Here is a 72089-nt window from a genome sequence, read left to right as displayed (position 1 = left end):
ACTCAAGTCCTTCCTAATATGTAGGGTGTGTTGGAGAAAATATAGGAAATGGTTATGAAATATGTGTACGTACACAATTTTCATTAAGTTTGGTGGTTGAAGATAAATGATGAATTAATATTTAAGAAATATTAATTTCTTTAGCCACATGTTTGATGAGTTGGCAAAGGGAAGATGAAGTGGAGATGGAAGGTGAGTTGGAAAAGGGATTAAATAATCTAGAAATTATTTAATATTTGAGACTATAGGATAGGATAATAACTATTAAATATTAGATATTTAATTGTTTGGAGGAGATAATTAAATATTAGATATTTAATTAACTTGGAGGAGATAATTAAATATTAGATATTTAATTAATTTGAAGAATATGATAAATGAATTAATTAATAAAATATTTCAGTTAAATTAATTAATAGAAAGACATGAAATGAATTAATCTTTTCAAATTAACTATTTAATAGAAGAATAATAATTAAATAAATATAAAATATTTATTTAATTGCTCATAGCCAATTTTTTATGTGTATACATTTTGCCCCTCTTTGAAATGATGTCGAGACAACATTGTTTCAAAGATTAAATAAGTCTCGATAATGCCTGATAGAGATTGAAATCCTGATTGTGTGCCCCAGATACTGATTTTTGGATATTGATTTGATGATGATGCCCCCTTGAGAGATCATTTGTGCATTAAAGGAATGAATGATCTCTTGAAAGAAGAAGAATGTTATATGAAAGACAGATGAGTGAATAGATTGTAGATTGATTAGATAAATTAGATTGATAAGATTGATTGGATGAGATCAAGTCTGGTTTTAGGAAGGACACATCCCGTATAAGACAAAAGATGATCAAAATGTCTAGTTTCAGGAAAGATACATCCTGGATAAGACATTATAGATGATCAAAACGTCTAGTTTTAGGAAAGATACATACTATATAAGATATGATAGATGATCAAAACATCTGGTTTCAGGAAAGATACATCCTGTATAAGACTTGATAGATGATAGTTGAATGAATGATGAAGATATTAAATTGAAGAATGATTCCATTGGATGATGATGTTGGTGCAGGTGATCTAGGTGTTAGACCCACAAGCTCGAGACGTAGTCATGATTCTTGACTTGATTTGTATTGATGAGGCACTTGTATTTTTTATCTGATATCATTGTATACTTGGACTTTTATTGTGTTTATGATGATTCTATATGCAGACATGGACTCTATATGATGATGATCTTTATTATGCATGTTACTCTATTTGATGATGATGGTTTATATGATGATTATATGGATGCATGATTAGATGGATGATGATATTTATGCATGTTACTCTTTTTGATGATGATGCTTCATATGATGATGCAATGATAAATGCTTTTGTTGATTTTTTGATTTTGATGATCTTTGATGCAAATGAAAATTATTACTAACTTAAATGATATGCAAATGATGCAAATGCAATAATCTATATGGAAATGCAAATGAATGATTGCTTTAATGCTTATGATGATGAAAATGCAAATGATCTACATGAAATGTTTTTGAGTTTTTATGTAATGCTTATAATGATTTTGAATCTAAGTACAAAGATGCAACTAAATGATCTTTAATGAAATGATAATGCAAATAATAATGATGATAAACTACATGATGAATGAAATGCACTTAATTGAATGCAAATTAATGCAATGATAAATGCCACTAAATGAAAATGGATGATGATTAAATTGTTTCTAAAATGAATGCACCTACAATGATTAAATGCAAATTATTTTTGTTTGTCCAAGTTTACTCAATCTTTATTTATGACCGTTGATCTGTTAATGAAATGATATGCTTATAATGCAACTGAGAAATGAATGCTTATAATATAGACAAATAATGAGCTAATTCATAATCATCTAACTAAAAATTGTACTACCATTCTTCATATGCTATCTTGTAACAGTGCTTGATTTCATCATTGAGCTTCAAATGTTGTAAGAAAATACAAGCAACTTGACATAATGATTCAAGATGACCTGAGTATTTCTTACATGGATTTTGATATAGCAAGTGAATACAAGCAACTTGATATAATGGATCGAGTTGACCTGAGTATTGTTTGCAGAATAGACAAGGATTATCTCCTTTCATGCATGACTTGGAACATCCTCCTTGATCTTTTGCCGATCATATCATGAGACAAGTTCATACCGTAGTAAGAGATAAACACAAACAAAAATCAAAGAAAATAATCATGCCCCATCATAGCTTCTCTAGTCATAGACATCCTTGAGTTGCATACAGTACATGATTACCAATAAAATCAAGATATAAACACTGAATCTTGTATGTCATTCACATGTTCTAATGGTCATTAACTGATATAATCATCTTGATAAATGATCTTTGATAATCCTTTATTACTTGTTGGTTGATTTTGATGAATACTAAGAGGGGGTCAGGGGGGGTGAATTAGTATACCAAAAAATACTAAACTCAAGCACTTAAATAGTTTAGCAGTAAATCGGTATAATAATTTTACTAACAAACCGGTTAACACAAATGCAAACCAAATGGCAAATAAGGAATTCACCCACAGAAGCACAATCACCATAACACAAGAGATTTTGATGTGGAAACCCAAATGGGAAAAACCATGGTGAGATTAAACTCACAAGTAACTATCTACAGAATAGTAGCCAGATTGGTTAAGGTCAGACTGGTTAAGGTCATACAATGTTCTTCACCAACATAGATCATGTTAGGAATCTCAATCTCTGTTAGGAGATAAGTCTGATTAAAGACTACCTTGTGAGAGGATTTTAGATCCACAGTTGTGAACCACCTTGTTAGAGGATTTACAAAGGCTTTACCAAGCCTACCCGGTTAAGGGTTTCAGACTTGTCGAAGATGTGAGTAATCAACAAGTGAATGATCTAGCAAATAGCATAGTCTATTTGGTTAGATCCATGATAGCTCATTGTTAATGCATTTCAACATTACTTCAATCTTTAGTAAATCCACACTCTATTTCTTCACACAAACCTATTCTTCTTCTGTGATCGCACATGTAAAAATCTCATCAACCACCTAAGAACCCTAACAACTTCTAAAACCCTAGACATGATGTCCTTATAAAGGAATCTGATTTCATATCGGTCCAATAGGATTATATTTCAAGTTCCTAGGTTCATTGCATCTAGACAAATTTGTTAACATGACACAAAATCACCCTCAAAGTGTTGGTGGATGGTAACTCATCACAAAAATATCAGCTGGTAACTCATCACAGAGTATATCTGGTTCATACAACTTTACCGATTACCGGTTGTCAAAAGTGAAGACTGGGAAAATGATAATTGCCGCTTTAGTTTCTTCACTCCCCTTGAGATCCTCGAACCACTTGAGGTCTTCATACCTCTTGAGATTGGTAAACACTTTCTACAAAACACCAATAGCCTAAAGACTATAATACATAATATCGGTTTGGAACAAATACTTGTTGAGCATAACTCATACATAGAAAAAGTGATCTCCAAGTAAGTGTGTGTCCATCAATGACAATCACAACATAATTATAAAAAATGCCAACATATTTGTCATTTTCCTAAGTTTCACAATTCAGTTGTTGATGAAATGCCTTGATCTTCATTGCTTTGTTGCTCATTATTTGTTTCAAAATCCTGGGTGTTTTTGGTTTTTTTAAGTTTTTCGAATGTTTTGGGATTTTTAAAGATTCAAAAGATCACCTTAGCAAAAGGAATTAGGATTTTTCCCCTAGTGGAAACAAAAATTTATTATGGATGTATGAATTGATCAAGATCCAAACCATGGTGGGATACAAATCTAGATTGATAGATTTTGATAAAATCTAAGACAGTGACTATGACAAGTGTGTCAAAGATTGATAATTGTTGGTAAGCTACATATTTATTGCTAAATGGTTTAGAGCAATGGATGCGAAAGATGGAATAGATAAGCTAGCAATAGATAGCGATGATAGATATGGTAGGATGGAGTGGATAGGTGTGCAAAGCGATCTCATAGATAGAGGAACTTACTTTTTAGATAGTGCATGTTTACCAGGTTTTAACCACTTGTTTTTATTGCATATTTTGATTTATTTTTTTGATTTTTTTGTCTTTCTTGATTTTGGAGAGATGAAACATGTCCTACCATCAATTGATAAAGATAAGACTACCCAAAATAAAATCCAACAGTCATACTAATCTATGTCATTGTTTTGATTTGTTTGATGATTGATAAGAATGTTTGGTTTCAAAGAGTACCCCGTGTAAGACTGATCTGTCTGGTTTTTAGTGTATCTATCACTATATAAGACATAATGATGTTGATAGATTTTGAGTGATGAATTAATTAACAAGACATGTGATCAGTTTGATTGTAGTATTTGATAAGTGCAAAATGCTAAAAACCACTTTAATGATTAGATTTAATGTGTTTGATGTACATGTATGATGTGTTGGCAAATGCACACTCCAATGAGATATTGTAGGTGATTGAAGGTTTTGTCATTGATGGCAACCTTGCAATCCTATGACACCAGCAAAGACAGACTCTACATCGACACAGAGACCACTGGTAGTGAAAAGAAGCATACCGACATAGAAGCCGACAAAAATTTTGTTTGTAATATATTTTGTTAATTATTGTAAAATCATTGTAAGCCGACTCGGAAAGCTGTAAAATGACTCATATATATAAGAGATCATTGTAGAACATTTGGTAGATAGATGGAAGGAAATATATAGGTGAAATAAGGTAGACCTATTATGCGAATTATAGGTTAAGGGTTTATATATGAAGCAGAGCTATAAACCGGTACTGGATTTGGCATAGTAGATGCTATTTTGAAGTAGTACAAGACATTGGATTTATATAATCCATTTTGTAAGTTAGTGAGACTTCCCATTTTGTATTTGAGCAGTGAGCTCTAGGCACTTGGCCTTCCTGCATGTGTAGGCCCCTCTTGTAGCAGTAATATTCTCTTATTGGCTAGTAAGTGAATATTGTGGGTCACAAATCCCACCGAGGTTTTTCCCACATCGGGTTTCCTTGTTAAAATACTGTGTTATGGTGTGTTTTTTATGTGGTTGATGTTATCTCTATTTATTGCATTACTTTCTGTTTACCAATATACTGTATTGATATGCTTTACATGTTTTAAGTTAAGAAAATCTTATAACCGGTTAGATACTGATTCACCCCCCCGTCTCAGTATCTGTGGGAATCTTAACAATTGGTATCAGAGCCTAGTCCTCTATTTTAAGAAGCCTAATAGCTTGAGGAAGATCTTGACACTTGTAGAGATGGAAAAATTGATGAAGCAATTAGAAGGAGCTCTCTCAAACTATGATGCAGAAAAATTGAAAAATATCAAACTTGACGATGATCTAAAGGTTGCACAGGATATCATTCAAGCACTTCAAGAAAATTACACTATAGCAAGGAATAAAATAAGAGAACTTTGTGAGAAGATGCAGAAAGAAGGAGATGAAAAAGAAACTCTTAATGATCTGGTAAACAAACTAAGACAAGAGTTAAGTACAACAAAGAATGAGATGCAGGATATGACTATGAGATTTTGTAAGGAAATTGAAGATAGGAAGAAGAATGAAGAAGACTTGACTAGAAGACTAAATGATGCTGCAAGTGAAAACACAAGACTTAGCTATGAAAATGATTTGTTGAAGACAGATCTAATGCATACATAGAATGACTCAAATGAACTTATGAGACAGAAGTAAATCTTGGTAAGAGAACTGGACACTGCAAATCAACACAAAGAAAAATTCAAGAAAAGCTCAGAAGAACTTGGTGACTTGTTGAAGAATCAAAAACCTAATGGTGACACTTGTGGACTTGAATTTGAAGCTGGTGAAAGCTCTAGTACTGCAACCACACAGGATCATAGCAAACTGGTAAGACAACCTATTGCTTATAAATTTAATGGCAAATGCTTTAATTGTAACAAGTATGGTCATAGAGAAAATCAATGTAGATCTAGAAATTATCAGAATACCAATACACCCACCGGTCAATGTTCCAAATGTTACAAAGATTGAGGAACAAGGAACCGTTAACACATTGGAAATTGCACTTATAGATTTTATATGTTTTTGAGGATATCTGTCCAATGAAATAATTTTGTATGGTTATTCATTTAATGAATCATGTTTGTAAGATCGAAGCATGAACAAGATCACCGTACAAGAGATCTACTTATACAGCATGAATTGAGGATCAAATGTGTGTGTGAAGCAAGACATATGTGGAAAGAAAAATCATGGGAAAGCACTGAGTGTTATGACTATTACAATTGATAGAGATACATAGAGGTCACCGAGAAGGATTTCAGAGAACAATCAAGGAATAGAGTAAATAGTAAGGTTTACCGAGTAAATTTATGGGTTACCGACGTATGCTATAATCAAGGTAATCTCATTTTGAGCACATAGAATCTACTATAACATTTCAGATGTGAAGTTGCAGATATATTGCAAGATTTTGATTGTAATATTTTGAGTTGTAAGAGAAACCTTTAACAGGGTAAAAGACTTTAACAAAGTCTATAAATTGTAAAGCCTTTAACCAGGTGCAACATTTTAGAATAAGTGTTGTAAAATCCTTTAGCAAGGTAGATCTAAAGATCTTGATACTCCTAATAGGGTAAGCTATTAGAAATAGCTAAACATGTAGCTCTAACCGAGCAACCTTTATTATTGCAGTAGTGAAGTTGCGGGTGCCATCCCCACTGCGGTTTTTCTCTGTAACCAAGAGTTTCTGCGTAACCAAAATATATGTGTTATGGAGTGAATCATGTATGAATGTTACTTATATTTTTTAGCATTATATTATGTTTCAACAATATTCAGTTTATGCTTAACAGTAAAGTTATTGTTAAAGAAAGGATTTGAAGTACTGATTCACCCCTCCCCTCTCAGTACATTATCTTTCCATATTGGGCCTAACATAATAGAGTAACACTCTACTGATAGAAGAGAGTAACACTCCACCGACAGGAGTCTCTTCATCTAACTGACAAAAATTCCTTTGAGGGTTTGGCAATCAAATGTGAAAATGCTATTATTCCCTCGGTTGATGGTGAGAAGTTGAAATTACCTCTATATCGACAGATAAGTTAAGTCATTACTTAACTGACAAACATTAAATGTTGTGGTTGGAAAAATTAACATTATAAGTCAAGTTTTTTGGCTCTATTTTTATTTCACCAAGCATTAAAACCTTTGAAGAGTGCAAAAATTCCTGAGCAAAGGCATTCTGAGCAAAGAAGTGAAGCAATTTAGCAAGCAATCATTCCTAAGGCAGATAAAGGTATTTATAATCATGACTTCTTCATCTGTTCCTGAATTCATAGCAAACCCTACTATAGTCGAAGTGATTAAATTCCCTAGACCTATATTTCAATTAGTTCCCAAAATTGCCAAGAAAGATGATAATGTTTGTGCTTTTTCTCAAATCCCTAAAGGAGTAGTTTTTGCTGAAGACCCTAGAATGTACATACATTGTCACATAGAAGAATTAGGTGATGAGGAAATCAAGAACATGTATAAATCAATAATCTATGATGATTCTAGTAATGTTAAAGCTAAACACGAGATAGTAGAAACCCTAGGCTTCACTGAAATTCTCAGTATTTCGGATTTCCCTAAGGATGGTATAAGGATAGTTTTAAGTAGGGTACATAGTGCATTCTTCTGGTTGGACTCAGTACACAAAATCACTAAAGAGGTAGTAAAAGATGTGACAAGGTTACCTTCCATCGATAATAGGCCTGATAAAACAAAGAAGGTCTCAAATGACCTAGTGATTAACCTAACAGGTGCAACATCTGATAAGAGATCCTTAAGAGTAAATGATGTAATCGACATCAATGTCAGATTCATTAGTATGATTTTAGGCTACAAAACCACACATGCAAATAGGTTAAACTTAGTCCCTAGCTTATGCATAAAGAGTACCTATGATATGATTAAAGATAATGCAAAAATAGATGTGTGTGAATGGCTGAAAGATGAACTAATTGACAACCTGGGAAAGATTAAGAAAGACAAAAAGGGGACATTTAGATTTGGAAACCTACTTGTCTGTTTAATGCTGCACATAACGAATCAAGTGCCCAGTATTGGTAACAAAAATATTGGTTTTGATATACCGGTAGGCAAACAATTGTCAAATTAACATGGGAGAGAACAAAGAAAAGAACATAGATGAGTACTTTCAGGCATTGAAGGCCCGGATGAAGACAAGAGTCAAACTATCACAAGAAATTGTAAATAAGTATAAGGATGAAATTTGTTTTGTTATTAAGAAGGATGAAATTTGGATGGAGGCAGTTATCCCAAGAACCATTTGGGTTACTGAAATGGGGTATGAAACTGATGATCACATAATTGAAACATATGCAAAATCCCTTCTGGAAGCACCCAAGGAACCTACAGAAGAGGTATTTGGTAGTGTGGAGACTATTGAAAAAAAAATCCAATCAAAGAAAAGTGTTAAAAAGGTTTAAGTAATAGCTAGAAGAGGATCTAGGAAAGCTAAAGCTATTAAGGAAGATGCACTTAAAAGAACTGGTATTAAAGAAGATGAGTTAGAAGCACTTCAACCGGAAACTCACCTTTCACCAGTTGCAACTTCTTCAGAAAGTGATATACCAGTTGAATTCAAAAGAATTGTGAGAAAAATGAAACCTTCACTGGTATCTACACCTTCTCCTAGAAAAACTAGATAGAAACAATAGGTAGTAAGGCCCCCAGCTAGGAAGTTAACTCCTAAGAAGAAGTTAACACCCAAGAAGAAGACTCAACAAACCATTGCTCCAATTGACAAACTTCTAAATGAGATAATAGAGGATGGAAAGCTGAAATACATCAATAAGTTATATGATTCATTATCAACTGATGACAAGGAAAAAGTTGAAAATAGTGTAATCCTACACTTGGACATTTACAAGAAATTTCTAATGCAAGTTGTAGATGAATTACCAATAGAACTATTCAAAAGACTTGAAGCTAGAAGGCAAGCTGTTGTAGAGCTTGATAAAAAAATAAAAATTGAAAAACCTTTTGCTGTATATCCAGTCAACTCACCAAAAGAGATAGATGATCCGATCTTTGAGGCTAACCGGTCAGTATTTTCAACTGCACACCGACATGTAGCACTTATGGTTGGTAGAGTGAATGAGGTTGCAGAGGAAACAACTAATGCATGGGACATATTCCTTGTAGAGAAGGAAAAGCAGGAAGAATATAGAAACCCTAAACCCATCAAAGTATATCAAAAGGATAAGGATAAGGGAAAAGGAAAGGTTGGTGGACCACCTGTTAGGATTCCCACAGATACTGAGAGGGGGAGTGAATCAGTATCTAATCGGTGAATTGAATTTATTAACTTAAAACATGTAGAACATATTATAATAGTGTACCAGTATGCAAGAAATAATGCAATAAACAGAATTAAAAGCAACCACATGAAAAACACACCATAACACAATGATTTAACCTGGAAACCTGGTGTGGGAAAAACCTTGGTGGGATTTGTGACCCACAATATTCACTTACTAGCCAATAAGAGAATATTACTGCTACAAGAGGGGCCTACACATGCAAGAAGGCCAATAGCCTATAGCTCACTGCTCAATGGGAAGTCTCACTGACTTACAATGATGGATTATACAAATCCAGTAACTTGTGCTACTATAGAATAACATCTATAATGCCAGATCCAGTACCGGTTTCTGCTCTGCTTCTTACATAAACCCTTAACCTATAATTATCATAATAGGTCTGCCTTATTTCGCCTAAATATGATCTTCTCACTTACTTAAAAATGTTCTATAATGATCTCTCTTATATAAGAGTCATTTTACAATGATGCCAAGCTGACTTACAAAGATTTTACAATAATAAACAAATTATAATATAACAAAAATCCTGTTGGCCTTTGTGTCGATATGCTTCCTTTCTCTGCTGGTGCTCATGGTCTGAGTGCCAATGTAGAGTCTGATCTTGCTAGTGTTGGTGTAATGCCTTGCTAGTTCCATATGATTGTAAGGTTACCATCAATGACAAAACCTTCAATCACCTACAATGTCTCATTGGAGTGTGCATATTCCAACAATCTCCCCCTTTGGCATTGATGGCAACACTCATGAGAAAATTCAAAAGTTTATCCAAAACTTGTAATCCAAAAAATGTTTCCAAAAATGTTACCAAAAATATAAGAGCTCCCCCTGAGAAGATAAGTCTTTTGCCGGTTATTTTCTCATACTACTACTCCCCCTTTGGCATCAATGACAAAGGTTGCCAAGATGTTAGTAGAGTTGTAGTCTCACTCAACCTTGTAACTGGGTGGTTACAATTTGAAAAAGATCTGCCAAAATCAAGTTTATACTTTCCATAAACTTCTTGCTGTCCTTTATTGTTGTCTATGTTCTTTGAACTGTATTGGTGAGGTGCTGCATATGCTCTGCCGGTGTTCTCTGTCCCTGTACTAGTGCCTCAGATATTTCCTTTTGTATTGATGCTAGATAGTCCAATCTTGGATTCACTCTTAGTCTCAAATTCTTTGCCTTATTTACTATTCTCTCCTTTTCTCTTTCTAACTTAAGTAATTCTTCCTCAAAACTTGTTATCCTTTGCTCAAAAAATGATAATGTATCAGGTGAGTTAACAAAATTATCTGCAAGTTTATTGATTTCATCCTACACCTTGCTCATTTTCTTATCTATGTCTACTGTCAAAAAGTTTGTCTTGCAAGTATCTTTGTACAGAGTTTTAAATTCCTTCAATAAGTTACATAGTTCTGGTAGAAGTGTGTCAAATTCCCTAGTACACTTCTTTATTTGATCTTCAAAGAATTTTTGCTTTTCAATTTCTACTTTATCCTTTAATGTCTCTTCCTTTATTTTCTCAATAGTCACTGTGTTCTCAGTGATGTATTTACATAGTGTCAATTTGGCTTAAAGAATCCTTATTATCTATGTTACAGTTAGGAGCTATCACCTTCAAATTTGGGATTGTGTCATCTATAGCTTTATAAGCCTGTGAACTACAATCTGTTATCTTTTTGATGGAGTCCAAAAGTACTTCAGTTACATTTGTTGATTTGTAACCTATTGAGGGGGAACCAACATTCTAAATTCCACCGGTGGAGGAAGTAACCAAGCTTGTAGTGACCTTTGGCAGGTCAGTCTGTGTTTCCATTTCTTTAAGCAATGGTTTTTGATCTTCTCCTATTGTCGGTGGCACTATTTCCATGTGAACCTGTTCCTGTTCCGGAGCCTATTGCTCTGCTTGTCTCTCTATTTTTTGCTCCATTTTAGTCTCAGTCTGAGTCTCTACCTATTGCTCTATATTATCAACTTCAACTTTCCTTTCAGTATTGTCAATGCTGTCAGTTGTCGGTGGCTCACTAGCCATATCTATCTTGCTGGTTGTTTCTTTGTCTATCACAATGTTTACCTTTTGTGTGTCAACATCAACTATATATAGTACCTCAGAATTAGGATTTGTATCCTCTATGTCCATACTCTCATCTTCTGATTGATCTTCAGTAGTTGTTACTAGTGATGTAATTTGAGGCAGTGGGGATAAGTTATCTTTTACTTTGATGCTCAGAGGTCCACCAACCTTTCCTTTTCCTTTGTCTCTCTCCTTCTGGTATACCTTTAATGGTTTGGGGTTCCTGTACTCTTCCTATTTTTCTTTCTCAATAAGAAATATGTCCCATGCATTTTTTGTTTCCTCTGTTACTTCATTCACTCTTCCAACCATTAATGCAATATGTCGGTGTGCAGTAGAGAATACTAACCATTTGGCTTCTGCAATTAAGTCATCTATCTCCTTAGGTGAGTTTACTGGATAAACAACAAGTAACTTTTCAATTTTGATTTTCTTATCAAGCTCTACAACAACTTGTCTTCTTGCTTCCAGTCTTTTGAAGAATTCATCTGGTAGATCATCTATTACTTCCATTAAGAACTTCTTATAGATGTCCATGTGTAAAATAACACTGTTTTCAACTTGTTCTTTGTCATCTGATAACAATGTATCATAGAATTTTCCTATGTTTTTGAGTTTCCCTTCCTTTGTGATTTCATATAGCAATTTTTCAAGAGGGGCCATGTTTTGTTTAGTCTTCTTCTTCTTTGGTGTCAACTTTTTCTTTGGTGTTGTCTTTCTAACCGGAGACCTCACTGCCTGTTGTTTTTGTCTAGTCCTTCTAGGCGAAGGTGTGGATGCCGATGAAGGATCTCTTTTCCTTACAAATATTTTGAAAGATGCAAGCATGCCACTCTTCGAAGAAGTAGCTACCAGTGATAGGTGAGTCTTAGGCTGTAGAGTTCCTAACTCATCCTTAGTGATACTAGTTTGTTTTAATACATCTTCTTTAATAGCCTTATCCTGTCTTGAACCTCTTCTCACAACTGCTTCAGCCTTTTTCACTCTCTTCTTAGATTGAATTTGTTTTTCTATGGTCTCAGTACTACCAAATACTTCTTCCTTTGGTTCATTTGGTGCTTCTAGAAGTGCTTTAGCATAAGTTTCAATTATATGATCATCAGTCTCATAACCCATCTCTGTTACCCAAATTGTTCTTGGGATGACTGCTTCCATCCAGATCTCATCCTTGTTGATTACAAAACATATATCATCCTTGTATTTGTTGACAATTTTCTATGATAGTCTGATTCTTTTGTTCATCCTAACCTTTAGTGCTTGAAAATAGTCATGAATTTTCTTTTCTTTGTTTTCACCCATGTTGTTGAATAGGTCTATTAACTATTTTCCTACCGGTATATCAAATCCAAGGTTCTTATTGCCTATACCAGGAACCTATTTGGTTATGTGTAGCATCAAGCATACAAGTAGATTTCCAAATCTAAAGGTTCCTTTCTTATCCTTCTTGATTTTTCCTAAGTTATCAATCAACTCAGCTTTTAACCACTCACATACATCAATTTTTAAATTGTCTTTAACCATGTCATAAGAACTTTTAATGCATAAATTGGAAACTGAGTTAAGTCTATTTGCATGAGTTGCTTTTTACCCTAAAATCATGCTAACAAATCTCACATTTATATTAGTCACATCATTAACTCTCAGAGACCTTCTGTCTGATGTTGCACCAGTTAAATTCATTACTAGGTCATTGGAGACCTTCTTGGTTTTGTCTGGTCTGTTACTAGTGGAAGGTAACCCTATTACTGCTTTCACAACTTCCTTTGTTATTTTGTGTACTGAATCAAGCCAAAAGAATGAACCATGTACCCTGCTTAAAACTATCCTAATCACCTCTTTTAGAAATTCAGGAATGCAAAGGTTTTCAGTGAATCCTAGGGTTTCAACAATTTTATGTTCAGGTTTTACATTACCGGAATTGTCACATATAACATTCTTATACATGATTTTAATTTCTTCGTCTCCTAATTCCTCCATGTTGCAATGAATATGTATTTGGGGATCTTTTGCGAAAACAACTCCCTTTGGAATTTGGGAAAAAGCACCTACATTGTCATCTTTCTTAGCTACCTCGAGAACTAGCTGAAATACGGGCCTAGGGCATTTTATAACCTCGACTACTATAGGGTTTGCTATGAATTTAGGTGCAGAGGAGGATGCCATGATAAATACCTTTTTCTACCTTTGGATGGATTGATTTCTGAAGTGCTTTGCCTCTTTCCTTGAAATCCCTTAGCTCTACAAATTTCACGCTCTTCGAATGTTTGAAATCTTAGTGAAGTGAAACGGAGCCAAAACCACAAATTTATAATGTTTATTTGCCATCTACCACATTTAATGTATGTCAGTTAAGTAGCCACTTAACATTGTCTACTGGTATAGAGGTAATTTCCAACTTCTCACCATTAACCAAGGGAATTATAGCATATTTCTCATTGATTGCCAAACCCTCAAGAAAATTTTCTTCAATTTGATGAAGAGCTTCCTGCCAATGGAGTATTACTTTGTCCTGCTGATGAAGCATCACTCTGTCCTGCCAGTGAAGCATTGATTGGTTCTACTGATGGAGGAGTATTCCCAACAATACTTAGGTCAAACTTTCTAATCCATTGTTTTGAGAATTCTTTCTTAACCTCTTCAACTTTTTCTTTACCTTTCAAGCTAGAACTTTTGTTGTCTCCCGGTGATCCTTTACTTCTATAGAATTTTGCAATATGCCCAATCTTGTTACATGCATAACAAGTCATATTATTCTTCTGAATAGATTTCCCATAACCTCTACTAGTTTGTGTTCTACATTGATTAGATATGTGTCTAAATCTTCCATGAACATAACATCTCACATTCATTCTGCAATTTTCAGAGTTGTGACCAACTTTGTTGCATTTTGAACATTGACCGGTGGGTGTGTTGATATTCTAATAATTTATAGATCTACATTCATTTTCTCTATGACCATACTTATTATAGTTAAAGCACTTTCCATTGAATTTATAGGCATTAGGTTGCCTTACCGGTTTGCTATGATACTATGTATTTGTAGTACCAGAGCTTTCACCAACTTCAAAGCCAATTCCAGAAGTGTCACCTTTAGGTTTTTGATTCTTCAGCAAGTTACCAAGTTCCTCTGAGCTTTTCTTGAATTTTTCTTTATGTTGATTTGTAGTATCTAGTTCTCTTTCTAAGACTTCTTTCTACTTCATGAGTTCATTGGAGTCATTCTGAGTGTGCATTAGATCTGTCTTCAACAAATCATTTTCATAGCTAAGTCTTGTGTTTTCATTTGCAACATCACTTAGTCTTTTGGTCAAATCTTCTTCATTCTTCTTTCTATCTTCAATTCCTTTACAAAATCTAATAGTTATATCTCGCATCTCATTCTTTGTTGTCATGTTCTCTTGTTTTTAGCTTGTTTATCATATCATTAAGAGTTTCCTTTTCATCATTCTCATTTTGCATCTTTTCGTAAAGTTCTCTTCTCTTGTTTCTTGAAATAGTAATATTTTCTTGAAGTGCTTGAATAATATCCCAAGCTACCTTCAGATCATCTTCTAGTTTGATATTTTTCAATTTATCTGCATCATAGTCTGAAAGAGATGCTTCTAGTTGCTTCCTCAAATTTTCTATATCTACCGGTGTCAATATCTTCCTCAAGCTATTAGGCTTCTGAAAATAAAGGATGAGGCTCTGATACCAATGTTAGGATTCCCATTGATATTGAGAGAGGGGGGGTGAATCAGTATCTAACCAGTGAATTGAATTTCATAACTTAAAACATGTAGAACATATTATAACAGTGTACCGGTATGCAAGAAATAATGCAATAAATAGAATTAAAAGCAACCACATGAAAAACACACCATAACACAATGATTTAATGAGGAAACCCAGTGTGGGAAAAACCTCGGTGGGATTTGTGACCCACAATATTCACTTACTGGCCAAGAAGAGAATATTACTACTAGAAGAGGGGCCTACACATGCAGGAAGGCCAACTTCCTAGAGCTCACTACTCAATGGGAAGTCTCACTGACTTACAATGATGGATTATACAAATCTAGTAACTTGTACTGCTTTAGAATAACATCTATAATGCCAGATCCAGTACTAATTTCTGCTCTGCTTCTTACATAAACCCTTAACCTATAATTTCAATAATATGTCTGCCTTATTTTGCCTAAATATGATCTTCTCACTTACTTACAAATGTTCTATAATGATCTCTCTTATATAAGAGTCATTTTACAATGATGCCAAGTTAGCTTACAAAGATTTTACAATAATAAATGAAATATAATATAATAGAAATCCTGTCGGCCTCTGTGCCGGTATGCTTCCTTTCTCTATCGATGCTAGTGGTCTGAGTGTTAGTGTAGAGTTTGATTTTTCTAGTGCTAGTGTAATGCCTTGCCAGTGCCATAGGATTGTAAGGTTGCCATCAATGACAAAACCTTCAATCACCCATAATGTCTCATTGGAGTGTGCATATGCCAACACCACCTAGCATAAAAATAACAGATAACTTATCCCCACCACCACTAGATACTCCACCAGTAGTTACCACTGACAATCAACCGGCTAGTGAGAGTATGGACATACCACAAGAGGACACAAATCCTAATTTTGAGGTGTTATATACAGTAGACATTGACACTCAGAAAGTTAATATTGTGGTAGATAAGGATTCAACATGGAAAATGGATATGGCTAATGAGCCACTGGTAACAAATAGTATAGAAGGTAAACCGACAGATGACAACATTGAGAAACAAACAGAGCAACATGATCACTCAGAGAAATAGGCTCCCTCTCAGCAACAGGTTCATATAGAGATAGTGCCACCAGCATCAGCTGAGAAATCCAAACCTTTGCTTAAAGAAATGGAAACACAAACTGACCTACCAGAGGTCACCACAAGTAAGGAAATTGCTTCCACTGACAGAATACAGATTGTTGGTACATCAAATGCAGAATTCAAACCAACTAATGTGACAAAAGTTCTTTTGGATTCCATCAAGAAGATAACACAGTGTAGCTCACAAGCATACAAAGCAATAGATGATACCATTCCAATTTTGAAAATGATAGCACCTAAGTGTAATATAGATAATAAAGATTCTTTAGGTCAACTTGAAACTTTTTCTAACTATATTACTGACTGTAAAGCGGAAAATCGATCGAACCCTAGTTGCTCTCCCCTCTTCTAACTCCAAGGAGAGAGAAGGGAGGTTGCTAGGGTTGATGGTTTTCACTTAGGGAGACTTTACATTCAAAAGAGGGGTTGAAACCCACAAGATCCAATCCCACACAATGCAAGATTAGATTCTAAATGAGTTTCAAGGGTTAAGACAACAAGGCTACCCTCTTTTGTAAAGAATGTGCATAGAATGATCAAGCTAGGAATGCATAGAAAGTGAGAAAGATTCACTTATAAACTGATATAGGGATATAGGATGAAGTTGCGGACCTGGAATTAGCAGTAAAATGTCAATACGGCATTGTCCTGCAAATTTGAGCAAAAGTTGACGGGACGATGGCGCCTGGTGTGCACACGGTCCTCCGAAAAATTAGCAAAACGAAGGGGAATTTGTTTGTCTCTGCACAAGGATTCTAGATCTTCAATTTCAGCCACGTACCTGCAACCTATACACAAAAAAGCAAAGATGATTGGGGGGTTAGGGATTAGGGGTTTTCCTTTAGGTCAAACCCCAGTTTTGGAATTAACCAAGAAATGAGAAATGCTGTAAATGTAAATGATTGTAATGTAAAACAAGTACTAATACCTTGTTGCAAGGATGTTTGTATCCTTATGTGTGAAGGTATAGATGTTGTTGTTTGTTGTATGTTGTATGTTGTAGTATGTGATCTCCTCTTCAATGGTTGAATCCTTGACTTGAATGCAACACTTAGCCTTGAATGGAGACTTAGAATGATCAATTGCTTGAAGGAATGCTTGAATGCTTTAATGCTTGAATGCTTGAATATCGTTTTCCCATATGTTCATCCTCTACCCAAAATGAGAGAGAAAATGTAGTTTATATACTTGTCAATTAGGGCTGATAGACTGATTTTCCTGACCTTAGGCCAACCAGGAAAGTTAATTTCCAATTTGCAAACAAAAAGACTCGAGACCCCATAGGAGACCGGGCCCAAAATAGGCCCAGGGACCAGGGCGCTCTGGTCCCACCTCCCGGGATAGCAGGGTGCAAAGGAGGTTCAGGCCAGGGTGCTTGAAAAATGCAGTTTTTAGTGTCATAAACAGGTTTCAGGGTCTCCATTCAGGTTCCGTGTTGCGTCGCCATCGTGAAGACCGAAATGCAGTCGAAATTGCAAGTGTCGCAATTTTAGGATGCTACATTTAGCCCCCACTTTAGCGGGAGTATGTATGCTCATACTTCCGGTAAAGTACAAGGAAACAACATTGAAAGACTTTCACCACGTCAAGGAGGCAAGATACACCAAGCCCCCAGTGGACTAAGGATCTTACGACTTCGATTGACAAAGTAAAAGGGAAGATCACGAGGGAGAACCATGACTATCTGTAGTAAGGTTCCCTCACTATGAGTCATGCAAGAGAAAATACCAAAAATTTTCAAGGCAAAGCTACGTTCGCCAAGAAATTTTCAAGTATCTTGAAAGGATAGATAGGGTGTATGCCCCCCTATGTTAAAGTGATCGCACACGCCTCAACGGGGGTGATTGTTTTAACGTAGTGATACACATAAGAAATGAGAAAGGAAAGGAGCATGTTATCACAAGGATTTAGCCCCCAAGTGTGAGATAAACTCAAGGATAATAGACACAAACACAAAGCACAAGGTGACTTTGCTTTCCTCGGGGTCAGTATGCTGTATGATAAGTCATGTATATATATCATATGTATGTATGCATAATTGTTCTTCATTCCCCAATCAAGGAAGGTCACCTAGAAGAAGGGAACACACGTGTCTTTTTGAGTCAACATGAGAGAGACCAAAAGAGATCTCAATGCTTTGCATCATCCTCAAGTAGACAACACTAAGGACAACAAATAGAAGAATGAGAATAACATATAGAAGAAGTAACACAAGAGAGGAGGAGAGAATCTGCTATGCTAATGTAACTAGTCTAGCATGTCATCTACCCCCCGATCTTGCTGATCAATGTTTTGGGAAGGCAGGGAACACGCTAGAGGAGGAACATCCAACACAGCAGATGGAGCTATCACAAGATCCAAACAAGGGCTATGTTCATGTTCCAAGCCACGTTGTTCTTGTCTAGGAGCTAGGATAAGTGCTTTAGAAAATTCATTAGATAAATGGTTATCAATATCGACAAGTTCATATTCACTATCAGAAGCAAGAGGAGTAACATTTTCATCATGAATAACATTTTCATCTATATCATCATCAAGATTTATAAAAATAGGATCTTTAACTCGCACAGGATCAAGACCATCATGCATCTTATGTTTAGGAGATTTTGGAGAAAATGGAATAATGCTTGTTGAAGGTGTTTTTGGGGATTGTAGAGTTTGAGAAGCAGCTGCTTGAGCCCTAAGACAACGCTTTCGTCGACGTTCGCGTGCAAAATGATTTCGTCTAGTCTTAGTAGGAAGTGGAGAATATTGAGGAGGAGGAATGTTCTCATCCTTATCACTTGGGTGTTTAGGTTGTGGTTTCTTAGGCTGGATAATAGGAGAAGAAGAAGGTCTCTTCTCTCTATAAAAGGAAGGAGGAGGAACTGCTCCATATAAAGGAGGAATTTTTGGTTTAGGAAGGAGACTGAGTCCATCATGACGAGGAGGTATAGGTCTAATTTTAGAAGGTTTATTAGGCATAGACATAGTCACATCCATAGGGATGGGTTGGGAATCTTCTTGAGGAAAGATATTAGTTTTATCTTTCAAAGGAAGAACTTCCTTCTCAAGAATGATAGGAATGTCAAGTTTAGGTGTTCTAGGTTCACTTAGAGATAGGATCATATCTGTTTTCCACTTTTGATAAGATTTGAAAAGATGATCACTTCGCGGAGGAAGAGACTGGAATTGTTTAGGCCAAAAATAATCTATAGGAACACTAGAGGTTCTTTCAGCTGGTTTAAAGAGACTATGATTGACAGTAACAACTTCACCATTATGGGGAAATTTCAAACATTTATGAATAGGAGAAGCAATAGCTTTCATGGAAGATAGCCAAGGATAGCCAAGCTTCACATGAAATTGTTCGGATGAAGGAATAATAGCAAAGTTCACATCAAGAGATTTGTTATGGACCTCAATAGGTAATGTAATAGAACCAATTGCAGGAGAAGAAAATGCATCAAATAATTTCACAACCACATCTGTTTTGTCATAGATCACTTGATTCAATTGCAAAGTAAAAAGAAATTCCTCAGTAATAACATTAACCATGCACGAAGGATCAATAAGCACTCCACGGCAAGGTGTATTCTTAACTTTTGCAACTATGTATAAAGGACCATCAGGTGCCCTGATAGTTTCACTAGAATCAAATGTGATGGAAGGTTCTTTAGGGTTTTCTTGCTGCTCTACAAAGTTAATCACATTCGGAGTCATAGACACAGGACCATCAGATGAGAGAGAGGAATCATTAGTCTCAATCGCATTAGAGGTATGAGAAGGTAATGGATCAGTAAAAATCTAAAGATTTTGGTTAGGAGGAGCTACAGATGTATTGCCTTTATCATTCACTCCAGAGACAGAAATAGTATTATTATCAATCAAATCTTGAATTTTACCCTTCAAAGAAAAACATTTTTCAGTATCATGCCCAGGCTGATGATGAAATTGACAAAAAGATTTGTTATCAAAATAACGTGAAGTAATCTTTGCAGGATCAATTTGTCTTATAGGAGGAAGAGTAAGCACATTTTGTTCCAATAGCTTATTCATAATACTATGCAATGATTCATTCAAAGGAGTATACTTTCTTTCTTTCTTGAAAAACTTAGAAATAGGAGGCACACCTGATGCTGCATTCACATTGTTGTTGATGATATTTTCATTGAATTTGATGGGATCTCTATTCGGTTTAAACTTCCCAAATGGTTGTTGACTGCTATCACCCTTATCACTCGGAGCCATAGGATGTGATTGTTCCATTTGACTCACAGTCAGTTGATAATTGTGAAGAGTTGCACACAACTGGTGGAAAGAAGTAAACTCAGAAAATAGAAGTTTGTCTCAAATATCTTTTTGTAAATTAGAAATAAAGATTCTTTGAATATCATTGTCAGGCACTGGAAAAGAAATTTGAGCATACAAATGCTTATATCTGCCAATGAAATCAGTCACTTTTTCTTTAACACCTTGTTTACAATGCATTAAATCAATCAAAGTAACTTTAGGACTTATATTGTTTTGAAATTGTTGAATGAAAGCATTTGCAAGTTGTTCGAAAGAGGTAATAGAATAAGAAGGCAACGAGCAATACCATTGTAGGGCTTTGTCTCTTAATGTTCTAGTAAACAGTTTTGCAAGCAACCTTTGGTCATAAGCAAAATCGGTACATATTGTTTGAAAAGTCTTAACATGTGTTAGAGGATCACCTTTACCATTATAAAGTTCCAAATGCGGGATTTCAACATGTTTAGGAGGGATAGCTCGAACAATGTCAAGAGAAAGTGGGCTCGCAACATCAAATGTGGGCACACTAAACTTAGATTGATTCATAGAGGCAATTTGTTGCTGTAAAGAAGAGACAGTTTGTGCAAGATTGTTAATGGTCGCTTCAGTCGAAGAATTCATATTAGATGTGTTAGATTGAGATGGAGGTGTTATGTTATTGAAAGAAGGTAGAGAGTAAGGTGGCAGGACCCTATGATAGTTAATCATAGGAGATGATTGGATAGGAGGGACACTACAAGGAGGAATGGAATGGTTGAACGAATTGCCCCCTTGCGTCATGTTCATTTGCGGAGATGTAATTGGAACACTCATTGAAGGAATGAATGAAGAAGTCGGATTAAATGAAGGAAGAGGGTTAATTGAAGAAGAAGGATTGCCCCCATGACTGGTGATCATAGGAGGAATGTCTTGTATTGAAGTAGCCATTATGTTTGATGTAAAGGTAGGTATGCTAGCAATAGAAGTTGTCAAAGGAATAGAATGATTGACTTGTGTAGGAGGTTGTGTATAACCTAAATTTTCAGCACAACTCTTTATAGGCATCACATTTGAATCCACAATGTGTGCAATACCACGCAAAATATCAATTCTATTCTTATCACTTTGAAGCATATGTTTTAGACCCTCAATTAAAGGAAGAGCTTGACTATCGGGATACTCATGAGACATCCATTGTCGAAAATCATCAAATTGGTTATCCAATTTTGAAAGTTGTTCTACAGAAACCTCATGGAGAGCTTCTTCATCATTAGGAGGATTAGAGGAATTACCCATGTCCTCGTTAAAAAGGCTATTCAAATTAGATTCCATCTCCTCAGTAATTAAACCTCGAAAAGACTTAATTCTACGGCTTCGTCTAACGGGAATAGTGTAAGTAGGGCTTATTGTTGTAAAACTCATGCACTAGAAAGAGAGAGAAGATTTTGAATTTAGAGGTAGAAATTTTCAGTAAAATTAGCCAATCTTCTAGATTTAAGCTATTAAATGCAATCACGACAGTCTCCCGAAATTTCAGAAAAAATGTCCGGGACCGTGGCGGTCGGAGTGCACATGGTCCTTGCAACTTTTTTTGAAATTTGCAGGGATGAAAGTTATGATGATTTTAAAGCTAATCTGAAAAAATTGAGTGATTTTACGATCTGTAGATAGGCCAAATTAAAGTTGCAATCTCAAAATTGAATCCTACCAAGATTGTCGAAAAATGCAAAATTTTGAATTTTGAAAAAGGGAGGGAAACTGAAATTTTGAATTTTATGATTTTAGAGGGAATACCAAAGGCAATGCAAGTTTTGAAATTTAAAAATTGACTCAATTTCACGCGAAATTCAATTTTGAAAGCGGAAATCAAAGTTGTTGTAATTAAGCACTTAATTTCAAAAGTCACAAATTGCAAGAATTTGAATAAAGCACTAAAATTTTGAATGAATGCAAACACACTTTTCAGATTTAGGATAGTAAGAACACAATTTTGACACAAAATTTCAATTTCAACAATTTTTGAATGATTAGAAGCCCTAAACCAAGCAATCACAAGACCAAATTTGACTATAATTTTGAAAGTGTTAGATTTGATAAAATCAGCCAAAATTCTGGATTTTAGCAGGAAAATACAGTAAGATCTAGCTCCCGAAATTTCAGAAAAAATGTCGGGGACGATGGCGCTCGGAGTGCACATGGTCCTCACAACTTTTTTCTAAATTTTCAGGGATGAAAGATATTATGATTTTATTGCAGAATCCAAAGTTACAGCTGATTTGGAGATGTTTTGATCAGTGAAATTGTCAGACAAAGGTTGAATCAAGAGGGTTTCAAAAATTAGGGTTTTGACACTTAACCACTTAATTTTCAAAATTAAAGCACAAATATGAATTGATAATTTGTAATAGAAGGGCAGATCTGAAACAAGCATTAACAATTAAATATTTCACAAGTTCAATTTTCAAGAAGAAAATTTAGGGTTTTTATGCAATCAACCTCTAAAATTTTACAAAAGATCAAACATGGAAATGTAATCAAGGAATCCAATTTTCAAATCTAACCATGAATAATCAGAAAGGATGTTCATGTCGGGTTCACCAAAATGTAAAGCGGAAAATTGATTGAACCCTAGTTGCTCTCCCCTCTTCCAACTCCAAGGAGAGAGAAGGGAGGTTGCTAGGGTTGATGGTTTTCACTTAGGGAGACTTTACATTCAAAAGAGGGGTTGAAACCCACAAGATCCAATCCCACACAATGCAAGATTGGATTCTAAATGAGTTTCAAGGGTTAAGACAGCAAGGCTACCCTCTTTTGTAAAGAATGTGCATAGAATGATCAAGCTAGGAATGCATAGAAAGTGAGAAAGATTCACTTATAAACTGATATAGGGATATAGGATGAAGCTGCAGACCTGGAATTAGCAGTAAAATGTTGATACGGCACTGTCTTGCAAATTTGAGCAAAAGTTGACATGACGATGGCGCCCGACGTGCACACGGTCCTCCGAAAAATCCACAAAATGAAGGGGAATCTGTTCGTCTCTGCACAAGGATTCTAGATCTTCAATTTCAGCCGCATACCTGCAACCTACACATAGAAAAGGGAAGATGATTATGGGGTTAGGGATTAGGGGTTTGCCTTTAGGTCAAACCCTGGTTTTGGAATTAACCAAGAAATGAGAAATACTGTAAATGTAAATGACTGTAATGTAAAACAAGTACTAATACCTTGTTGCAAGGATGTTTGTATCCTTATGTGCGAAGGTATAGATGTTGTTGTTTGTTGTATGTTGTATGTTGTAGTATGTGATCTCCTCTTCAATGGTTGAATCCTTGACTTGAATGCAACACTTATCCTTGAATGGAGACTTAGAATGATCAATTGCTTGAAGGAATGCTTGAATGCTTGAATGCTTGAATGCTTGAATATCGTTTTCCCATATGTTCATCCTCTACCCAAAATGAGAGAGAAAATGTAGTTTATATACTTGTCAATTAGGGCTGATAGACTGATTTTCCCAACCTTAGGCCAACCAGGAAAGTTAATTTCCAATTTGCAAACAAAAAGACCCGAGACCCCATAGGAGACCGGGCCCAAAATAGGCCCAGGGACCAGGGTGCTGGGCGCTCTGGTCCCACCTCCCGGGACAGCAAGGTGTAAAGGAGGTTCAGGCCAGGGTGCTTGAAAAATGCAGTTTTTAGTGTCATAAACAGGTTTCGGGGTCTCCATTCAGGTTCCGTGTTGCGTCGCCATCGTGAAGACTGAAATGCAGTCGAAATTGCAAGTGTCACAATTTTAGGATGCTACACTGACAACACTGTGACAGTTGAACAAATAAAAGAGGAAGCATTCAAGGAGAGACTAGAGAAGGAAAAACACAAATTATTTGAGGAGGAAACAAAGAAGTGTACAAGACAATTTGACACTCTTTTACCGGAACTATGTAGTACACTGAAGGAATTTAAAACTTTGTATAGGGACACATGTAAAACTAACTTTTTGACAGTTGATACAAACTGAAAGATCAGCAAGATATAGGAACAAATAAATCAACTAGCTGATAATTTCATTAATTCATCTGGTTCATTATCATTTTTTGAGCAGAAAATAATAGGTTTTGAGGAAGAACTACTAAAGTTGGAAAGAGAGAAGGAAAGAATAAAAGGAAAGGCTAAAGATCTAAAATGGAGACTTAGTGCAAAATTGGACTACCTCGCCTCCTTAAGAAAAGAAATATCTGATGCTTTGATTCAAGGACAAAAAAAACTGGCAGAGCAAATGCAACACCTCACCAATACAGTTCAAAGGACTGAGACTGCAATAAAAGACAACAAAAAGTTCATTGAGAGCTTGAATTTGGTATTGGCAGACCTCTTTCAGATTGTAACCAACCGATTACAAGGATGAAACAGGAAACCACACTCATTGACACTTTGACAACATTTGTCATTGATGCGAAAGGGGGAGTAGTGGAATGAGAAAAATAACTAGCAAATGGCTCATCAGCTCAGGGGGAGCAGATATTCTTTTGGTACACAAATTTTTGGTAAGACAATTCCGACAGACTCTTTTGGATAACAATTTTTGGATTTTTCTCATGAGTGTTGCCATCAATGCCAAAGGGGGAGATTTTTGGAAAATGCACACTCCAATGAGATATTGTAGGTGATTGAAGGTTTTGTCATTGATGGCAACCTTGCAATCCTATGACACCAGCAAGACAATTTATTGGCACTAGCAAAGACAGACTCTATGACCACCAACAGTGAAAGGAAGCATACTGGCACAGAAGCCGACAAGAATTTTGTTTGTAATATACTTTGTTAATTATTGTAAAATCATTGTAAGCCAACTTGGAAAGTTGTAAAATGACTCATATGTAAGAGATCATTGTAGAACATTTAGTAGATAGATGGAAGGAAATATATAAGCAAAATAAGGCAGACCTATTATGCGAATTATACGTTAAGGGTTTATGTATGAAGCGGCGCTATAAACAGGTATTGGATCTAGCATAGTAGATGCTATTTTGAAGCAATACAAGACATTGGATTTATATAATCCTTTTTGTAGGTCAGTGAGACTTCCCATTTTGTATTTGAGCAGTGAGCTCTAGGCACTTGGCCTTCCTGCATGTGTAGGACCCTCTTGTAGCAGTAATATTCTCTTATTGACAAGTAAGTGAATATTGTGGGTCACAAATCCCACCGAGGTTTTTCCCACACCGGGTTTCCTCATTAAACTATTGTGTTATGGTTTTTTTTTCATGTGGTTGTTGTTATCTCTGTTTATTGCATTACTTTTTGTTTACCGGTATACAATATTGATATGCTTTACATGTTTTAAGTTAAGAAAATCTTATAACTGGTTAGATACTGATTCACCCCCCCCTCTCAGTATGTATGGGAATCCTAACATGATGAAATAGGGACTTGATTGATTGATTTTATTGATTGATTTGATTGCTTGATTGCTTGATTGATTGCTTGGTTGCTTGATTGATTGATTGATTGATTGCTTGCTTGATTGATTTGATTGCTTGATTGATTTGATTGGCTCTAAGAAACCAATTTAGTTTCTAATACAAGAGCTTAGCAGAGTTTTGATTGAACTCAGTGACTGATAAAAAACCATGATTGATAGGTTTTTTAAAAATGATTTGATAGCTTAAGTTGCTTCAATTTGATTTGATAGATTTGATAATTTGATGATTGATTCAGTTTGATTTGATAGATTTTGATAGTTTTCCTATTATTGATTTGATGGATGGGCCATGCACTCATGCTTTGATTTTCAATTTTGTTCTTTTGATTTTTTCAATTTTTTAGTTTTTGAGACATTTTGTGATTTTTTCTAATTTTTAATTTTTTGGTTTTTGAGCTTTTTGGTTTAGAAGAAACATGTATTTGGTTTCCCCAATGTATAGAAAGACAAGGAATGGATGAATTGTTGAGCTGAAGATGAATGGGTAGCTTATGAGGAGACACATCAAGAATTTTTTTTGAAATCATGTTTTTGTCCTTAGTTTTGATCAAGATCAAGGATGGAAAAGGGGATATGGAAGGAGATAGGATATAGATAGGAGAAACAGGATCATAGATAGTGATAGATGATGGAAGAAATGAATATTTAGGATAGATGGTATAGATTAGCATGAAGCAAGATAGTAGATAGCACTGGATGAATTTAGATAGGGTAATGGATACTGGAGGAAGGATAATGGGAGATGTGGTATGAAGAATAGAGTGGATGGAACTTTGACCCTAAGTATAGAGGTCTCCATTTGTAAAGAAGTGATATGTAAGATTGTCACAATATTTAGCACCACCTGAATAAGTGTTCTCAAACTTTTCAAAGATAGAGACCCAACCCACACTTAGAACCTCTGATAAATTCAACCAAACATATCTAGCAAATAGGAAGTAGACTCAAAAGGGAAGAAGAATCCCAAACTGGATCAAGGTACTTAGTCTTTGATTACCCATGTGTGTACAATTGAGTTTATTCTAGCTCATATGATCATTGTAATCTTTAGAATCCAACGTGGCTAGCTACATGAGTTACCCTGACTTCAAAAGCATCCTGGATAGAGCCTCACTGCTAGAAAGAATCCATAGATCCAATAAGGTTATCACTGTAATATCACAAATATTGCTCCATTACTAGTCAAACATCCATAGCCCCAATGGAGTTACTCATATTTTCCCATAGCCAAGCTTTTGATATTTCATTTTTTTCTTTTAGATATTTCATTTCCTGATCATGCTTTGGATCTTTTGATATTGTCTTTTTCTCTTCTTATTTTGATTGCATTGGCTTGTAAGTAATGAAACTTACATGGGTCTGATAATTACAGTGGTGTTGAAGCAAGATTTTAGATTTTTCACTAGCCATGTCTTCGACTAAGAGATCACAATGATTTACAACAATTGATTAAGTGTATGAGATATAGTAATCAAAAGATGTTGGTACCAAGATATGATAAGTGGTTCTTTTCTGGATTGAGTGTGTATCCCAATCAAAAGATAATGTTAAAGAGGAACAACCTCAGATTCTGAAGTGTATCATGAATAGATATCTAGGAAAAGGACTGAACATAAGATTCGAGAATGGGAAAGCATGTGACAAAATGACACAAATGCCTATTTAACAGATGATGAATTTATGCAAAGGATTGGATGAAAGGGATGCAAGGATAGAAAATATGTGTTGGATAATAGATAGAATGTTTGAAGATTTGTGCGGGGATAGATGGAAATGTATTCAAGATGAGTGTTGGTACACAACTTAAGAAGTAATGAAGATATGGAGGAAAATTGAATTTTGGGACATAAGAACCCAAAATAGATAAAGAAAATGATGGAAGAATAGTTTTGAAAATATGTTTAGATAGTTGTTTGAAAGAAGTTCAAAGATGCGTGCCTTTTTTGATCTTTCTTATGGATCATTTTAGGTGATGGAATGGTGGATGGAGGGAAGTAAGGACCCAAGATGGATGGAAGGGATGAAGAGTTTGAATTTGGAACGAAAGGACCTAAAATGGATTTGGAGGATAAAGAGATTGACTTTGGAATGAAAGGACCTAAAATGGATTTGGAGGATAAAGAAATTTCTTGATCTTGATCTTGACTTGGAGTAGGATCATTTGAGTTTGTGTTTTTCTCCTGATTTTGAATTAGATTAGTGAAGGAGATGGAAGGGATACCATGATCTTTCTTAGGAGGTGGATGTTGAATGGGACTCTACTCTTGAGATAAAAGGGGATCATCATGGATGGAATACCAAAACTTTAGGAGATCATCATAAGATTCTTGATAGGTAGGATCTTGATAAAAAATGGGATTAGATTGGAGAGCCATGATATCTTGATCTTGATTTAGGCTAGGACTCATTTCCTGTGAATGAGCTTCTTCTTTTTCAAGCGACAAGGGATGGTTACATGAGTGATTAAAGTTTCAGTTTAGATAGGTTGATGTTTTTGATTTGATGGATACTTCATTTCGGATACTCAAGCTCACTAAGTTGAATAGAGGGTTTTTTCGATAGGCCCCTATGACAAAGTATGTCAAATGATATGGATCAAGTCTCTTGATATGGAAACTTGACTTGACTAACTTGAGTACCTATCTAGGTATTGTTGTCATTGAGATAGTTGGATAATATACTCTTGATCACTTGGTTTGATCTGGTGTTTCAAATGTTGGAAAGCCTTTGTATTACCGTTTTTATAAAAAAAAATTCAGCAATTGGTTGGATTTTTGCTCACTTGTAGATGATAATATTCTTCAATTTTTGACCATTTGGAACATGTTACAGACATAGAAGACACAATGTTTAATAAACAAAATGCACAAGCAAGTACAAATCTTATGGTAGGCTGAGACAATAGTTGTTGAATCTCACATGGAGTTTCCCCCAAGGCTACGCTATTCAAAGTGGATATTTAGATTCTTGACCCCACTGGCTCCACCCTCGACACTCACTTCTTTGGGGCAGCCAAGCACCAGTTACCATGAAAACTCCCCATGGCAAAATTTATATCTCTACTAAGAACCGTATGTATGTGAGCCGCTTCAGAGGTCCGACCTCCTGCGCCAACAACCAGAAGGATTTTGGCAACTAGTACAAGTGGTTTTTAGTAAAGGCTTCCGGTCATGTGGCCATACATGCAACACTTTCAGCTCTATAAATACAAAAGGTTCCTAGCCTATAAAGGTTACGCTCCATAGGGTTTATGGGGAAACATAGTGTTGGTATGAACTTATCAGCACATGTTGTTTGAGACTTTCGTCACAAACACGATTTATTTATAGTGGATTGGAAGGACTCAATATTAGCCCATTTCCACTTTAGGTCGTTCCCCTCTCACTGGCCTCCTCAAGGCAGCTCGGGAAGGCAGGCCCTCTAAAGGATTTAATTGCTTGAAAGTAAAGAAAGAATAAAAGAGTGGGTTAGGCTTTTTGATCACCCAATTAAGGGGAGAGCATATACCTACCACTTTCGAGATATAGGATACAAGTGTTCTTTTTAACCTTTCAAAGCAATTGTTGGCTAAGTCCTATTTGGAGATGTAGCTCCAACAAGCATGGTGTTCATTTTAGCCTTTTTAAAAGTCTATGTGCAACTATTTTAGAGAAAATACTAAAAATGCAAGTTGCATGTTGTCAATTCATCCTCTTAGTTAAGCTAGATGAACAAGATATGATATATTACTTCCCAAATGAAGACTTTTAATTAACTAGATGATGAAATGCATAAAATTTACCTTAAATACCATCCTGCACACGCATGTTAGTAATTTGAAAAATTTGATTTCTTGGACATTCGGACCTGCAAGAAAATTTTGTCAGTTTTATAAATAGAAGCGCTAATCTAACATATGCACTATCTTTTTGCTCAAAAGCACTAACCTGCAGATCAAAAGCGCTAACCTAGAGTACAAAAGCATTGCTCTGTGGATACAAAAGCATGATTTCTTTGACATATGCGCTAACCTAGGACACAAATGCACGAACTTGTAATGCAAATGAGCATAATTTAAGATAAAAGAGCTAACCTAGAATGCTCATGTGCTAACCTATGCTACAAATGCGCAAATTTTCAGACAAAAGTGCTAACCTACATGACATATGCGCTAACCCGTCGAACAAAAGTGTTGTCAGAATTCACACATGCGTGAATCTGCATTACAAATGCGTTAATTTTACTTTTTCAAGATTTTTAAAGGTATATGCGAGGTCTGTGAGCCCCATGGTGGGCGCCAAAATGTGTCGACTTGAATTTCATCCTCAGAATGCTACCTGTAACAAGTTAGTTTCACAAAATACAAATGGAGATGCTATAGGAAATCCAAACTCAACCAATGAAATTGCATGAAATACATATGAAATAAAATACTAATATTACCTTCATGGCTTATGTCTCATTGTGTCCTAACTCCATTGTTCCTAGTTGTAGATGGTGTGCTCTTAGATAATGCACTGTTGGCTTCCAAGATGGCATATGAAGAATGGACTGATAACTTGTAGTTAACTGATACTATGATATGCAAATACTACATGATTATGCTAGAATGATTATGCTAAAATGCTAAATGATACTCTCTGTCAACTGAAGCGATTGTTTTTCTAGACTTTGAGAGGATTAGATGATGTGGCTTAGATCAACGGTCATGATCAGATCCATAGATTTGAATGGTTGTGAACAAAGGTGAAGGTTGAGAGAAAGGGGGAAGGAGAAGACAAGTGTCACTCATCTCACCTTGATTGGGTTGCTAACTAAGAGAATCTAGGGATGGTTAGAGGAAATTTAGGCATGAGAGGACAAGTGGACTCAAGTCCTTCCTAAGATGTAGGGGGTGTTGGAGAGAATATAGGAAATGGTTATGAAATATGTGTATGTACACAATTTTCATTAAGTTTGGTGGTTGAAGATAAATGATGAATTAATATTTAAGAAATATTAATTTCTTTAGCCACATGTTTGATGAGTTGGCAAAGGGAAGATGAAGTGGAGATGGAAGGTGAGTTGGAAAAGGGATTAAAAAATCTAGAAATTATTTAATATTTGAGACTATAGGATAGGATAATAACTATTAAATATTAGATATTTAATTGTTTGGAGGAGATAATTAAATATTAGATATTTAATTAACTTGGTTAGAGGAATAATTAAACATTAGATATTTAATTAATTTGAAGAATATGATAAATGAATTAATTAATAAAATATTTTAATTAAATTAATTAATAGAAAGACATGAAATGAATTAAATAAATTAATCTTTTCAAATTCACTATATAATAGAAGAATAATTATTAAATAAATATAAAATATTTATTTAATTGCTCATAGCCAATTTTTATGTGTATACAATATTACATCGACAACAATGCATACCAACACTCCAACCGACATGGGATGAACTTTAATTTATTGTAATATAATTATCTTTTGTAAGCCAACATGGTATATTGTAAAAGAATCATATATGTATGAGATCTTATAGATCATTTTGATGTAGTAGAGGATAGGAATATGCAAGGAAGGATATTGTATGGATATGCGAATATTGTATAAGGTGATTTAGTGACACCGAAGGTTTTTGGTTAAGGTATCTCTCTGAGCTTAAACCAGTATTGAACTTGGCATTGGAGATGCTGTTTTGAGCAGTACATTGTATTGGATTTATTAATCCATTTTTGTAGTCAATGTTACTCTTCATGAGCAGTGAGCTCTATGATAGTTCTGATACTTAATATAAGTACAGATCCAATAGCCAACAAGATGAGAGGGGGTGGGGGGGTGAATCATACAAACTTAATCATCCATAAAAACATCAGATTCAATCTCGGTAACATATATATCAGTAATATAACCAAAACTATCAAACATGCAAACTCAAAAGCATATAAACATCATAAACCTCATAACACCAGATTTAATGTGGAAACCCAAATAGGGAAAAACCACTATGGGATTTTAGACCCACTAAGAAATATAGTCTTCTAGAGTATGCTCGGTTAAAAGTAAATCATGTTAAAGATTACAAACACATTGCTAGATGTGACCCGGTTAAGGGATTTCCCTCAGATCTATTAGGATCTTCACCTTGTTAGAAGTGACCTTGTTAAAGGATTTCAAACACTCAATCAGAATGTCACCTTGCTAGAGGGTTTTACAAATAAGACTGTTAAGTCCACTCAGTTAAGGGATTTTCTATCAATTTCACAAAATAACAGTAATAAAAATCTATCTGCAACTTCACATCTAAAATGCTAAAGTAGATTCCTATTTGTTCAATACAATCTAGACATAGAACTAATCTTGTCTATCTGCTGGGCTTCTATACTATGTTATTCAAATAGGTCTTCAAGCTTCTGTGCTTGGCAATCACTATGTAGCATCCCTGTGCATACACTTGCCTGCATACCTTGTTTATCAATAGTTTCCTATTTATAAACAATTAGGTAACCGCTTAATCTCCTTGATCACATTTCCCATGATCAATCATAGACATTAGATCTTCAATCTTGTCCAGGTTCAATGCATCTTTCAATCTGAAAACATTTTACCCTACCTTGGAACTTGCATACATTTCTTGGAACTTGTGCCAGGGTATTGCGATTCAATCTGCACTGTAGATCTTCATGCCGACTTTCCATTGCCTTAGATTCACTAACAAACTTCATCTATGGCTCACCAATCATTTAATCAGTTCCAGCTCATTAGCTTCCTTCATTAAATAATGCATGCAAACATTTAATGCATTTTGTTATGGCTCGGTTACAACTCGGTAGCAACTCGGTTATAACTCGGTGAATACTAAACTTCACTCGGTAGACATTCTGCCTTCATTAAATGATAGCTATAACCTTAGGGTTTACCGACTAGGTTCCTTAGGGTTTACCGACTAGGTTCTTTGCTTGGTAACATAGTATAGTATTATCCTTCATAATTTACAACATATGTATGATGTTAAAACAATAAAACATCATGATCTCATCATTGTCTGACTTCATCATTGTCTGACTCTGTAGTAGTTGCCCATTGAATACCTTATTCATCATATTCTTTCTTATGTCTTTTACCGACATCTTTATACTCTTTTAAATCATACTTCTCAAGATATGGCAACATCATACTGAATTAGAAAATCAATTTCTTGACATCAATGACAAAATAATAATATCAAGATAGTAAACATCTTTAATGAATTATATCCATAATCATCAACAACCTTCTCAATATCCTTATGAAATGCCAACAATCTTTCATTGTCTGTTATAATGCAATATTGCCAACAATCTTCCCCTTTGGCATTGATGGCAAAACCAATTGATTTGACCTTAAAAAGATTTGGATTGCTATGATTCTGAAATGCTGAAATGCTCTCCCTTGTACATTAGACTTCTCCTCTTTCTTCAATCTTCTTTCCAATCTTCAGTTAGTCTTCTCTCAATCTTCTCCCCTGATATTAGTCTTCTCCCCCTTTGACAACAATGCCCAAAAGTAAAGAACTAAAATATAATTTCTTTATGTGTGAAGTGATTTCTTGCTGTTGTGTATCAACTGAGTCTTGGTCAGAGTATTTTGTCTTTAATTCCTGTTCCCTGTATTGTTTCCTTTAATAATTCCTGTACACCTTTAGAAAACATCCTAAAGTGTGTAATGCAACATCAACTCCTAAAAGATATTCAATAGAGTCATCGGATTGATGCTTTCACCAAACTCGGTCAGTGAGTAGAAGATAGGGGTAGGACCCCTAACTTACTTCTGAGATATTCAAAAGTGTCCCTTGGTAGTGGCTTGGTGAAGATATCTACTATTTGTTCCTTTGTGCTAACATACTCCAACACCACTTTCTTCTCTTGAGCTTCTTCTCTTAGATAATGATATTTGATAGAGATGTGCTTTGTCTTAGAGTGCATAACAGGGTTTTTTGAAATATTAATGGCACTAGTATTGTCATAGAATATAGTTACTGGCTCAGTAACTTTCTCATTTATACCTTCCAACAGTTGTTTGATCCATGCAATGTTGGTGCAATTCAATGCTGCAGCAACATATTCAGCTTCTGTTGTTGACTGTGAAACACATCCTTGTTTCTTGCTAAGCCAACTCACTAGTCTTTCTCCTAAAAAGAAAGCTCCTCCACTTGTGCTTTTTTGTCATCAATGTTGCCTGCCCAATAAGCATCAGTATAAACTTTTAAATCAAAATATTCTCTTTTCTGATATACTAAGCCATAATCCTTAGTGCCTTTCAAGTATCTATTTTTTTTCTTGATTGCTATCATGTGTGTTTCCTTAGGATTTGCAGAGAATCTTGCAACTATACCTACTGCATGTGCTATGTCTAGTCTACTGTGAACAACATATTATAGCTTTCCAATCATGGATCGGTAAAGTGTCTCATCAACAGTTGTAGATTCATAATTCTTTGATAATTTAAAATTGCTAGTCATAGGAGTACTTACTGGTTTTGAATCTTCCATTCCAAATTTCTTCAAGATTTCCTTTATGTACTTGGACTGAGTAATGAAAATCTCATTTTTCATTTGCAGTATCTGTAAACCTATAAAATACTTTATCTCACTGATTAATGACATCTCAAATTCTTTGCTCATTTCATTTCCGAAGTTCTTGCATAAAGAGTCATTTCCACAAAATATAATATCATCAACAAATATGGCTGAGATCAGTATTCCATTTTCATCATTCTTCATGTACATGTTGTTGTTCTCACTTGTCCTTATAAAACCAATCTTAATCAAATAAGAGTGCAATCTTTCATACCATGCTCTAGGTGCTTGTTTCAAACCATATAAAGCTTTGTTCAATTTACATACCTGATCTTTACTATTGTCTTCAACAAATCGTTCAGGTTGTTCAATAAAAACTTCTTCTTCTAATATTCCATTCAGAAATGTAGATTTGACATCCGTTTGATATACCTTGAAGTTTTTGAAAGCAACATAGGCCAACAATGTTCTTACTCATTCCAGTCTAGCAACAAGTACAAAAGTTTCACCATAATCAATTCCTTTTTCTTGAGCATAACCTTTGCAAACTAGTCTTGCTTTGTTTCGAATGACTTCTCCTTTTTCGTTTAGCGTATTTTTGAAAAATCCACTTTGTACTGATTACATTTTTGTCCTTTGGTCTTGGGATTAGTGTCCATGTGTCATTCTTCTTGATTTGATCAATCTCTTCTGTCATAGCATTTATCCAATCTTCACTGTTAAATGCCTCTTTCACCATTCTTGGTTCAAATTTAGATATCAAACATGTGTTCTATCTCAGTTTGTTCCTTGTCATCACTAGATCATCCTTATCTCCTATAATCTGACTTGGTGCATGGTGTCTTCTAACATACTTGGCTAATACAGGTTCAGTAGGCTCTGTATGATCTTCTTCATCACTTGGTAACTAGATATTCTCTTCATTTTCTTCAGCAGTCTTCTTGGTAAGACTTCTTGGTTGAACATAAACAAATTCATCATAGTCTTCTGGTTCCTTCGAATTTTCTTCATCATTTCTTTCTACAAATTCATCAATTTTCACATTTGCACTTTCTACTATTTTGTTAGATGATTTGATTAGACATTTAAATGCTTTACTTCTATAAGAATAACCTAGAAATGTTCCTTCTTCACTTTTCTGATCAAACTTGCCATTTCTATCATCTTTGTGAACATAGCATCTACTTCCAAAGATTTTAAAATAACTTACATTAGGTTTCTTATCATACCAGATTTCATATGGTGTCTTGAAAGTACCTTTCTTCAATTGAACTCGGTTCAAGATGTAAACTACTGTGCTTATTGCTTCTCTCCAAAATGTTTGTGGCACCTTCTTTTCAATCATCAGTGTTCTAGCACAATCCACAATAGATCTATTTCTTCTCTCAGCTATTCCATTCTGTTGTGGAGTTCTCGGTGCAGAGACTTGTCTTTTAATACCATGATCAGTGCAAAATAAGTTGAACTCATCAGATGTGAACTCTCCTCCTTTATCTGATCTAAGACATTTCAGTTGTCTTCCTGTTTCATTTTCAATTCTTACCTTGTACCATTTAAACATTTGAAAAGCTTTTGATTTTTCTTTTAAAAACATTACTGACATCATCCTTGAATAGTCATCCACAAATAATATGAAATATTTATCACCATAATAACTTTGAACTTTCATAGAACCACAAAGATCAGTATGCACTAGATCTAAAATTCCCTTAGAAGTGTAAGACTTACTTGTAAAGCTTGATCTTTTCATCTTACCCATCTGGCATCCTCGGCACATAGCATTCTTAGGTTTTTCAAGACTCGGTAGACCTCTTACTCAGTGCTTCTTGCTTATTTTGATCAGATTATCAAAATTTACATGACAAAACCTTTTATGCCATAACCAGGTATCATCTATCTTTGCATACAAACACTTGTTACGAGTTGAGTTAAGGTGAAATGTGTTACCTTTTGTTTGTGTCCCGGTAGCAGCTAACTTTCCATTCTTGTCATGAACTTTGACAATTCCTTTCTGAAATTATATTCGGTAACCTATGTTGTTTAGCTATGCTACACTCAACAAATTGTATTTCAAACCTTCAACCCAATAAACATCATTGCATCTTTCATTGTCAAGAAGTGTTATAGATCCTTTACCTTTTACCGGACATGGTGCATCATTACCAAATCTAACATAGCCTCCATCATAATCTTCTAATATAACAAACTTGTGTTTATCTCCTGTCATATGATGTGAGCATCCACTATCTATAATCCAAGAATCATTAGTGTTTATGTGAGATATTAGGGCTTTTTCGTCATACCTTTCTTCATCTGATCCATCTTTGATAGCCACATAAACTACTTCCTCTATATCTATATCATCTGATTTATCATCATTGGATTCCTCATCAGCTATTAAGCATGTCTTTCTATCTCTTCTTCTAAAGTCTCGATGTCCTCTGTAATGATTATCTTTCTGTCTGTCATCTCGATAATCTCTCTTTTCAGTAAAATCTTTGTCAGGACAGTTAGAAGCCATATGTCCTATTCTATCACAATTGAAACATTTCAAAGGTAGTTTTCCTTTATACTTACCTTTGCCTCTAAGTAACCTTTTGGCTAGTAGTGCTTTAAACTCTTCTTGCTTTCTGATTTCCTCATATAGTTTGTGTACTTCCTCCATGTTCTTATGAAATCTTTCACTTGCTCCACTATGATCTCCTTCAGAGTACTTATACTTTCTTTCATTGTAATTATTAGATTCATCAAGATGAAAAGAACTAAATGTAGATTCAATTTTATTTACCGAAGATCCACTGTTATCAAAATTACTTAACTCAAATGCATGTAGCTTACCAATAGTAGCATCTAAATAAATTGTCATATTAGGTATAGACCTCAATTCATTGATTGCAAAGACTCGGATTGCATAAGCTGGTAGAAGGGTTCTCAACAAATTACTTGTTATATCCTTTTCTTCAATAGTTCCACCTACTCCTTTGATTTGATTGACAATCTCCATTAGTCTTGTATTGTACTAAGTCATGTTCTCACCTTCATTCATCATCATAGATTCAAGTTGTCCTCTTAGACTATCTAATTTTTCTCTTTGAACATGTTCGTCTCCTCCATATACTGATATGAGCTTATCCCACATTGCCTTTGCATTATTGTAGCCTTCTAGATCATTAAACTCTGAATTGGTCAATGCAGATGTTATTTCAATCATTGCTTGAATATGTTCTTGCTTTATCTTTATCTCTTCCATAGTCAATGGATAGGTGCTCGATGTAACAAAATCATTCTCCAGATAGTATACAACATATTCTCCAACTCCTGACAGATGTAGCTTCATCCTTTTCTGCCATGTAGAGAAACTTGACTTGTTCAGCTTTGGTTCATCCCTCTTATACATCTTTGGATCTTTAACTCAAGTGCCTTTAAACTTTTCCTTCTGGAGTCCAAAGCTCTGATACCAATTGATAGTTCTGATACTTAATATAAGTACAGATCCAATAGCCAACAAGATGAGAGGGGGGGGGGGGGGGTGAATCATACAAACTTAATCATCCATTAAAACATCAGATTCAACCTTGCTAACATATATATCAGTAATATAACCAAAACTGTCAAACATGCAAACTCAAAAGCATATAAACATCATAAACCTCATAACACCAGATTTAATGTGGAAACCCAAATAGGGAAAAACCACTATGGGATTTCAGACCCACTAAGAAATATATTCTTCTAGAGTATGCTCGGTTAAAAGCAAATCATGTTAAAGATTACAAACACATTGCTAGATGTGACCCGGTTAAGGGATTTCCCTCAGATCTATTAGGATCTTCACCTTGTTAGAAGTGACCTTGTTAAAGGATTTCAAACACTCAATCAGAATGTCACCTTACTAGAGGGTTTTACAAATAAGACTGTTAAGTCCACTCGGTTAAGAGATTTTCTGTCACTTTCACAAAATAACAGTAATAAAAATCTATCTGCAACTTCACATCTAAAATGCTAAAGCAGATTCCTATTTGTTCAATACAATCTAGACATAGAACTAATCTTGCCTATCTACTGGGCTTCTATACTCTATTATTCATGCAGGTCTTCAAGCTTCTATGCTCAGTAATCACTATGTAGCATCCCTGTGCATACACTTGCCTGCATATCTTGTTTATCAACAGTTTCCTATTTATAAACAATTAGGTAACTGCTTAATCTCCTTGATCACATTTCCCATGATCAATCATAGCCATCAGATCTTCAATCTTGTCCAGGTTCAATGCATCTTTTGATCTGAAAATGTTTTACCCTACCTTGGAACTTGCATACATTTCTTGGAACTTGTGCCAAGGTATTGCGGTTCAATCTGTGCTATAGATCTTCATGCTAACTTTCCATTGCCTTAGATTCATTAACAAACTTCATCCATGACTCACCAATCATTTAATCAGTTCCAGCTCATCAGCTTCCTTCATTAAATAATGCATGCAAACATTTAATGCATTCTATTATAGCTCGGTTACAACTTGGTAGCAACTCAGTTATAACTCGGTGAATACTAAACTTCACTTGGTAGACATTCTGCTTTCATTAACCGATAGCGATAACCTTAGGGTTTACCGACTAGGTTCTTTGCTTGGTACCATAGTATAGTATTAACCTTCACAATTTAAAACATATGTATGATGCTAAAACAATCTAAAACATCATGATCTCATCATTGTCTGACTTGGTAGTAGTTGCCCATTGAATACCTTATTCATCCCCTTATTCATCATATTCTTTCCTGTGTCTTTTACCGACATCTTTATACTTTTTAAAATCATACTTCTCAAGATATGGCAACATCATACTGAATTAGAAAATCAATTTCTTGACATCAATGACAAAATAATAATATCAAGACAGTAAACTGTTACTACTTATCAAGTTGCCATTAGTTTTATATTCAAAGTCATACTATACATTCTAGTCGGTTAAGCACTATTGAATCATGCACTCGGTATACACACAGAGAAGTCGGTATGCACAGTCTAGTCGGTTACAAAAGAAAGCAGTTACAGAACACAGTATACACCGAGTTGTCTACCAAGTATCTTTTTGAGACTACCAAGCAGTAAAGATGACACACCGAGTTGATATTCATTGAGTGAAACGTGTTACCAGATACATTGAACCTGGACATGCATATGAAAACGTGTTACAAGATCAAGGCACATCTAACCGTTATTACATTGGAAATTGCACCAGAAGATTGTGTATGATTTTGAGATCAATCTAACCAATGAAATATTTTGTTTAGTTATTAATTCGATAAATCTTGTTTGCAAGATCGAAGCAATGAATTGGATCACCGTTTTAAGAGATCTATTTATACAACATGAGTTAAGAGCAAGGTGTGTGCATGTATGAATGAAGGAAGACTGTTATAGAGACATAGAGGTCACCAAGAAGGTTTTCAGAGAACAGTCGAAGAACAAAGTAAATAGAAGGGTTTACCGAGTTACTATATGGGCTACCGAGGTATGCTATAAGCAAGGTAATCTTATTCTGAGCACATAGAATCTGCTATAACATTTCAGATGTAAAGTTGTAGATATTTGTAATGATTTTATTGTAATATTGTGAAGTTGAAAGAGAAACCTTTAACAAGGTAAAAGACTCTAACCAAGTCTATAAATTGTAAAGCCTCTAACTAGGTGCAGCATTCAGAATAAATGTTGTAAAATCCTTTAGCAAGGTAGATCTAATAGATCTTGATACTCCTAATAGGGTAAGCTATCAGAAATAGCTAAATGTAGCTCTAATAGAGCATTCTTTTTTATTGCAGTAGTGAAGTTGTGGGTGCCATCCCCACCGTAGTTTTTCTCTCTAACCAAGAGTTTCTACGTAACCAAAATATATGTGTTATGGAATGAATCATGTATGATTGTTACCTATTTGTTTTAACTTTATTTTATGTTATTGCACTATTTGGTTTATGCATAACAGTAAAGTTATTATTCAAGAAAAGTTTTGAAGTACCAATTCACCCCTCCCCTCTAAGTACATTAGCTTTCCATATTGGGCCTAACAATTGGTATCAGAGCTTGAATCTTGGAAAAGGGTTTAACTACCTAAAGAGAAAGATCTTATCAATGGAGGACTATAAACAATCTCAGAGGATTGTATATTTGCAAGAAGAGATGGATCATGCAAATCAAGTGATTGAAGACATGCAAAGGGAAATGCAAAAATCTCTGAAAGTAAGAAGATTATCTGATAACTTGCAGGATTCTCAAGAGTTAGTGGAACAAATTGAGACATCATTAGAGACTAGTATATCTGAAGAAACTGAAGAAATGATTGGAGTATTGAAACAAAAAAATAAAGCATTGGCTGATCAACTAAAAGCAATGAAAAGAGAACATGAACATTTCAGCACATAGATGACTGAAAATCTAGATGCATTAAGGAAAGTTGAGGATAAAGCAAGAGATCTACAAAGAGAGAAACAACAACTTGAAGTCTTAGTATCTGATAAGAATGTTGAAATCATAAGGTTGACTGGGATTCAACAAAATATGATAGATCAACTAGGCTATGCACATCATGAAGCAATTCTAAAGAAAGATGAGAATCAACCATTGAAACTTGAAGTATCAAGGTTGACTGATGAACTTGAAATAGAGAAGAAATCCAAAGAAACATTGAAGAAGAGTTATGAAGCATCAAAGATGATGGATGAGCAACTGAATACAAGAAGACCCAACAAAGATGCAGGACTCAGTTACAAAGGAAAAGACTCTACTGAGAAAGGAATTCATACTACCAAGAGAGGAGAATCATCAAAGCAAGCTAGAAACAGGAATAAAATCAAAAGCAAGAAGCCTATTTGCTACTATTGTGGAAATCAAGGTCATACTGCCAACATATGCTAGATCAGAAAAGGTAAGCAACAGAATATCACTAAGTCAAATGAGTATTGTTACAATTGCAATAAATATGGTCACACTATTGGCATTTTTGTTGTTTATGTTGTGATTGTCATTGATGGACATGCACTTGTATTGAGATTCCCTTTATGTGTATGAGGTTGTGCTCAACCGATATTTGTTCCAACCAGTATGTTGTATTCTAGTCTTTAGACTAGTGGTGATTTTATAGAATGTGTTTCTCGGTCTGAAGTGACATGTCGACCCCAAGCAATTTGTAGATCCCAAGTGGCACAAGGGAGCAAAGCAGCACAACACATTCTTACCAGTCTTCATTTTTGTCAAACCAGCAACCGGTATTTTGTATGAACCGGTAATACTCTATGATGAGTTACCAACCGGCAATTTTTGATGAGTTACTAATCCACCAATTGTTTGATGGTGCTAACACATTGACGGTGCTTTTTGTGTCATGTTACTAAGTACGTCTAGATGCATTGAACCTAGGAAATTGTAATGTAATCCTATTGGACCGACATGAAATCAGATTCCATTAAAAGGACATCATGTCTAGGGTTCTAAGTTGTTGTTGAAAGGGTTAATGTCGAGCTAGGGTTTAAGGTGGAAATTAAGAACGATCTTATCTGAGAAGATCAAGTTGTAACTGTGAGAGAGATAGAGAAGACTGAAGTAATGCTAGAATGCATTAACTATGAGCAATACTGGATCTAACCAAGCAGTTTGTGCTATCCAATAGATCAAACACTTGTTGATTACTCACATCTTTGACAAGTCTGTAGCCCTTAACCGGGTAGGCCTCAAAGCCTTTGTAAAATCCTCTAACAAGGTGGTTCACACATGTGAATCTAAAATCCTCTAACAAGGTAGTCTTTAATCAAACTTATCTCCTAACAGAGATCAAGATTCCTAATAGGATCTGTTCTCGTGAAGAACATTGTAAGACCTTAGCTGGTCTAGTTTCTATTCTGTAGATAGTGACTTGTGAGTTCCATCTCACCATAGTTTTTCCCAGTTGGGTTTCCACGTCAAATATCTTGTGTTATGGTTGTATTGGTTTTGTGGGTGAATGCTTTATTTGCATTTTGGTTTGCATGTGTGGTAACCGGTTTGACTGTTAGACTACTTTACCGGTTTATCTTTAGACTGTCTAAGTGTTTTAGTGGAGAGATTTTTGGCATACTAATTCACCCCCCCTCTTAGTATTCATCAATTGGTATCAGAGCCTACCTTTCTATAAGTTTAACCACTTGGAAAGAGATATGGGGGAATACACCATGAGGGAACTTACTCAATGGCTCACTAAGTCTAAGCAAGCCTATGATGATTTTATGGTCAAATACAAGGAATCTCAAGCAAAAAGGAGAGAACAAGCAAAAAAGCTGATGGAACTATTTGAAAGTAGTTCTGAAGATGAAGCTAACATGGAAGCCATGATTGCTGAAGTAAATAAACTGAATGATTCAAACTCCAATCTAAGAAAGGACTTGGAAGGACTGACTATTAGGTTTAGTCAAGAGCTTGAAAACCGGAGAAAAGTTGAAGATCGGATAAAGGATAGAGATCATGAGATCTCCAAGTTGAAACAAGAGATTAGTGCACTGACTACTCGCCTTCATGAGAGCAGAATGGAAAAAGAAGACATGCAAGGAGAACTGAACATAGCTATCTCAGAAAATGCAAGTCTAATGGAGACAAACACTGCTATTTCCAAAGAACACTTTGAGTCAAAGGAAATACTTGCTAAGTTTGGCAAAAGTACTGTCAAGCTAGAGCAAAATCTCGAGTCATCTAGACCGACAAAGAACACCAATGGTCTTGGTTTCTCTAGACATGAGGAAGGAGAATCCTTAGGAACAAATGCTGAAGCATCAAAGAAGCAACTGACACTCAAAGGAAAAGGTAAGAAAAAATTCAAACCTGTTTGCTTTAACTATCTTAAAGAAGGACACACTGCCAATGTATGTAGGAGCAAAGCCTACAATAACTTTCCTTATTTTATCAACAATGTACCTAGATCCAATAAGTTCAATGGTCATTGTTATGAATGCAACAAGTTTGGGAATAGAGCATTTGAATGTAGGTCTGTGATGGATAATATTGGAAGATATCCTCAGAGGACCTAAGGAACTGGTCCTAAACCTTTTGTGAATCGGAATCACAACCGGTTTAATATCTTCAATCATCAATCAAGAAGCGGTGGTCATCAAGCGACAACTGGATGGAGAGAAAGCTGTATGATCTATCATGGTCATGGTCACACTACTGCAACATGCAGAAGGAAGAATGGATACATGTACAATGGACCTTGGAGAGAACCTGGACTTGTTTTCTATCACTGCAACAAACCAGGTCACATTGCAAGATTCTGCAGAAGTAGAAAAAGTATATCTGATGATATACCGGTCACTCAGGAAAGAGAAATCGATGTTGAAAAAGTTCAAGGGGACATGAAAAAAACATGGAGGAAGAAACCAACAATGTCGGAAGAGGAACCGATTTCTGCACCTAGTGTGGAAATATTGGAACCAGCAAACTAAGCATTAAAGGCTTAGGGAGAGAAAACAACAAAATGCTTTTGAACCCCCAGTTGACACCAGTAAAAGACCTTAACTGGTATGTGATACCTATTGCTTGGTAGAAGACCAGAAATGATAAAAAGGCAAATTAGGGTTTACGCCCTAATAGAGGAGCATTAATGATGGTAGGTGAGAGACATGTATAAATGCATTTTTCAAATCATTTCTCACTATCTATTTTCGAGCGAAGAAAAGTTTTCAAGTGCAGAGTGAAGAAAAGGCAATTTGAGCTTAGATTTCAAGAAATTGAATAACCTTGAAAGAGATTCAAATCCAGGTTGCAAGCAGTTTTGGAGAACACAAAGTGGTGATTTGGCATCTGATGGAGAGTGGAGTGAAGAAAAATTAGGAAGCCCTAAATTCACGTTTGAAAGGTATTTTTCATGTTCTTGAAATACTCTACAATGCCTTTCGCATCTCATACTAGTTCAAGTACATCAATTGAGTTGGAAAGTTTTAATCAGAGGAAGTCTAAATATAATGCTTTGTCATAAGTTCCGGCTAGAGTCATAGTTGAAGAAGGAATTTCTGATTATATTGATTGCAAAATAGAAGACCTAGGGTCTTTAGCCATTCACACTCAGTTAGGTCTATTTTGCAGCAAGGACAAAAGGATCAAACCAAAATTTAGTATCTTAGAGAAGAAGAAATTCCATAACGCAGTATATTTTTTGGAAGATTTCACGGAGGATCACATTAGAATTATTTTGAGCAGAGTCCACAGTGACAAGATGTACCTGGAGAGGACGCATGATATTATGCCTTAGGAAATTCATGCAATCACTGGATTTTATAACACAGGGGAAGTGCCAGCCTTGAGCAAAGTGAGCAAAACTGAAATAGCCAAGCTCACTAGTTCAACCAGTGATTCATGGGGTATGATAGTCATATCAAGGATGATCTAGTGAAATACGACTACATGGTGATAGGATACATAATGTTTTCAGCCAGCAGGATTAATTTTGTATCTGCTGCAGTGGTAAATGCTGCTTACCAGATGATAAAAGAGGATGCATCTTTCAACTTATGCACTGTCATGCAAAGGCAACTCTTGTTGAATCTTAAGGCAATCAAATAGGATAATTCACTGAGGTTTAATTTTGGACAACTACTGGTAGGGTTGTTCTTTTATTTCCAAGGCTACTTTCCTGGTGTAGGAGATGTCCAGTGGTCCCCTGACCAACTGATAACCAAGCAGATAAAGGAAAGCATAAAAGCCATTGGAACCGGCTACCTTGAAGTATTGAACAAATATTTTGATGAGTTCAGAAGAAAGATGAGTTAGAAGGTAAGAATCTCAGGTAACATAGTGAAGAAATATGAAGATGACATCTGTTTCACTATTTAGGTGGACAAATGTTTAATGGAGGCTGTTGAGCCTAGAATGGAGGAAGTAGAACCAATGGGTTATGAAGTTATGTTTGACATGTTGGAAGGGTATGCCTCAACCCTTATTGCCTTGCCTCTTGATCCAAAGGCTAAGAGGACCAAAACCTACTTGGAGAGGATTGCACCAGTTGAAGAACCATCGGTGAAGAAAGGAAAAGAACCGGCAGCTAAGAAGGCCAAGGCAGCGCTTGCAGCATCGACACCGGCTACCACTGCAACTCCAAGAGTGACCAAGCAGTCACTGGAAAAGAAGAAACTAGAGGTAACACCAGCAAAAGTCTTCAAAAGAAAAAGGAAGATGAAGACAAATGAGCCTGACTCTGAAGAGACCAAGTTGGATGAAAAGCCAAAGAAGGCCAAATAGACAAAGAAGATGAAGAAGAATGAACCGACAATGTTTGCACTGGTAAATATTGATATCTCCTCATACAAACCTTTGACACATTGTCAAATAACAATAAAAAAAATTAGGAGAAAATTACTTCATGATTTAGTAGATTATTATGATGATTTTAATAGTGAGGAGAAAGATGAAGTACTACAAGAAATTAGTCTTTATTTGTGTAAAAATGACTGGTCACAATCAGAGATTAAATCTCAGACACCGGATTCATTATTTAATGCATTAGATAATAAATGGCGCATTGCCATTGAAAAGGAATAGGAGATTAGGGAGAAAGTCTTTGCATAGTACTTCCCCAAACTCTCAAATTCAAAATTATTTGATGCCCTAGATAAAAATAAAGGTCTCTTCTTCACAAGGAGAAGAAGACTCTAGTTGTTGGATGGGAGAATTAATGATGTTGAAAAAGATACTCATCAGCATATGGCTCATGCTATCAGCTCTCACAAAGCATGAATGGCCAACCTCCAAGCGGAAAAGGAACCCGTTATTTCCAAACCGGATGAGGTCTTTGATGAGGAAGGAAACCTGGTGGAAGAACCAATCGACACTATCGATGTCAATGCCCTAGATGTAGAAGATGTCACTCAAGACATACCTTCTGAGGGAACTGAACAAGGGCAACAAGCCGATTAGGGTGGTGAACAAGCTGAGGACACATAGTAAGTGGCAAAGGAATAGGAAGAGAAGAAGAAGAGGGATGAAGATGAGAAAAATAAGAAAGAGGGAGAGAAGAGAAAAGAGGAAGAGGAGAAATGAAAAGATGAAGAAAAGAAGAAGCAAGAAGATGATAGGAAAAAGAAAGAAGAATAGGATAAGGAAGAAAAGAGAAAGGAGGAGGAAGAAGAAAAGAAGAAGGAAGAGGAAGCAAAGAAGAAGGCAGAAGCCGAGTAGAAGTAGAAAGAAGAGGAAGACAAGAAAAAGATGGAAGAGGAAGAGAAGAAAAAGAGAGAAGAGAAAGAGAAAGAAGAGAAGGAGAGGAAAAAGAAGGAAGAAACAGACAAGACAGCTAAAGCAATGAAGAGCACACAGATGGAGATTCCTAAGGCAACCAGAAGCCAAGCCAAACCAGTTGTTGTCTCGAGTCCTATTGATCTCCAATATACAAGTGAGTTTGAGCTTATGCAGAGAATCAAGGTTTCCCAAGAGTGCCTTGAAGTCATTCACAGGAAAAAGGAATAGGATATTATTCAGGCGGTTGTAGACACACTTACCAGTTTAATCCCTGGTACTAATCTTCCTGACACTGAATCATCACTAGCACAACTCAAACTTCTATGTACTATAGTGGATGATCAGGTGTAGAGTCTGGAAGAAGCAGCAGAGGCCAATGTAAAGAAAGAGCACCAAAAGGCTCTTAATGTTGCTCTAGTGAAAAAGATGAATGAGCTTAGGACTGAACTACTGAAAGATCAAAAGGACATAAGGAATGCCTTGGATGAGGGAAACTTGCTACTCAGCAAAATCTGTCAACCTCATTTGTTCTCTGATGATGTGCTAGCAAAGAAGCCAAAGCTTCAAATGGACTTACAGTCCTACTTGGGCACATTTAAGACACCTTATGATTCCTTTGTAGCATATGGGCAAACCATTCACCGGTTCCAGATCTAGTCAGCCAAGATGGAGCAAGAGCTCAGCACACAGTCTAGGGATTTGCAGGAGCTTCAAGTAGTATTACTTCCATGACTGTAAATTCTTCAGAAGTGTTATTTGAACCTAGATGCCCGGACAACATAGGAACTGAGCACAATAGATGCCATGGAGGAACAGGTATCCTAGATGCAAATAGAGAAGGAAGTGGCAACCTCCCTACTTGAGTCCTGGTCTCTATCCATGAAACAATTTTTACAGAACTATAAAGCGGTTTTTGAAAAGTATTATTCGTTATTGTCATAAACTTTTTATATATATATGGAAACAGGGTTTTTCAGCTGTACTTTGTCATTGTTGGAAAAGGGGGAGAAGTATATCTGGTTTTTTATTTTAAAATTTTGATCTTCTGACACAGGGGGAGAAGTATCTGGTTTTGAAATTTTGATATATACTGTGATATATGCTATATGTTTTGATGATTATGCTCTGTATGCAAAATTGCTATACACTGTGTTGATTACGAGATAGTGTATATGCTTAGGGGGAGCAATTTTGTTAATGGCAAGTTTTTGTTGTAAAACACTTAGATATCAAAATTTTTATTTTCCTAAGTGTTGCCATCAATGCCAAAGGGGGAGATTGTTGGCATTTTTGTTGTTTATGTTGTGATTGTCATTGATGGACACACACTTGTATTGAGATCCCCTTTATGTGTATGAGCTTGTACTCAACTGGTATTTGTTCCAACTGGTATGTTGTATTCTAGTCTTTAGACTAGTGGTGATTTTGCAGAATGTGTTTCTCGGTCTGAAGCGGCATGTCAACCCCAAGCGGTTCGCAGATCCCAAGCAGCATGAGGGAGAAAAGTGGCACAACACATTCTTACCAGTCTTCATTTTTGTCAAACTGGCAACCGGTATTTTTTATGAACCGGTAATACTTTGTGATGAGTTACCAACCGACATTTTGTGATGAGTTACCAATTAAAAGATTGTTTGACAGTGCCGACACATTGACGGTGCTTTTTGTGTTGTGTTACTGAGTATGTCTAGATGCATTGAACCTAGGAAATTGTAATGTAATCCTATTGGACCGACATGAAATCAGATTCCTTTAAAAGGACATCATGTCTAGGGTTTTAAGTTGTTGCTGAAAGGGTTAATGTCGAGCTAGGGTTTAAGGTGGAAATTGAGAATGATTTTATCTGAGAAGATCCAGTTGTAACTATGAGAGAGATAGAGAAGACTGAAGCAATGTTGGAATGCATTAACTATGAGCAATACTGGATCTAACCAAGCAGTTTGTGCTATCCGATAGATCAAACACTTGTTGATTACTCACATTTTTGACAAGTTTGTAGCCCTTAACCAGGTAGGCATCAAAGCCTTTGTAAAATCCTCTAACAAGGTAGTCTTTAATCAGACTTATCTCCTAACAGAGATGGAGATTCCTAACAGGATCTGTTCTAGTGAAGAACATTGTAAGACCTTAACTGGTCTGGTTTCTATTATGCAGATAGTGACTTGTGAGTTCCATCTCACCGTGGTTTTTCCCAGTTGGGTTTCCATGTCAAATATCTTGTGTTATGGTTGTATTGGTTTTGTGGGTGAATACTTTATTCGCATTTTGGTTTGCATGTGTGGTAACCTGTTTGACTGTTAGACTGCTTTGCCGGTTTATCTTTAGACTATGTAAGTGTTTTAGTGCAGAGATTTTTGGCATACTAATTCACCCCCCTTCTTAGTATTCATCACACACATCTAATCAATGTAGGAAAAAGTCTATTAACAACCATTAGAAGGAAAAATTCAAAGGGTTTTGTAAAAAATGCAATAGATATGGACATAGTACCAAGAAGTGCTGGTTTAAGCAAAAGAACCACATGTGGTCTGCACACCAAGCAAACACTAGTGGTTACCGAACTCACACAGATCCTTACCGATAATATGCAGCAGTACCATGGGATTACAATACAAGGATATGGTGCAAATGTTGTGGAAGGTATGGACACATTAGTGCTAACTAATTTATAAGGTTTGGAATGAACAACCGAAGGTCATGGAGAAATCCTGGTATGGCATGTTTTCATTGTCACAAAGTTGGACATTTAGCTGGAGATTGCAAAGATCAACCTAGAGGAGACACTGAAGAGATAAAAGAAAAATTCAAGATGGTTTGGAAAAAGAAGGAAATCATGTCAGATGAAGAAAGCACCTTACCTACCGAGTTAGGTGCACCTATTCCAAATTGATCAGAAAAGGTATGAAGAGACTGCATTCTCTGAAGGTTAAAATCATAACAGTTCTTATTCTATTATGTACTAAATTCAAAATTTGCATAGTTAAGATGCATTGGTAAGTTTGAAATTCTATCAAAAGTACTTTACAGAAAACCTGTCAAGTCAGTAAACAAGGAAATTTGGTTACTTGGTTAAAACGAAAGAAAAGAGAGTAAATTGGTTCAAGGTAAACTGAGTGCATTTAATGTTTTGACCTAACCCACACAGAGCTTGATAAGGTATTTTGTGTACTTAAAGGTATTTTTGTGGTCATTTTCATTCACCAAGTTTTCAAGAGAGTAGAGCAGAGTGAATCAAGGCAATAAAACTTCATTCAAAGCAAATTCAAGGTATTTACATCAAATGTCATCGCATTGTCAAGCTGGTTTTCCGATCTTGTCAAATTGCTATTATCTACCGAGTGTGAATCATCTGCCTTTTGTAAACCGTCAAACCCTAAGGATAGTTTGCTAAGTTTTATCTAAAATTTACAAATGGCACCCAAGATCCAAGATCCCGTAGTTGTCAAGAATGTGGAGAAGCCCTCACTGAAATACACTTTGACTCCTAAAGTTGCCTTTGAACTAGATGACAAAACTGCCTTTTCACTCATCCCGGATCGAGTCTTGTTAGTCGAAGATGTTAGATTCTTCACCAAATGCCATGTTGAAGAACTCGGTCATGTTGAGATTAGTGACACATATGATGAGCTATGTACCGATGGCAAAATGGATAGCAAGTTCGAGCATATCAAAATCAAGGGATTAACTGAAGCCCTAGCCTATCCCCATTTGTTCAAACCCCAATGGGTTAAGTTTGTTTTAAGCAAAGTTCATGATGATTTTATGTGGCTAGAGGAGCAACCATTCAAAATCACTAAGGAAATCATTCATGTGATCATTGGATATCCTATCTATGATCATGCACGAGCACAGAAAATGATATTATAGAAGGAGTTAATCAGTTTAACTAGAGTAGAATCTAATTACCGAGGACTGAAACTGAATAATGTCACTGATGCAGAACTTAAATTTGCAATTAGAGTAATTGGTTACTATTTCTTCCAATTAGCAAGGGAAAGTAGTGTACCCTGTGCAGCACTTGACTTAGCCTATAAAATAGTGAAAAAGGGAATGAAAGTAGATTTATGTGAAGTGTTATTGAAAAACTTGTTTGAGAACCTGAACACAATAAGGAAGCCAAAAAAGAACAACTTGGCAAATACACTGCAGTTTGGTTCACTTCTTGTATGCATGTTTTTCTACTTTGAGAAGTTCTTTCCCTTAGTCGGTAAAGTAGTTTGGGAGCTACACCGACCTATCACCCATCAAATTAATGACTTTATCAAGAAATTGGGAGATAATTTTAATGATATCATGGATGACTACTTCAGCAAATTTCAAGAAAAGATGCACAACAGGTACCGTATTCCACCACAGCTGGTAGAGAAATATAAGGATGATATATGTTTTGAGGTAGACACATATTACTGCTATGTGAATGCTGTAGAACCTATGACTCAATCTTTACCACCAATGGGTTACGAGATTGACTATGATATCATACAACAACAAATTGATGCATATCTTACACTACTAAGGCATGCTACTGAACTAAGATATGGAACTTATGAAGAAGTTAAGGAAAAGGTGAAAATGAGCATTGTAGTACCTAAAGCTACAAGAAAGGCTACAAAGATGATAAAGGTTTTATTTGAGAAATTTAGAGAAGAATCCTCCTCTACACCTGTCAAAGGCACTCTTGCCATTACCGAAGAGGAATTTGAAGCTCAAGAGGCAACAATAACATTGAGTACTGAGTTGCCTAAGGGAAAATTTTTGAAAAGAAAGAAACTAGACACTACAAAGGCCCTACCGACTCCACCAACAAAGAGACCCAACACTAGAGCATCAGCTGCATCACCGAGTAAGAAACAAAAGAGTGTTACTATTCCCAAGGTAAACAAAACCTACAAGAAATCTACTCAGAGACTCATTTTGGCAAAAGAGTCTAGTGATATAGAATCAGAAAATGCCAACAAATTCCAGATTGTAAAAAGCAAGAAGGTAAATATTCATAGTGTTGAAAACTTTTGTGCCAATCTTAAAGAATATGGTGGATTTGTAGGATTTAGATATGTCAAGTATGAGACTAGGAATAATGATGAGAAGCGACAAATTGAAGAAGTTGTCATCTACACACTTCTAAAGTTTCAGCTAGCTCCATTAGAACTAGTAAAGTCACTTCTGAGTGAATTGTACTTACATATTGATAACAGGTGGAAATATGCAATGGACTCAGAGAAACAAATTAGAGAAAGAAGTCTAGTCCGTCTATTTCCTGATATGTCTGTAGTAGAAATAAAGGAGCATTTGACAACCTACAATTCTAAATTTGTTGTCAAATAGAGAGCCTTAAAATTGATGAATGGGCTATACATTGATGTAGAAAAGGAGACAAAAGCAAAGTGGAAGGAAATCTTCAAACTAAAAGATGTCGGTGAACAATCTCAAGTTGAAATTATTGATGTCATCGAGCAAGATCTTGATGTCACCAAGAAAGGTCCCGATGCTACCAAGCAAGACCCGACTAACACTATTCAAATTGATGAAGATGTCATGGATGCAGAAGCACTGGAGCAAGAAATGATAGAAGGCACTACCTATGCAAAACTTGTATCTAGTGAATCTATGATAGTACAAGTTTAGCCTTATCCACTGGTCAAGCCACTTGTCTCTACCGAAGCTCCTAAAGATACAACACAAGGCATTGAAGGTCACAAGTCTAAAGCAGCAGAAGGTACAACTAAAGATCAGACCTCACAGGCATCGTCAAGCACTGAAAATGTTATAGCTGAGACCCCTAGTAATGAGACACCCAAGGACACCACAACAGCTACAGGAACCAACCAAAGTGTTGCCTCTATCGAGAAACCTACTGAGGGTCAGGAAGCCTCACAAGCAATTGTCTTGGTACAACCAACCAAAGGTAAAGAGAAGAAAGTGAAAAAGCATAGTTTTAAAGTTGATTTAACTAAACCGATAGTGTTGCCCAATGTGGATATCTCAAAATTAAAGGGGCAAGCACTTATTGATTTCGGTGAACTATGCAAAGCAAAGGCTGAACAAGAAAAATAGATGGCCCTTCAAAAGAAGAATAAAGTACTATAGAAGGTGAAAACACTGCTAACGAAAATGCTACCATCAGCTACAGTGTCAACCAATGCAACCATCCACATTCAACTGGATGAACTCCTTAATCAAATAGAAACATCTAGAGTTGATGCATTTGAGTACTTGAGCAAGCTAAAAGATAAAGAGCTTACTACAAAAATGATAGAAGAGGTACAAAAAGCTCTAGCTATAGGAAAAGTCAAGCTTGTCAAATTCATTGCTGAGTTGTCCCCTCAACTCAAGCATATTCTTTATTTATTTCAGAAACTTTGTACATTTTCCTTATTTATTAAAGATATCAAGAATAAAACTGATGCAATTGAGAAAGAGATCACCAATCTCTCAACTAAGTTGACCACAGAGCCAAATTCAGTTCATAATTTTTATACCAAGCTTCAACAACTCATGGCTCAATAGTTAGAACTCAGAAATGAAGAGCATAAGATTAGGATGGATACAATGACCCTCCAGACATTATTCCTTCCTCATCTTTCATTAGTTCAAGAACAGATTCACCAAGCTACACACCTATCTACTACACAAGAGGGAAGCACTCTTGATGGCTTAATATCACTATTGGCTGATATTCAAGCACGAAATTCTTTAATGAAAAGTGTAAAGGATGCACTCTTAGTCGCACTCACTGACGCCCGAAAGAAGTATAAATCTATTTTTGATCAGTTACTGCCCCCAGATGGAAATTAAGTTTTTAATGTTTGTCAAAAAAGGGGAGTAATACTACATAAGGGGAGTAACATACTATATTTAGGGAGTGATACAATTTTGATAATATAGTTTTGTATACAAGGGGAATATACTGAGCAGAGTATACAAAGTATACAGAGTATGCAAAGCAAGCAGAGAGCACACAAGCATAGAACCGAGCATACAAAATCAGAGTTATGTACAATATAATGATAAGGGGAGTATATCTGATTATACTATTTCATTGACTATTGTATTTATTGTCATTTATAGTCATTTTGCAAAGTATATAGATTTTTGATTTATGACTTTGAAAGTAGTTTTTGTCAAACATCTCAACTAATGTCAAAAGGGGAGATTGTTACTACTTATCAAGTTCCATTAGTTTTATATTCAAAGTCATACTATACATTCTAGGTGGTTAAGCACTATCAAATCATGCAGTCAGTATATACACAGAGAAGTCGGTATGCACAATCTAGTCGATTATAGAAGAAAGCAGTTACAGAACACAATATACACCGAGCTATTTATAGAGTATCTTTTTGAGACTACTGAGTAGTAAAGATGACACACCAAGTTGATGTTCACCGAGTGAAACATGTTACTAGACATATTGAATTTGGACATGCATATGAAAACATGTTACAAGATCGAGGCACATCTAACCGTTATTACATTGGAAATTGCACCAGAAGATTGTGTATGATTTTGAGATCAATCTAACCAATGAAATATTTTGTTTAGTTATTCATTTGATAAATCTTGTTTGTAAGATTGAAGCAATGAATTGGATCACCATTTTAAGAGATCTATTTATACAACATGAGTTAAGAGCAAGGTGTGTGCATGTATGAATGAAGGAAGACTGTTATAGAGACATAGAGGTCACTGAGAAGGTTTTCAAAGAACAATCAAAGAACAGAGTAAACATAAGGGTTTACCGAGTTACTATATGGGTTACCGAGGTATGCTATAAGCAAGGTAATCTTATTCTGAGCACATAGAATCTACTATAATATTTCAGATGTAAAGTTGCAGATATTTGTAATGATTTTATTGTAATATTGTGAAGTTGAAAGAGAAACCTTTAACAGGGTAAAAGACTCTAACCAAGTCTATAAATTGTAAAGCCTCTAACCAGGTGCAGCATTCAGAATAAATGTTGTAAAATCCTTTAGCAAGGTAGATCTAACAGATCTTGATACTCCTAATAGGGTAAGCTATCAGAAATAGCGAAATGTAGCTCTAACTAAGCATTCTTTATTATTGCAGTAGTGAAGTTGTGGGTGCCATCCCCACCGCAGTTTTTCTCTCTAACCAAGAGTTTCTATGTAACCAAAATATATGTGTTATGGAGTGAATCATGTATGATTGTTACCTATTTGTTTTAACTTTATTTTATGTTATTGCGCTATTCGGTTTATGCATAATAGTAAAGTTATTATTCAAGAAAAGTTTTGAAGTACTAATTCACTCCTACCCTCTCAGTACATTAGCTTTCCATATTGGGCCTAACATAAACATCTTTAATCAGTTATATCCATAATCATCAACAACCTTCTCTATATCCTTATGAAATGCCAACAATCTTTCATTGTCTGTTATAATGCAATATTGCCAACACTCTAGGCAGTTAGCCTCCCTGCATGTGCAGGCCCCTATTGTAAGTAGTATTTATTCATTGGCTAGTGAGTAAATATTTTAAATATTCTGCTAATCGGTTAGACACTGATTCACTCCCCCCTCTCAGTGTCTTTAGGACTATCATTGAATCTAACAATTGGTATCAGAGCCTAGTCCTCTATTTGCAAAAGCCTAACAACTTGAGGAAGATTCTAAAACTTTTACAGATGGAGAACTTAAGAAAATAGTTGGAAGGAGTTGTTGAAGATTTTGATGCAGAAAAATTGAAGATGATCCGAGGACTACATAGGAATTCATAAAAGGACTTTAGGAGAACTTTTCTATAACACAAAATAAAATAAAAGAACTTCATGAGAAAATGCAAAATGATGATGATGAAAATGAAAGTCTTAGAGACATTGCAAATAAGTTGAGACAAGAGAATAGTGATATGAAGAATGAAATGCAAGATATGACAATGAGATTATGTAAGGATATTGAAGACAGAAAGAAGAATGAAGAAGACTTGGCTAGAAGACTTAATGATGCTAGAAATGAAAATCTGAGACTTGGTCATGAAAAATGATATGCTAAAGATAGATTTGATTCACATGCAACATGATAAAGATGAGCTTGCAAGGCAAGTTGGAATTATACAAAATGAGTTGGCTACTGCAAATGAACACAGAAAAATTCAAGAAAAGTTCAGATCAACTTGATGACATGCTGAAAAGACAGAAACCTGATGGAGATATAAATGGGCTTGGTTTTGAGATTGGAGAAAGTTCTGGTACTGCAAATAATCAAGATCACAATAAACCAGTAAGACAACCTAATGCTTATAAATTTAATGGGAAATGTTTTAATTGCAACAAATATGGTCACAAAGAAAATTGGTGTAGATTTAGAAATAATTAGAATACAAACTCACCCACCAGTCAATGTTCTAAATGCAACAAAGTTGGTCATAATTCAGAAAATTGCAGAATGAATGTGAAATGCTATGTTTGTGGAAGATTTGGGCATTTATCTAATCAATGTAAATCACAAACCAGTCAAGGATATGGAAAGGCTATTAAGACGAATAATGTAAGTTGTTATGCATGTAACAAGATTGGGTATATTGCAAAATTCTATAGAAGCAAGACTTCATCGACAAACAATAAGGATCTAGTTTGAAGGGCAAAGAAAAGGTAGATGAAGTAAAGCAAGAATTTTCAAAACAATGGATTAAGAAGAATGATCAGAGAACTGATGAAACTATCTCTACACTAGTAGAATAGAGTAATCCTCCACTAGTAGGAGACTCTTTATCTAACTAAGGAATAATCCTTAGGGGGTATTGCAGCAAGTTGAAAATCATGTATTCTACCCTCGGTTGATGGTGAGAAGATACATTTATTCTTTACTGGCAAGTGTGTTAAGTTTTCACTTAACCGATGAGCATTTAATGCAGTTTTAAAGAACCTTTTTGGCTATAAAGCACCGGGAAACCCTCATTTCGACTCACCAAGCATTCAAACAATCAGAGAGCGCGAAACTGATCAAGGTCATCCTAAGGTAAAGCTATGAAGAGATTTTCAGGCATTCTAATTTCAGTTAAGAGGTATTTATCTTTGAAATGGCTTCCTCGTGTTCTGTTCCTAAGTTTTTTTCAAATGCTACCATTGTGGAAAATGTCAAAAACCCTAGACCCATATTTAAGATTATCCCTGAGATTGCAAAAAAGGATAATTTAGTTGGAGCTTTTTGAAAAATTCCTAAGGGTGTAGCATTTGTAGAAGACCCTAGAATATACATACATTGCAACATAGAAAACCTAAGGACTGAGAATTTGAAGAAAATGTTTAATGAGGTCATTACTGATGAACATGGTGTGATTAAACTTGAACATAAGATTGTGGAAGACTTAGGTTTTTGTAGAGATTCTGAGCATTCCTGAATTTGCAAAGGAAGTTGTAAGACTTGTACTGAGCAGAGTCCATGGAGATTTCATATGGTTAGAGTCAGTTTGCAAGATAACCAGGGAAGTAATTAAGGTAGTTACTGGTTTACCTTCAACTAGTAGTAGGCCTGGTAAAACCAAGAAAATACCTAACAAGGGAGTTATGGATTTAACCAGAGCCACATCTGATAATTGGTCACTGAGAGTGAATGATGTTAAGGATATAAATGTGAGGTATGTGAGTATGGTACTAGGATACAAAGAAACACATGCAAATAGATTGAATTCAGTCTCAAGCCTTTGTATTCACAGTGCATATGAGATGGTGAATAATAATGCTAAGATAGATGTTTGTGAATGGCTTAAAGATGAATTAATTGACAATTTGAAGAAGATTAAGGGAGATAAGAAAGGTACTTTCCATTTTGGAAACCTACTAGTATGCTTGATGCTTTACTTTACCAAAGAGATACCTGACATAGGTCACAAGGATTTTGGTTATGACATCCAGGTAGGAAGATAGATTTAGGAAGCTTTCACTGATATGGGCACTGACAGTGATAAGAACATTACAAACTACTTCAAAACATTTCAAACTAAGATGAGAGCAAGAGAGAGACTACCGTAGAGCATAGTTGATAAGTATGACAAGGAAATCTATTTTTTCATTAAGCGAGATGAAACTTGGATGGAAGTAGAAAGACCTATAACTATTTGGGTTACTGAAATGGGTTATGAGGTAGACCTACCTATTTTGGAAACATATGCTAAAGCTCTATTTGATGCACCAAAAGAGCCATCTGAGAAATTCTTTGGTAATGCAAAAACTATTGAGAGTAATGTATCTATGCAAAAAAGGACAAAAAGAAGAGAAAATTTTATCAGAGATTCATCCAAGAAGGTAAATGAAATCAAGAAAAATATAATGAATATCAGTGGTATATCAGCTAGTGAGCTTGAAGGACTGCAACCTGAAGCACATGTTTCACCAGTTGTAACATCTTCTTATACTAATAGTGGGAAGGCTGCTGAGTTTAAGAGAGTTTAAAGGAAGAAGAGAAAACCCTCACCAGTACCCTCTCCTTCACCTAAGAAATCCAAGACACTAAGGAGGAAATAGCAGGCAGTTAGGGAACTGAAGAAGAAGCTTACACTTAAGAAGAAACAAACACCAGTTACCCCCACGCTAGATGATCTACTGAATGAGATTACAGAGGAAGGTAATATAGCAAATGTAAACAAATGGTATAATTCTTTTAATGATTATGACAAAAATACCATTGAGGAAGGCATTATTCTACATTTGGATATTTACAAGAAAGTTTTGATAGAAGTAATTGATGTGTTACCTAATGATTTATACATGAGATTGAAAGCTAAAAGACTATCTGTGATGGAATTGGATAAGAAGTTGAAAGTTGAAACACTTTTGGCTATACATCCGGTAAATTCTAAGAGATAGATGAGCTTATATCTGAAGCTATCCAGTCAGTATTTATTAGTGGACACCGGCAAGTAAGCCTGATGGCTAGAAGAGTTAAGGAGATTGTTGATGAGACTGGTGATAAATGGGACATATTCTTTGTGGAGAAGGAAAAACAAGAGGAAAGAAGTAGACCAAAAATGGATAAGACATTCAAGGTATACCAGAAAGACAAGAGAAAAGGTAAATTTGGTGGTGTTCCTTCAATAAACATAACAGATAACATCCCTCCACCAGCTCAGGACACCCCTCCTGCAAAATCATCGGTTCACACAGCTAATCCACCAGATATGGATATTGAAGGTATAACACATGATGATAGTAACCTAGAGTCTGAGATACTCTTTACAATGAATTTGGATACCCAAGATATAAAAATTATTGTGGACAAAGAGGTTGCAGAGGTTAAGGAGGTTAGTGTTGAGGACAACAAGATTTTAGAGAAATTGACACAAACTGTTGACTCTCAGGAAACTGAGATACAAGATCAAGCTAAGCAACTGGAAATTGAGACACTAGTAGTGATACTAACAGAGAAACAATCTAAGGTAGAAGTTCATGTTGAGTCTGGGAAACCAAAAGTTGCAAAGGTTCTAAATTAGACTGAAAAGGTAGAGGTACAAACATAGAGATATCCACCGGAAGAGAATGTAAGTAAAGTGGATGCATCTGATGGAAATAAAGAGGATATAGTGAAGGTGATTGGTCAGACATCTATTGAGAAGAAACCTACAGCTGAACCAAGCACATCTACAGGTGAATTTAGACCCACTAACATTATAGAGGTTGTATTGGATTCTATCAAGAGGATAACTGATTGCAATGCATTGGCATTTAAGGAAATTGATAACACATTACCTATTCTGAAGATGATTGCACCTACATGTCAGACAGATCACATTAAGGATTCTATAGGTAAATTGGATACATTATCCAAATTTATTGCTGACAATGTTATAACTATAGACAAGGTGAATGAGGAAATCATTAAGGAGAGAGTTGACAAAGAGAAAAATACATTCTTTGAGAACACTATAAAGAAATGTACCGATCACTTGGATACACTTTTACCGAGACTCAATTCTATAATTTTGGAGTATAAGGAGCTATATAGAGAAGCATGTAAACCACACTATTTGACAAAGGATATTGAGGAGGAAATTAAAAAGACACAAATAAATTGATGACATTGCGGACAACATGATAGGTTCATTTGGACTTATATCAGTTTTTGAGTAGGAAATGGCAATTTTTAAGGAGAAGTTGGAGAAACTTGAGAAAGAGAAGGCAAGAATAAGGTCTAATGCCCAAGAACTAAAGGATAAACTTGGACCGAGATTGGATAATCTGATTCCTCAGAGAATTGAATTATCTAAGGCAAGAGTACAAGGAGAGAAATCATCGGAGCAACAAATGCACTATCTCACTGATATGATCCAACAGATAGAGGCAACTCTAAATGAAAACAACAAATTTATGTAGAGTTTGAATCTAGTTTTGGCAGACATCTTTTAGATTGTAACCAACTGGTTACAGACCTTGAGGTAGCATTTTTGCACCCTTTTGATTATTTATGACATCCTTTATCATTGATGTCAAAGGGGGAGTAGTGGAGAGAAAAATGCATGTACAAAGGAGATGAATTGCTCAGGGGGAGCACATCTTTTTGGATTACAATTTTTGGACAACAATTTTGGATTTTTCTCATGAGTGTTTCCATCAATGCCAAAGGGGCAGATTGTTGGCATTCTACACTCTGATGAGAATAGTTGATGTTGTCATTGATGGCAACCAAGTGGCAACCCACTGACAATAGGTTTTTACATGCTCGACATCACATACATTATACATCGACAGACACCGACACCGATAGGCACTTCATCGGCATTCATATTACATTAGCAATAATGCATACTGGCACTCCAGCCAACATGGGATGAACTTTTATTTATTGTAATATAATTATCTTTTGTAAGCTGACACAGTATATTGTAAAAGACTCATATATGTATGAGATCTTATAAATCGTTTTGATGTAGTAGAGAATAGGAATATGAAAGGAAGGATATTGTATGGATATGTGAATATTGTATAAGGTAATTTAGTGACAGTGAAGGTTTTTTGGTTAAGGTATCTATCTGAGCTTAAACCGATACTGAACTTGAAATTAGAGATGTTGTTTTGAGTAGTACATTGTATTGGATTTATTAATCCATTTTTGTAGTCAGTGTGACTCTTCATGAGCAGTGAGCTCTAGTTAGTTGGCCTCCTTGCATGTGTAGGCCCCTATTATAAGTAGTATTTATTCATTGGCCTGTGAGTAAATATTGTGGGTCACAAATCCCACTGAGGTTTTTCCCACACTGGGTTTCCTTGTTAAACATATTGTTTTGTGGTGTGTTTCTATGCTATCTCTGCTATTTATGTTTATTGTGTTAATTCTGGTTTACCAGTACACTATTTTGAATTGCAAAGTTATCAATAAGTTTAAATATTCTACTAACAGGTTAGACACTGATTCACCCCCCCTATCAGTGTCTTTGGGACTGTCATTGAATCTAAGAATATCTCCATATCTACTTCTCTGGGGATTGTTCTTGAACTATCTGGTCACTGTAGACCTTTCATCTGATCCCTTCTTCTTCCACACTTTCTTTGTCTTGTGGGAACAACATTTCTTTGTCTTCTACTGGTAGGAGTTCTTCTAAACTGTCTTCTCTTGTTCTTGCTTCCAGTGAAGTTGCCTTCTCCCATCTTTCCTTTTCCTTTTTGTTCCGTATTGATTCTCCTTCTTGCAGCACTAGTCTTCATCCTTAGCTTCATGTCTGGTGTAGGAGCACCCTTCTAAGGTCTTCATCCATGTGACTTTTTTGGAATTTTGCTTCTTTAAGAAGCCATGTAAATGTAATAAGAGTTAAGAGCTCATTGGTCTTGTTTAGGTCCTAGTTTAGGTCCTAGGTGCTTAAGTCTAGGTTAAGTTTTCTTGTGGATTAGAGGGTATGTGTGCTTTTGATGTGTTTGGGATCATTTTGACATGGTTGTGTCCATAGGATAGCCCAAGGTAGGCTCAAAAACCAAGAAAAGCAACATTATAGAAGTTGCTCAAAAGTTGTAAAAAGTTGCATGACAACTTTTCAAAGTTGTCATGTAACGTTTCCACCAAATAGGTCATAACCTTAGTTTGGCATTAGGAACCCTAACCATGGTACACCAACCAAGGAAGAGACACTATAAGCTATTGCAAACCCTAAAATGGGTGGTTGGATGTCAGATTGTACGACCAAGAGAAAAGACCTTGACTATGACTATGTTTTTATTGCCAATAGACACAAATGAAGCATTAAAAGGTTGATAATGGATTGTTTTGTAAAATAAACAATGTTGTGAATATTGAATTGTGTTTATCCTTTCATTTTGAGCACTTAGAGTAGGTTCTTGTGCAGGTTTTTGTGTCTTTATAATTATTTTGTGAAGTACTTTGTCACTGTCTAGTTTTGGATTGTTTTGTGTAATGGATTAATAGCTCCTATCCCCATTGTGGAGCCACCATGAAACCATGGGGAATGGGAGTGAAAACCTTGTACAGTACTCCAAAGCAAGCAGGTCCCTTGAATATTTAGGGAAGTCTTTCAAAGACCCACTCCTAGGCGAGACTAGACTGTGCCCGGCTAGGAAGGGTTGAAGTTGCAGAGGTCCATATGAGAAAGGTAGGACAAGGAGGGAGGAACCCTTTGGAGGAGGTGTAGAGGGATGTGTGAAGCACCATTGGTGAGAAGGAGGAGCTTCCACCAATCTAGATAAGGTGGCAAAGACAGTAAACCATCACTGTGACCCAGGCAGGCCTTAAAACCCTTGTAAAAAACCCTCAAAAACCCCAAAATTCACCTAGGATAGTGTACGGACACTTGGAGGCCCAAAACTAGAAAAATATTTGAGCCCTTTCTAAATTAATAGTATTACTTTTGGGAATAGTCACAAGTGTGTGCATCATTTGCAAGAGGAAGCCCTAAAAGTCCAGAATGGAGGCCTAATTGGGCACATTCCTTGTAGCCTTATTTTGTAGGAAAAAAACAAAATAGTGAGATCGGTAAGGAAATGGAAGGTTAAAACCTCTTGGGGGCACATGAATGGATGGAAAAAAATGTCAGAGACCTATCCTATCCTTGCTAGGACCTAAGAAGGTGAAGGAGGAGCTAAACCCTTATTAGCCTATGTGAGGGTTTTTGATGCTTGAGAGTAGGTGTGACTTTAGGAGGAGTATCACAGATTGTTGGTGGGTGGATTGGGCAAGGTCAGAGGATTCCATAAGAAAGGGAAGTCCTAAAGACCCTAGGGTGTGGTTGAAACACCTGGTGATCCAAGGAGAGGATCAAGGAGCATAGACTAGGCTATTCTATCCCATTCCCTTTCCCACCAGATTGGTATCAGAGCAAGTTAAAGATTTGGTGGACCATGCATGTCTCTATATTCTTGTGAATTAGTAGGGGAGAATATAATGGTCACTAATGTAGAGCTGGCTAGGGAGGTAGAAGAGAAAAAGGAGAAAAATAGACTCCTTGAAGATTCTATGAGTGAAATAAGGAACAAGTTGCAAGAAGTGGTTGATCAGAGAGCACAAGAACTCTGGGGTGTGGAAACTAGTGACATAGGCAAGAAGAAAATTAATCTTGATGACATCATACCTAAACCAGACCCCTTAATCAATGAAGAACCTTTTGTAAAGGCCATCAAGGCTTTGAATACAAAAGCTTTTGAAGGATTGTCACATTTCAGTGGAAGGATGGACATTGACACTGTCATGGAATGGATTGAGGGTATGGAGAACCACTTTGAGTGTGAAGGTGTGACAAAAGCTCAAAAGGTTAAGGTTTCCAAATCAAGACTAAGGGGAGAAGCCTTGACATGGTGGAAGTACTTGCAAGAAGAGAGAGTTAGCATGGGAAAGCTACTTATAGCCAACTGGAAGGCCATGGTGAGTAAGATCAAGGAGAACTACTTACCAGAGGATTATGAAGTCCAAATTCATAGGAAGAGACATGGATTGAAGTAGAAAGACTTTGAGGTGACCTCCTACATAGAGGAGTTTCAAAAGATTTGTCTTAGATCAAAAGTCCAAGAGGAGGAATCTATCAAGGTGGCTAGGTATCTAAGTGGCCTAAAGTGGAACATCCAAGAGGAGATAAGCCTATGGACTCCTACTACTGTCCAAAAATGTCATTAGCTTGTTGTCAAGGTGGAAGAGAGGAACAAAAGGAAGGGAGAATCTAAAAAAAAGGGTAGAGGTAGAGGTAGAGATCAAATGAATCACCGAGGTGATTACCAAAGCAGGGCAAATGAGCAAAGGAATCAAGGAGAGTCCAAGTTGACTGAACATAGTAGTGAAACCAATCTTAGAGGAGGCCATTCTAGAGGAAGAGGTGCACAAGGGGGTTCAAGTAGGGGTAGAGGTACCGGCAGGGGAAACTCCTACTTTGCAACCATGAAATGCTACAACTGTGGTCAATTGGGACACCCAGCCTATAGATGCCTTGACAAGCCTATCTCATCAAATAGTGGAAAGAGGGCTGCTTATGCTCATGAAGACACATCAAGTAGCAAAACACCTGAGGTGGACCATATTGAATCAGAGATTGGGGAGAATCTGATGTTCAATACAGTCTTGATAAGACAACCGGTTAAAGATGAACCTAAGCATAGGAGAGCATTGTTTAGGGTGAGATGCAAAATCTTTGGTAAAGTTTGTAAGGTGATAGTTGATTCAGGGTCAACTGATAACATCATATCAGATGAGGTAGCTAAGAAGTTGAAACTCAAAAAGATACCCCACACTAGCCCTTACAAGGTGACATGGTTGAATCAAGAGTAGAGTGTGCTTGTCAATGAATAGACTTGGGTGGAGTTTTCTATTGGAGGATACAAGGACAAGATCCTTTGTGATGTGTTACCTATGGATGCTTGTCATCTACTACTAGGTAGACCCTGGAAATTTGATAGGAAGATGATCTATGATGAAGAGGAGAACTCCATTTCCTTCAAGAAGGACAACAAAACCTTTAAGATTCAGTCTCTGATAGAGAATGATGAGGGAACCTCAAGAACACCTAGTGTCTTACTCAATACTAGTAAAGAGTTCTTACACCTGCTACATGAAGAGGAGACAATGGGATGTGCCATCTTTGTGAAGCCAAATGAGGAGGAAGATAAGTTGCAGACAGAGGTACCTAAGGAGGTGAAACAAATATTGCAAGAATATGAAGACATAGTGAGTGATGGAGCACCTGCAACACGTCCACCAAGAAGGTCTATTAGCCATCAAATAAACTTTGTACCTGGTGCATCCCTGCCCAATAAAGTAGCATATAAGCTCACACCTGACCAAAATAAGGAGGTGGTAAGGCAAGTGTAGGAGTTGTTGGATCAAGGACTGATCAACAAGAGCATCGGCCCATGTGCAGTCCCGATAGTGTTAGAAACAAAGAAGGGAGGCAAGTGGAGACTTTGTATTGATTCAAGGGCAATCAATAGGATCACCATAAGGTATAGATTTCTAATTCCTAGAATAGAGGATTTGATGGAATTTTTAGGAGGTTCTATGTATTTTACCAAGTTGGACCTTAAAAGTGGTTATCATCAGATTAGAATTAAGGAGGGTGATGAGTGGAAGACCGCTTTTAAGACCACAAAAGGGTTGTATGAATGGCTTGTGATGCCATTTGGACTTACCAATGCCCCAAGCACCTTCATGAGGTTTATGAATGAGGTGTTGAAGGACTTCACAGGTAGGTTTGTGGTAGTGTACTTAGATGACATACTCATCTATAGCAGAACCAAAGAGGAGCACCTTGAACATTTGAGGTTAGTCCTAGAGAGGTTGCATGAAGAGAAGTTGTCAATCAACCTAGAGAAGTGTGACTTTTTGAAGCAAGAGTTAGTCTACTTGGGGTTTGTGGTGTCTAAGGGAACCTTGAAGATGGATCCGAGCAAAGTGGAGGCAATCTTGAATTGGCCTGCCCCTAAAATAGGGACTGAATTTAGGAGTTTCCATGGTTTAACCCAATTCTATAGAAAGTTTGTGAGGAACTTTAGTGGCATATGTGCACCAGTACTTGACACCATAAAAAGAGGCCTTAAAACTAAGTTCAAATGGATTGAACAAGCTAATAAAGCTTTCCAATTGTTGAATCAAGAAGTAGCCACAAAACCCATCCTACTCTTACCTACTTTTGACAAACTATTCACATTGGAGTGTGATGCAAGTGGAATTGCAGTAGGGGGTGTATTGAGTCAAGAGGGAAGGCCTGTTGCATTTTTCAGTGAGAAGCTTAATGAGGCAAAGAAGAGGTATTCTACATATGATCTAGAGTTGTATGCACTAGTTCAGTCTCTCAAGAAGTGGAGGCATTACCTACTCCCAAAGGAATTTGTGGTGTTCACAGATAACCAGGCTTTGAGTTACATCAACACTCAAGAGAATCTTAGCAATAGATATTTGAAGTGGATGGAGTACCTCCAATCCTTTACCTTTACCATCAAGCATAAAAAGGGGCAGCTTAACAAGGTGGCAGATGCTTTGAGCTAGAAGTTGTTGATTGTCCAAGAGTTACAATTGCAGAGCATAGGGATAGAAGGTTTCAAGGATCTCTATGAAGAAGATGAGGACTTCTCATCAACCTACAAGGTCTACAAGGAGTTTGAGAATCATTTTCATGGTGAGTATGTAGACTACACCTTTCAAAATGGTCTCTTATTCAAAGGCAATCAGTTATGTGTACCTAGAGGATCCATGAGAGAAAATCTCATACAAGAGAAGCACAATGGTAGTCTAAGTGGACACTTTGGAATCAATAAAACTTTGGATCTAGTACAGAGGTACTACTATTGGCCCAAGTTGCCAAGGGATGTGAGAAGGTATGTGGAGCAATGTGGTGTGTGTCAAAGGGAAAAAGGAGGAACAAGTAATGCAAGGCTCTATCAACCATTACCGGTCACAAATAGGCCTTGGGAGTGTGTGAGCATGGACTTTGTGGTGGGACTTCCCAAGACAAAGATAGGTATGGATAGCATCTATGTGGTGGTAGACAAATTTTCTAAGATGAGCCATTTCATTCCATGTAGAACTACTCATGATGCTAGTTATATTGCACATCTCTTCTTTAAGGAGATTGTAAGGATTCATGGACTCCCATTAAGTATTATTTCAGATAGGGATAGCAAGTTCATGGGCCATTTTTGGCAAACCTTATGGAGGAGACTAGGAACTAACTTGTCATTTAGCTCAGCTTACCATCCACAAACTGATGGTCAAATTGAAGTCATCAATAGAGTGTTAGGCAACTTGTTGAGGTGTCTAACCAAGGAGTATGGGAAGACATGGGATCTAGTTATTCCACAAGCTGAGTATGCTTACAATGACAGTGTAAATAGGACCATTAGAAGGAATCCTTCTGAGGTTGTCTATGGCAGACATCCAAGAGGGGTGTGTGAACTAAGAGAACTTGGTTCCATGGAGATGAAGAGTGGGCAAGCAGAGGACTTCACTCAAACCATCAAGGAAGTCCAAGAATAGGTCAAGAAAGCCATCCTAGAGACTACTCAAAAACTGAAAGCAAAAGTGGATGTAAGAAGGAGAGAGGTTTAGTTCAAGGTGGGTGACTATGTGATGGTCCATTTGAGAAAAGCTAGAATGTAGAGCGGCAAGCCTACTAAGCTACAGATGAAGAGGGTTGGACCTTATATAATTCTATCCAAATATGGTGAAAATTCCTACAAGGTGGATCCTCCTTCAGATTTGGCTATATCACCAGTCTTCAATGTTGCTGATCTGATACTATACAAGGGTGAAATAGCAGGGCAAATTGAGAATCAAGCCAAGGTACTGCAGGACTTGGATGTGAATGCTTTACCTCAAGTGAAGAAACCCATAGCAGAGGATATCTTGGAGTCAAGGGTGAAGAAGTCTAATAGACACTAGGTCTACATGGAACACTTGGTGAAATGGGCAAGTCAACCTAAGTCTGAAGCCACTTGGGTTGAAGAGGGCAGGTTCAAGAAACTTGGTATTGACCCAGCTCTCATCTCTCCCCTAGTTCCTTAATTCTATGAAGAGGGGGAGTATGGTGTAGGAGAACCCTTCTAAGGTCTTCCTCCATGTGACTTTATTGGAATTTTGCTTCTTTAAGAAGCCATGTAAATGTAATAAGAACTAAGAGCTCATTGGTCTTGTTTAGGTCCTAGGTTCTTAAGTCTAGGTTAAGTTTTCTTGTGGAGTAGAGGGTATGTGTGCCTTTGATGTGTTTGGGGTCCTTTTGACATGGTTGTGTTCATAGGATAGCCCAAGGTAGGCTCAAAAGCCAAGAAAAGCAACATTGTAGAAGTTGCTCAAAAGTTGTAAAAAGTTGCATGACAACTTTTCAAAGTTGTCATGCAACTATTCCACCAAATAGGTCATAACCTTAGTTTGGTGTTAGGAAACCTAACCATGGCACACTAGCTAAGGTAGAGACACTATAAGCTATTGCAAGCCCTAAAATGGGTGGTTGGATGTCAGATTATACAGCCAAGAGAAAAGACCTTGACTGTGACTATGTTTTTGTTGCCAGTCGGCACAAATGAAGCATTAACAGGTTGATAATGGATTTTTTTGTAAATTGAAAAATGTTGTGAATCTTACATTGTGTGTATCCTTTCATTTTGAGCACTTAGGGTAGGTTCTTGTGCAGGTTTTTGTTTGTTTGTAATTATTTTGTGAAGTACTCTGTCACTGTCCAGTTTTGGACTATTTTTTGTAATGGATTAATAACTCCTATCCCCATTGTGGAGACACCATGAAACCAAAGATAATATGAGGGAAAATATTGTATAGTATTCCAAAGAAAGCAGGGCCCTTGAAGATGCAGGGAAGTCTTTCAAAGACCCACTCCTAGGCGAGACTAGACTGTGCCTGGCTAGGAAGGGTTGAAGTTGCAAATGTCCATGAGAGGAAGGTAGGACAAGGAGGGAGGCACCCTTTGGAGGAGGTAGAGAGGGATGTATGAAGCACCATTGGTGAGAAGGAGGAGCTTACACAAATCTAGATAAGGTGGCAAAGATAGTAAACCATCACTATGACCCAAGCAGACCTTAAAACCCTTGTAAAAAACCCTCAAAAACCCCAAAATTCACCTAGGGCAGTGTACGGACACTTGGAGGCCCAAAACTAGAAAAACATTTGATCCCTTGGAAAATGAATAGTAGTCCTTTTGGGAAGATTCACAAGTGTGTGCATCATTTGCAAGAGGAAGCCCTAAAAGTCCGGAATGGAGGCCTAATTGGGCACATTCCTTGTAGCCCTATTTTGTAGGAAAAAAACAAAATAGTGAGATCGGTAAGGAAATGGAAGGTTAAAACCTCTTGGGGGAACCTTAATGGATGGAAAACCATGTTAGAGAACTGTCCTATCCTTGCTAGGACCTAAAAAGGTGAAGGAGGAGCTAAACCCTTATTAGCCTATGTGAGGGTTTTTGATGCTTCAGAGTAGGTGTGACTTTAGGAGGAGTATCACAGATTGTTGGTGGGTGGATTGGGCAAGGTCAGGGTATTCCACAAGTAAGGGAAGTCCTAGAGACCTTAGGGTGTGGTTGAAACACCTGGTGATCCAAGGAGAGGATCAAGGAGCATAGACTAGGCTAGTCTATCCCATTCCCTTTCCCATCAATGTCTTCACAAGTTGTGGTTAGATCAACCTTCTTTCAGGGAGTGTTCTAGACAGTGAAGGTCTATCCCTTGTTATCTATATTAGAGGAGACAAATAAAATATCTTTTTGGGGGACATTCATCCTGGTGGAGCATTCATTGGCACCGCAACCTAAGCCTTTGGTATCCTTGGAATTCTTTTGCTTCTTCAATATTTTGTCCAAGGCATCACTGCTGCCATCATACCAGATTCTTACCTTGACCTCATCCTGACACTTCTTAAGGTCACTTCAAAGATTCTACATATCTCCTTCTAGCTACTAATATTCTTTTTCCTTGGCCTCTAGCAGTGATGCTAGATCTTTAAACTTGCACTCCTTGGTGTCTTCTCTTTAAGTCTTCAGCTCTGAGATACATTTCTCAGATTCTTCAAGGTATTTGATTAACCAGTTTTGTTCCACAACTGCAACATTCTTGAACAACTTGTATTCATTCCTCACTCTACTAAGTTCTTTGAGTGCACTTACAAGTTCTCCTTCAGGTTCAATTTCTACTTCATCTTCTTCTTCAAATTCACTATCACTTCCAAACACATCTTGTCAGTAGGATTGATCTAGATGATCACTTTTAGATGTGTGCCTCTTATTCTCCAACTCTTGAGCCTTTAAGAGGTTGGTTCCTTGTTCATCATTGATGCTACTGCTAACATATCTACCTTCATTTGCAAACTCATATGTTACATTTTCCTTCTTTCTTCCACAAACCAGTTCTACAATGCTAGGCTCATTTGCATAGAGCTTCTTTAATCTATCCCATAAGCTCTTTGCCAATTTGCATCTGTCCACCTATGAGGAAAATCCATCTAATAGCCCACAGAGTATAGCCTTCATTTCTATATCATTTCACTAGTATCTTCTTTCTGCTTCTGAATCGGTGGGAGGATTGACTTGACTAGGGCAGCCATTTACGATCGACATCCACACATCAATCCCTAAAGAGGATAAGTAGACTTCCATCCTACAACTCCAAATAGAATAATTTGAACCATAAAATAATAGAGTAGGGGTTGACACTAAACAAACCATTGTGTTCAAATACCAGAATCTACCCAAGCTAGAGAAAGCTTATCAATCGATAACCTAGGCTCTGATACCAATTGTTGAACACAAGATGCCACTGAGAGGGGGGGGTGTGAATTAGTGGTTTCTAAAATTAATCCTTTTCTATCCTGTCTGTATACTAGTTAACAAAACTAACATAAAGAAAACATACTGATTAGATAGGAGGATGACACAAATGCAACCACACATAAAAGGAACATCACATAACACTAGATGTACGAGGAAAACCCAATATGGGAAAAACTTCGATGAGAAATGCTACTGGAGTCTACTGCTCCAATCTAGCCTCATAATAAACACACTCGTTACAAAATTTAGGGCACCAACCTAGGGAGTACCAACCCAAGGAACACCAACCCCTGCACTAAGCTCCAACTTAGTGATCTACAATAAACAATATCAAATACAAAAGTAATAATCTGATTACAAGTGAATCTTGTAATCACTGCATACACTTCACCCTGCCGGTTTCACTTCTCCTCTTTCTTACTGGTTTACTTCTCCTCTTCCTTCTTTCACTCTACCTCTATTATGTTCTCAACCAATTTTCTATCCTCTCCTTTCTTCTTCTCACTTTCTCTATCTTCTTACATTTACCTACTACTATGAATACACTGGTTCAGACTCTACTGGTTGTCTATCTTTGCAACTGGTCATCGGGTCCCTGTTCTCTCTATCTCTTCTCCTTCTACTCTACTTATGGTCTATTGGCTCTCTTCCAACACTCACTCTCCACCACTTCACTCTAAGCAACCTTCCTGTTAGTTCTACCACCACTAGTTGTCTTCACTGATGCACACTTGCAGTTTTATCGATTACTAAAACCTTACCAGTTAAACCCTTGTTAAACCTTCTCACCAGTTGTGTCTCTTCTACACTCAATCACTTCAGTGTTTAGCAATGATAAAATCCTTTTCTTGCACACCCCTCTCACTTGACTGGCATCACTCTCTTGTGAAGTAGCAACAAATCTAGTCTTTGATCTGCATATTTATACCAAGCCTTCCCAACCAAATGACATTCAAACTTTTGGCATGCAAGGGTTCCTTAATCAACCTTGAGGCAAACTAAATCCAATTAGATCTCTTTCTAGAGATCGACCACCTGCAATAGATCAGTCAAACTCCACCAATACCACTGTGTCCAAAACAAGTTTTTCATATTTGGCAAACATGACAACCTACACTTGTCAAACACCATGAAGAAATCACGTAGATACATTCACCTACCGGGATCAACACCTGGACAAAATGCATCGATCATGATGCTGATGAATCTGATCTCTGAGCTCAAATCTGTCTTGAGCTGCACCATTCTGCTCTCGACCCATAGTTCACACTATTGATATTAATGTCGACTAGCCACCACCTACCTCACTAACAATTCATGGTTCATTGGTTTGACACTTGGAATCCATGTGGTGTCTCTATCGATATCCATCTCTACTAAGCCATCTAAGTCAGTTTAGACAAGATCACCAACCAACCACATAATTGGGTTCATACTTACCGGTTCTCTAACCCTATCGATGTGTGTGCGAAAAGTGGAATAAGGTCTGCAAGCTATAAGA

This window comes from Cryptomeria japonica, chromosome 10, assembly GCF_030272615.1.
Source record: "Cryptomeria japonica chromosome 10, Sugi_1.0, whole genome shotgun sequence".
NCBI classification, from domain to species: Eukaryota; Viridiplantae; Streptophyta; class Pinopsida; order Cupressales; family Cupressaceae; genus Cryptomeria; species Cryptomeria japonica.
Note: the sequence above shows the minus strand (reverse complement) of the source record.